Source organism: Passer montanus, unplaced genomic scaffold (genome assembly GCF_014805655.1).
Source record: "Passer montanus isolate IOZ18808 unplaced genomic scaffold, ASM1480565v1 scaffold3, whole genome shotgun sequence".
NCBI classification, from domain to species: domain Eukaryota; kingdom Metazoa; phylum Chordata; class Aves; order Passeriformes; family Passeridae; genus Passer; species Passer montanus.
The window spans coordinates 11,555,236-11,627,324 of NW_024367707.1; the positions used below are offsets into that span (position 1 = coordinate 11,555,236).

Below are 72,089 nucleotides of genomic sequence, written 5' to 3' on the forward strand. Positions count from 1 at the left end.
TCATGAAAACTGTAGCCATCCTTTTTTATTGTTGCTGCTGTGAGACAAAATTTCTATGACATTTTTAAAGGATATTAAAAAGAATAAAGCTACAAATTCTCTCTCCCAGAAGAGAAAACAAAAAAAAATTTATAATTTCATATTTGGGGAAAAAAAAAAAAAGTACTCTGCTGGTTTCCAAACCAAAGAAAATTAAATTTATATCCAAAAATCAACGTTTAAACTGGTAAAAAAATTGAAAAGTATTAAAACTACTATAGCTCTGAAGATATATATTTTTAAAAATCTGTCAAAATAACTCTAATCTTTACAGTGATGAATACATCTTATGGCCTATAATCTACACTTAAACTTAGCAATCAAACTTGATAGTCATCTTTGTGCATAGGAAAATGTAGGAAAAGGTACCTCCAGACTGAGAAAGCTTGTCACTAAATAGGAATCAGCTAGATGAGGATCCCACACAAATCCAGCCCAATGGGCACCAACTGCAGAATAATGTTGGCTTCAACATTCAGCTTGTCTGGAGAGATTGCTGGAATTTAGGTCCATGGTTTTAGTAAAGGTTTTTTGCCTCGAAAATCCAAAACCTAAGCTATCACTGGAAAGCAAAAATAAGAAAACGTCTCTTTTTAATGAATATTTACCCCTAAAAAACTTGGGCACTCCATTGGGATGGAAAGATTTTGAATGGAAGGGGTACTCGGAGCCGGTGGAACCTTCTATCAGTCTAAGTGTGAATCTTCCTCAGGGAAATGCTACCCAGAAAATTCTCCCCTCTCCTCTCCTCTACACATCAAAAGTATTAAGGTGATTTGGGTCACATCTATGAAAAGCAAAGACAAACTTTCCTTACCATTGCAGGCTTATTGCATCTACACACTGTGATTTTGACTCATCTGTATTATGTGCTCATTCTTGAAGTTGAAAGAAAAAACAAAGTGTAATCATTAGCACTTCTGCTTCATTAGCAGCACTTGAGAAATTTAAACTGACCTCTTATACAAAAATGGCTCCTTATAAAGACCAGCAAGAGGCCTTCTTTTAAACAGTTCAGTCAGGGATTGAAACAGTTCAGTCAGGAATTCAGGTTTCAGATAATATTAATATTCTAAATATTTTTTAAAAAAACAAAAAAAACTAATTAAAAATGTAGTCTGTTCTTTAAGGAATGACATTTTCTCTGAAAGACATACTTTGGGAACAATTTCATATGTTCCAAGCAATTATGCAGTTGATTCAAAGAGGTTAGATTCTGCCCAGCTCCCCCCAGCTCTCCTTTGGGGAAAATTATTTAAAAGGGCTTTACATGGATTACAAAATAATTTGTTAGGTTAATTTTATTATGTAGTGCTGATTTTATAACATTTTTCAAATAGATTGTTTACCAAAATGGATTGGAACATTATTAGTGAACCAAGACACTGCAAAATGGGATCTAAATATGGATTATTTAAAAATAATTATGAGTATCATTTGCAAGCTTTCATAGTGCTTGGCTAAACTACCTGATACATACCGACAGCCCACTGGTTCAGAGGAAAAATTTAAAGTTTGTTTTTCAAAGTGTTGAAACACACCTATACACAACTTCCCCCCAGGTAAAACCAACACAGCAGTTTGCCTCCTTCCTATTCCATCATCAACCCCTGCTTTTTTCTGACTGAAATGATTGCTTTGCAGAACTCATTATTTTGTAAGACAGCTTTAAAGGGAATATTATGTTCTGTCTTTGCAGTTATGTCTGTACTAGCAAAGTAATTAAAGCAAGAGCTCAGATTTGAGTCCTCTGCCTTGACCCTCTATTGATAGAAGAGACTTGCCAGACTTTTAAATTAAACAAATATTACACCCCCAAAGAACTTACGTGCCAGGTTCAGGGATAAACACAGGCAAGGGATGGTTCCAAAAAGTTATTTAGCCTGCCACCACTCTCTTTTGGAGGCTAACAAAGTTTAATTGTATGGGTACAGACCATTGCACGCCAGCTGGCCTTGCTGCCAGAGACTAGGTTTCAGCCTGTTTAATTTATTGGTTAGACTAGCACACTGGTGAGGCTACATTGGTGAAAAGATTAATACTGCCATCTGAGTTAAAACTTTCCTGGCTGAAGATAAAAAAGGACACATAAGAATGCTTTTATTCAAAACCCACTTTCTTTTCAGTGGGTTGGTGACAGACTGAGTCTTCTCAAACCCTTACAAACAATCTTGCTGAAATTAAGTTATCTGTACTGTTTCCCTTAAGAGAAAAAAGCATTTTAAATAAGCAAGAAAATTTCAAAAGCTATAGAAAAAGAGATTTCTGTACAGTTCAAAGCTGTACAATTTTAACAAACTCTTAATTTTTAACCCAGATGGGTGAATTAATAGAAGTCTTCCAGAAGTAAAATTTTTCCCTCACTTCTGCTCTTTACAGTCTGTCCTGGTTGCAGAGTGTGTTGGAGCTTACTTAACATGGTGGGTCATGCAACCTTATTTTGAAGTTATAAGGCAGAATCAGAGAATCCATCAGGCTGGAAAATACCTTTGAGATCATGGAGTCCAAACTGTGACCAAACACCACCATGTGTCAGCTAGACCATGGCACCAAGTGCCACATCCACAATTTCCTGAAGCACCCTTAGGGATGGTCACTCCACCACCTCCCTGGGCAGCCCATTCAAGTGTCTAATCACCTTCTCTGTGATGAATTTCTTCCTAATGTCCAACCAAAACCTCCCCTGGTGCAGCTTAAGACTCTGTACTCTTCTATTGCTGGTTGCCTGGGAGAGGAGACCAGCCCCTACCTGTCTACAATCTCCTTTCAGGTATTTGTAGAGAGTGATTAATAAAGAGACAGCTAATAAAAAGTAGGAATTGTATATTATTTGTAAAAAAATAATAAAAAAATTACCAGCACCTTCATCTCTTACACAACATAGTCTAACTACACACTTGTAAGCTTACTTCTTTGTCCCTCCTTGTATACACAGTTAAGAGAAAAATTCCAAATAAAGTTATCCTGATGCTTACTATATATATATGTCAGCCATATGAAGCTTGCGGGTTGTGTGGATGACAGTAAAATGTGGCTTTGGAAAATAAAGTAATTTATTTCCACAAAAATGTACATGAGTATAGTTTTCACTCAGCATTTAGGTTGTAACATACTGCAAGTAATAATTTTGCTATTTGTTTTAAACTTGGTTATTTTTATAATTTCACTTTCATGAAAGGGTAATTTCTTACACAGGTAATGTAAAGACACAGAAGTGAAAATTATTAGCTCTATAAACAAACCAAACAAGCCATAGTTAGGTTTAAATTCCTCTCACACCCAAGGGATTTTGAAATAACACGTGCAAGGCCTAGAGTGAGCAAGTAAAAATAAATAATTTAATAAGTCTTGGTTAACTTCCTCACAACATTTAACATTGAAAAGAATAATATGTCATGCTTAAACTGGCTGATTAATGGTTGATACTTAACATTTTAAACCTGACTGAGTGATCTACCTGTGTTAAACAGCCTTTGTTGTGCTTTATTTCTTTCAGACTGAGAAAAACTGTAACTTAACAAGTTTCTTAGAGAGCAAGAACACAGCTCAGAAGAGTTTATTAAGGTGGGATTAAATATTTTCCTTCATATGTATACATATACATCTATGACACTTAACATAAATGACAAAGAAAACATACTTAGTGCAGAACTCCTGGGAAGTTTTCAGTAGTTTGGTGCAGCCACACGCAAGTTTCAGGAGAGTGACAATGAAGAAACCAGTGAAGTAGAGCAAGACATCTTACTATAACATATCCTTGTGTTATGTCTTAAGCATATCAAGTTTTATTTATAGTAAGTGTTTGGGGATCATTTGGGGGGCAGGAGGGGGAGTGTCTATATAAGGTGGAGAGTTACACAGCACAATGTGTTTGAAGTCTTTAATGTTCCTGGCTCCACTGTAATTAAGCCCAGATTCTAGCATCCAGACCCATCTTTGAATATTGAGGACACAGTTACAATTTGTAATTACAATTTGTACAGTTTAGGAGATGGTTTGAGCTTGAGCTCTGAGGGGAAAAGTGTAGAAAATGAGTGAAGTGCCAAATAGACTTATTGCTGCTTATGGCTCTTGATCAGTATTTTAATACTATATATATTAACACCTTACTCTCTTAGGTGTGAGTGAGTATATTCCTGCTATCAGATCAGCCAAGAAATGTGTGTGGCTAGCCTGATTGTAAGATAATCAATATAAGAGACAGTTATTGTGAAGAACTGAAATGGAGGATGTGGTCAAATGTCACAGTGAAATAAGATTTACAGCAAAATTGCTGAGGTCACCTGGCAAGAAAGTGGATTAAATTTGTCAAAGAATATGTGTGATAACAACTTTGAATAGACAGATTTTCTTGCATTATCTTGCCTATAGCATATTCTAGAGTTTGCAGCTTTTTTCTGTCTCTTGCCTATTCCTCTTCCATTTTCTAAGTCCAGAACCTGCAAGCAGATGATGGTCCACATCATGTCCCTCTATCAGAACCACTTCTCAGGGTCAGGCCCTTCTCCACCACATTCTCTGAGCCAGAACCTCTACTTAGAGCCTTTTAGATCTGGTAGTCAATCAAACCACTCATATGACTTTTCCAAGAGACCTAGTAACTCCTTTTATTTTTATTCCAGGCTCTCTGTCTCTTAACAATCCTGACAGCAAAGAGCTTTATTGACTCCCACCAAATGGCAAGCAGTATTGCACCTTAAGATGTGAACTAATCCTGCAGACCAGTATTAGGTATTTCACTCTGCTTTTTCAACAATTAAAATGGTTGGAACACTGAGTGAAATTAATTGAATCTGATGAGTTTTTAGCCCATCCTGAATTATTTGTTTCCTTCGTTATGATTAATAATAAAGGAGGTACAATCTAAAATTATCTCAGGTATGTGATCCCCACCCTTTTAACAGAGTAGTGATTACTCAGTAAATTACTTTTAAACCAAATTATGTGTGGAATGATAACTGAGAAAAAAATTGAGAGCTGGAAACATAATATTTCTGAACTAACACAGAAACAGCCTCTTGATTTCTTTATAATCTTGCTTGAACTTTCCTTTTGTTCAAAGTCTTCTGTGAGAAGCAGTTAAAGGAAATTTTTAGCAACTTCAACATACAAATAACTGCATTTTCATAATTTACCAAATTGTTAGTGAAAAAGTCTACCAATTTAAGAAGCAGTAGCTATAGATTTGTAATCTTTGTGTTTGACTGTCAGAGTTGCACATGAAGTATAATTTATACATGTTTTTAAAAAATCTCTGAGAAGAGCCAGAGGTTATCTGGCAAAGCTTCTGGTGAGCTTGTTTTATGTTAAGAACTGTCAGAGTAGCAACCATTAATAAAATGATTGATTTCCTTAGAACTTACAAAACAATGCTTTATTTTCAAATGTTCCTATAATTTTCTTCTTTTTTTTTTGGTATAAATAATCATATTTCATATCAAAATTAATCTGTAATTCACATAATTTTGATTAAATCACTTATATTTTGATCTCTCCCTTACCTAATCCACTCTTGCTAATCTTTTTTTAGACCTAGCTTCCTCAGTCCTTTTTCACAGAAAGGTCCATTAGAAATCTAATACAGAGACTGATGATGAAGGCTGTGAGTGAGGCTTTAAAGTCTAAACACCTCATCACTTCAATAATGTGGTTAGCCTTTGAAGCTTTATTAGGCTGAGACAGTGTGATTACTTTCACAGTTTTCCTACTTGGCAACCATTGACTGTTAACACATAATTGAAACAGTTACTTAAGAAACTTGTATTTTATCATTTAAACAGTTTTCAACACACCAGGAGTTATAGTATGATTATAGATTAAAGGAGCTCAATTATTTTTTGCTGAATATTTTTTCTCCATTCAATGAATTATTCCTCAGTATAAGTTAGAGCAAGAACATCTAATTTTTTTAAGTATTTAAATGACAAGCAAGAAAAATTAATTGAATGTTGATTTGGGTATATCAGAGAGTAACAAACAAGTATTTTCAATGGAATATCTCAGCCACGTAATGGCCTCCTATCAGCAATATACTAGGGTAGCTGACAGAGACATCAAGTATTCATTAAAACCATCTTTTAAAGTTTCTTAGGCAACTTTACTGTCCTGAACATTAAAAAAACTGTCATTTATATGAGGAAAATACATTCAATATAAAAGAAAATACAAGAAGAAAAGAAAATTAAATGATAATCAGAAAAATATGCAGGACCTGAAATTTTTCAACCACTTTCACCTTGTACAGCCTAAAAGTAAAAATAGAAAATCTGCATTGGTGTCATTCATCATCATTGCACTGAAGCTGGGGGATTTACACCCACTGGCTTTAGGTTTTGGATCTCTACTCTACAGCTCTTGTTTCATTTGTCTTCATGCTCACACCAATCCTCCCAAATCTTCCTCTTCCACATGCCTGCTTACAATGAAAATTGGTAGAAAACTTTCACTGTACATGATGGACCAGATTCTGCAGACACTAGCTCCTAAATAATTTTTGCTGCTCAGAGAAACTGAATACAGGATCAGGACAGAATAATCTAGAAAAATATTTACAAGTATTTGTGTTTTCTATTCCCATTATTTTTCTGAAGAGACTGGACCTCATTTTTCTGTGGACACTGGCAACCTTAAAGGACACCTACTGTCTATCTTTAACACAATGAAGATTCAAGATCAGAAGCTGGATGAAAGATTCCATATGCAACATTGCAGTCGTTGGATACCAAAAAGCACCTTCATAATAAAAAAAAAAGTACAAGATGCTTTTTCTACAATTAATATTTCACACAATAAGTTTTTTCAGATTCAGATATTCTAAGTTCGTTTTGCTAATGGCAATTAAAACACTATAAAACTACCCATGTTCTCAAATAGACAGTGTTTTTCATTTTTGGACTTTCTCTCTGAAAAATAGTGAGTTTCACAAAACCACATATATTTTCCTACACTGATAAGCCAGTGGCAACAGATGTTGCAACATTGCAGGATATAGCGGCAAAGAAGACAATCTTTAATTCTCTTGCCTAATTAAACATGCAGAACTTTTATCTTGTAAACATAAATCTAACATTGTCTGCTGAAGCAAGAGAATATGGGAAAATCTATTTGCTGGTAATAGCATTGGATTGCATGCAACTGCACATGGGCCATAAAGGCAGCTTAAATTTATACATTCCATAATAACCAGGGTAAAGAAACAGCATTGTTAACATGCAAAACCTTTTCCACAAATAGAAGTGAAGAAATGGTAAAGCTCAGGTCTACATATCATGGTCAATAACCCCAAACAAGTAATTTTTGCCTTACCATAGTTTCATTATATGGATATTTAGTCTATAATTAATGCTGCAGAAGTGAAAATAAGCAATGAAATGGAGATGATTAACAAAATCTATAAAAATTTGCAGAGAGTATAAATGCTTAATGAAAAGCAGCTCTTAAAAGGCTTCACATAAGACAGTAGAAATGGCATTTCTCTCAGAATTTGTGTAAAAAATGTTTTGTTATTTCTTTAAAACTTTTAAACATCCCCAAGACAGTAATATCTCTCCACAAAAGTTAATTGAAAGAGTAGTATGGCTCATTCCCTATATCATAATATTCACTAAGATGGCTGCAAAACTGGAGAGGGAGCATATTATTTTCCTCTTTTCATCTTTTGATAATATGCTGATCAGTCTTCTTTCTTCCAAAGTGAAAACTATTTTTTTTTTCCTTTCTTGGGAGATTAATGGGGATATTTAATGTCGCTTAAGAGAACACCAGATTTCTAGGATATGGATTGTCTTAAGTTCATCTTATCAATTTATTAGACATGATAAAATTAATCCTATCATAGTCACATAATTCTGTTTTGAAAGGTAAGTCAATCTTCAGTGCTGAACACATTGTACTGCTCAACAGCACTCAGAGAAACCTTCTAGGCAAAGTGTTGTGCAAGGATAACAGCCTATCAAGTTCCCATGGATACTCACAACGCATGAAGACCCAAAGGTCGTTGGGTCATGAGAAAAAAGAGTTACCAACCTGAAGAGTATGGCTGCTAAATCTGTGAAAGGTTCCCAAGAGCAGCCGTGGTGCATGAGTGGCTGGAGGTCATGAGGGCATGAGAATTTGGGGGGTTCCTGCACAGTGAAGTCCACCCTTAGAGCCCACCAACTCCACTCTAACTAGGACTCACGTATTACATGCTCATGTATTACAACTGGATTACCTCTTCAGCAGCATCAGGATGTCAACAAAGTCTCAACCAACCACCATGGCCTAGAAATGCCACATCTTGAAAAGTAAGCTATCTACTATGTGCTTATCATAGAAATGTCCTTCTCTTAAACAGACAACAGAATTTCCATTTGAAACATTTTTCAGAGCAAATGCATGTAGTATAAGGAGCCATAAGCTCTGACAAAATCACTAAGTAACTCAAGTGCTATCTTTGCAAGAAAACATAAACATCCAAAACCAAAATTTTCTCATAAAGCACATACCTTTGAGTCTCCCCATAATCATTTGCTTCATCACTTGTTCATATAGCAAGTATATCTGAAGCACCTAAAAATATTACCAGGAGTTAAAGACTAATTTGCCAAATTCAGAGAAGAATTTGATTTAGAGACATGAAGTCAGCCATCCTTGCCACCATGACCTTTCTGGATAGACACAGGGCTCTGGGCTGGTCATGGTAACCATACTACTTCCCGGACTGCTTCCTCACTGGGTACTGTGAGATGGGGCTTTCATAACGGAGCGCCCAGACTCTCTGTTTCCAATCTCAGCTTACTTAGCTGCACCCTAACCATAAAACCTGCTAGGAAAAGAAACTGGGGGAGCTTGCCTTTGGAAATAGGAATTGACTACTTCAGGGCTGTTTCAGGTAACTAAACATGGATGAGAGTGAACAGTCACCTCAATCTCAGTGGGATTCTCTGATGGCTGTCAGTTGACTTCCTTCTTTCTCAAGGACAAAAGTTATTGCACATAATATTGCCTTGAGAATCTAAGACAGCACTTTGGAAAAAGACTTGAGGTGGATGCAGGTTCTCTCAACATCATTCATGTTAAATATCAGCTGCCAGATGCAGCTTTTATTTATCAACATTGTTCATGTTGAGCTGAAATAGTGGTAAGGATTTGACCACAAATTTAAAATGACAAAAAATTATTGTCATGTGGCAGCCAGTTGAAAGGTCAGTGTTACTTGAAATCCTTAATATATTTCAAATATTTTACAGTTTCACTTTGTTCAAGAGCAAAGCCTATAAAGGCCTAAATGTACATAAGAACTTAAGATCTCTGGAACTGTATGGTATCTTTTATTTTTTGAAAACAATCTCAGAGAAGAAATGCTGCTACAGTTTATACACCTTCCAAATTTAACCTAACTGGAAGTTCCTTTCTCCTCTTTCATGTATGTATGATATGTGTTCAACATTAAAAAAGACCATTATCCTGAGAAGTCTCTTAAAAAGTTAGACAATGCAAAGGAACTAACACTTCTCTAAATTAATTGTGGTGCATGAAATATTTTTACAACATTTTTATAACAATTGTAAGATTCAAAAATAAGGATTTTTTTTCTTCATTTCAACCAAAAGTAATTTTGCTGTTGCTATAATTTTATGCTTAAGAAATGCTTTTTATTAATTGGGACTGCCAAAATGTCTGTCTCTAGTAATTAATAAGTGTTAACTCCTTTCTGAAGAGAAAGCCTTCCTGAAAATTAGACTGTTTTCTATAATTTTATGTTTAAGAAATGCTTTTTATTAATTGGGACTGCCATAATGTCTGTCTCTAGTAATCAATAAGTCTTAACTCCTTTCTGAAGAGAAAGTCTTCCTGAAAATTAGACTGTAAAGGTGACACCATTCATGTAAATGTGTGAATGCTGATCATCCTGTTTTTCTGAGTACCCCATTCCTACTCAATAGTCACAAACTCAATAGTCACAAAAAGATTGTACTCTTCTGTGTCTGTCCCTCACAAACTGAGACAACAGCTGCAGTTTTAAAATATAAGATCAAATCATAGAGAGGCAAACTTATTCATAATATGCCTGTCATAAGTCAGCTCTTTATGAAAATCAGCTGCAGTTTTAAAATATAAGATCAAATCATAGAGAGGCAAACTTATTCATAACATGCCTGTCACCAGCTGATAGTACATAAATTCTTAGCATGGAAGACAAATACTACAAAGCTGTTACAGTTTTGTAAGTTTTAAGAATGTGTTTTAGAAATGTGATCATAATGTAGTTCTCATTCTAGAGTAGGCTCTTAAGGCCAATAAGGGACTACATATTCCAGGAACAAGAGAAATCTTTTTTATCTTATGAAATACCCAGCTATATTTTTAAGAGGGAAGACTACATGTCTCATATCAAAGTACGAAATCTCCTTGAATTATGCACTTTAACTTTCTGATTACAAATTACTCTTTCTTTTCCTGGTGGAATGGAGGAATCACTACTATTTTGAAAAGTGATTCACCAAACACAACCTCTCAGATTTCCTGGAAGAGCTTTGTAGGTGCTTGGACCTGTATCTGACCTTCCGAAGCATTTCCACCACTCTGCATCATGGTAGTGGGTGCTTTCAGCAGGGAACACTCCATCTGGGAGAAAGGATCCTGATTTATGGAATGGATTAAATGAAAACTGGAAAGAAGAACAGAGAAATTAATGAAGATGCTTTAAAAAAAATATAATAAAAACCAGATACTCTATTTATTTTCTCTTTGAATGAGAGAAAATTTGATGACTGCAGGGCTTAGTTGCCTAGAGATGAATAGTCAGAGCTGTGTAGTCTGGAGTTACCTTCCGTGCTGGTCTAAGATACCAGGGGCTGGATTGCCAGGAGTGTCTATACTTGTCTCTCTCATCAGCACCAAACTACAAAGTAATATCTTTCACCAAGAGAGTGGTAACAACTATGTGCCTGAGAATCTTTTGAATGATTCATTTCCTTGATTCCACACCTAGCTTAGAGACTAGGATGAAGAAAGAATGTCTCTCTCATGATCTGACATGTCCTAAGCCTGTCTAGCCTTTGGTAGCTCTCACCTTTCCTCATGCCAGGTCACAGATTCAGAGAATTGGTAAGATTGGAAGGGATCACAGTGGATTATCTGGTCCAGTCTCCCTGCTCAAGCAGAGTCATCCCTGAACATTGAACAGAATTTAATCCAGACAATTCTCTGATATCTTCAGTGAGGGAGACACCACAACCTCTTTGGGCAGCCTGTTTCAGTGCTCAGTCCTCAGAACTTTATCACATCCTGCAGACCTCTTCTATTCACGGTTTACAAAAACAATATGAAATCTTTCAGCAGAAAGTTTGTGGGTATAAAATTATCTTTTTACTTATGTTCTTTCCCTTCAGTCAAGTTACTAGGCTATTTTATGATATCAAATGGAGGTAGAGATATTGTTTTAGCTTCCACCACCACCTAGTGCAATGCAGTGTTACAAAGAAGCAATAAACTTAGTGTACTGAGTCTGGCTGAAGGCACAAAGGATCCCTTTTCCAGTACCAAGTCTGTCTTGAATTCTCACAAAAGATGAAGAAAAAAGTTGCTAAGTCCCTAGTTTGGGAAGGAAAGCTGCCTTTCATAGTGTGCAGAAAACTAGCAGAAGTAAGGATCTGACCAGGTTGTGATTACCACCAAGACAGAATAGTTATTTGAATGTGCTGTCAGTAAAAAACATAACAGAAAATCAGTTTTCACCACTGTGGCAAATTCTTGTGCCCTTAGCAATAGCAATGGTATGGAAACTGCTAAATAAGATGTTTAAAAAATGGCAGTAAGATTCATATTTCAGTCTCATCTGAGATGGAACAATTTTTGAATGCAAGAGATCTTTCTGTGTGATGTACCAAAAGAATCTGTCTCAGAATCCTGGCAGTATTAAGATGGGGGAAATTTAGTTATTTAAACTAAACCACTTTAATCTGGTTAACTCCAGGTTTATGAATTTAGCCAACTTTTCCCTAAGTTTCTATCTGACACTGTTATTGAACATTTTTTATACATCATACTAGGGCAATATCTAGGAGTAAAAAACCACTTGTCACTAGAAAATTAAATCCACAGCTGCCTTTGTGTGTTTACCCCCTGTGACTAGTGCAAGGAATGCACATGTCTGACTCCACATCAAGTGTTCAAATATTTATAGCTAACCAAGAACATGATGATTTTATAACATGAGCTTTCAGATTCCTCTTGTATTCAATAATAAAGAAATGACATTTTTACCATCCCAAGCCAATCGACTTTCCTGATCTGTGTACCTTTGAAATACAAGTTATTCTAGCAAAATAAATTTGAATATTGAAGAATTTGTTAGGTAACTTACAAGTAAAAACTGTTGATAACAAGATACATATCAAAAAGTGGAAAATAAAAGTGAAGACAGAAAATTTGTCAGCCTTTTGTTATGGGAGGAGAAAATAGTAGCTGAAAATTCTTTGAAATAGTAGCTTCAAAATTCTTTGAAATGGAAATAAACAGATGAATACGTTCAGTCCTCAAGTCCATAAAATTCTATGGTTTTCGATCTTCCAGATCCTCTATGAAGGAAATATGTATCTTATTCACATAACCCTTGCAAAGGTTTTCACATCACAGTAAATATGGAAAATGTATTTTAAGTCAAAATTTCAAGTATGAATTCTTGGGATTTGGTCTGAATGCCAGGGTCCTGACCTTTAACACTTCCTAGACCAAAAGGGAAACTATAACAAATATGTGTCAAAAGGTGATGACTCTTCTCTCTGTCATCTTAAGTAACTCAGCAGTATTCGTGCCCTCCCAAGCACAAGCAATTATTGCATCAATAACAAGTGATGTCCAGATGAAGCAAGCAAATCTTTAACTAATTAAGAATTAATCTGTTTCATATTGTTCACTATTTTATTAGCTTTTATTTGGTGAATGCTATTGAGATCCTTCATAATTTTTCTCATTTTGGAACTGACACCTTAAAAATAATCATAGAAACCTATTTTGATCATCATAGCATTTACAACTATGAGAATTACAACAATGAGAATTACTAGTTGCTCTGTTAAGAATAAAGAAAATACATCTGCTTTCATTCCAGACTGCTATTAATGTAATACAGATGACTAAGTAAAGTACTTACACATACAATAGAGTCCTTCCTGAACAAACTGGTGAAGAAATCTGTAAGAAAATTCCACAAGTGGCTAAAAAATGTGGAAGTTAGGTTAGTTAAGAAATTTGTATAAAGTAAATGTACATCTGAAATAGATGTCACATTATCAGTGTGGATAAAGTATTTTGCTTTTTGAAATGATTATATGAAACTAAAGTGGTTTGCCACGCCTAAAAGCAATTTAACTCCAATGCTGTTTTTTCTTTTTCCTAGAACAATGTCAAAGAGATAAGAAAATGGATAAAAAAGCAGATCACTGTTTTCTTTTTTTACAGTGTGACAGAAAATGCAACAAAAGTACTGAAAACTTATGCAAGAATAAAATACAGTAAGTGATTGCTAGTGGCCTTGAACTCAATTTTAACAAAGCTAAAGATAAGGATGTGCTGCAAGAACACAAGGCTTAGTGCAATGCAGGGAATTTATCAAAAATGCAGAATATCAGGAAGATGGTGTCAAATCTTCAAGACTACAAAGAAGCAGCCAACAGATCAGTAGCATTCATAAGCACTTTGCTGATAAATCCTGGAAATAAAATGAAGTCTTCTCAGTTAAGCCTCTAATCTATTAATATTTTACCAAAAAAAAGGTAAAATTTTCCCTGGGTATAACAGAATTCAAAAGATTTGCAAAGATGACTGACTCCATTTTGAAAAAATAACAGTTTGCTATCATAAATCATTGTAACTAAACCTTGTAATTCATTACCATGTGATTGCTAGTGGGAGAAGGGAAGAAATACAAAAAAAATGTAATTTTAGTTACAAAACCAGCCATTCTACTGTACTTGAGTTTGGATAGTCTTTTCCTTATGAGCGGTTAGTAACTCCATGTAATAATGATTTTCCTCCCAGTGACAGCTTTCAAGTCTGGTCACCTTCCTTTTTTGCCAACAGATACAACATCTTTTCCTGCTTCTAAGGAGAAAGATTTTTCAATCTTTCAAGAAGAAGAGACAGGTTGATGTGTTGTTGACAAAGGATTGAAATCATATTCTGCTGTATACAGAACTATATATACATATTTTATCTTAGGAGTGATTCCATAATTCCCAATAAGTGTTCACCTACCATGTGTGAAGCAGAAGTTACATATCAGCTTGCATTCACTCATCATAGATTATAAAACTATAAAAAAAAACCTACTACAGACAAGACTTCGTCAAAGATAATTAATGAATTCTATAAGGAATTACAAGATAGCCAACATCACTCTCATATACGTGCACAACACAATATATAAGATTTCATATATGAATTGCTGGACAGCTTAGATGCCATGCCTCATTTCCTTTAATAAATAAAAGTACCCATAAAAAAATAGAGAGAGATCCATGATGTTTAGAGACTAATTAGACTCATTAAAATAGTGAAGAAGTTTAAAGGTTATTAATGGATCATTTGCAAACTCTTTTTCTATACCACAGAAAAAAATACTGACATTTTATGTCCCATTTTAATACCATTACACCAATATTCTTCATCACTATCAGTAAGTGAAAAAACCACTGAAAAATATCCTTCCAAATGTAATTTAACACTTCTTTCAAAACCACTAGGAAAAAAAAAATCATTAATATCTTCAAAAAAACTTGACACTTTTTGAAAGAAAAGAGAAAAAAAGTCCAAATCTGACAGTCGAATGTCATAAAATGTTATCGGACAATTCAGTTGGAAGATTTCATTGCTCCTTTCTTTGTATTGCAATGCCCCCTGCAGGTATAACAGATCTTCTGTTTCTCCACAGCATGTTCTTTAGCCCTTTGAAGGAGCATCTCATCTGACAAACCCATGATCTCCAAAATCTTTGCTAATTGGAAAATATTGTTTGAATCACAGAAAAAGAAAACAAAACAAAAACCAACAAACCAAAAAACAAACCCCAAACCAAAACAAACCCCAAACAACAAAACTGACTCATAATTTAGAAAACAGGAGAATAAAGGAAAAATAAAAACCCACTGACTATGTGATTGCCATTATCTTGCAAAGATACTTTGACAAATAGTGGATGCTCATCCCTCTTTGACAGGTTTCAGACAGTCGGAAAGACTGAGGACACATGAATCTCTGACACCCAGTGGGGGCCTGGTGCCTCTCAGCAGCAGCTGTGGTGGTATGATCAGAGTGACTGCTGCTCTGTCCCAAGTGCACTGTAAAAACTAGGTGATTTGAAGGATTTGTGGTAATTGTTCACAGACTAGAAGCTCGACTAAGGAGGCATGTCATAAAAAGATAAAGTGGGGAGATTTCACAGTTGTCGGCAGGTAATATTTGATTGTATCAGTTAAGTGTTATGTTTCCTACCTGTTAAATTCTGCAAGTATGTTAAACAAGCTCCATGAAGTAATTACAACATACTGACAACAGATAGGGCACAGTTGACAAAATTTCATTCTGGTAAGTCATATGTGCTGATTTGTTGCTTACAAACAGCTTAAGAGCTGTTTCATTTCATAAGCTGAAAGAGGAAATATGCTTAACTATGTTTCTTTAAAAAAAGCAGCAAAAAATGCAGCATGTCTGAGTGAAATTAGCTAAAGGCATCTATCCATTCTTTTTGACTGCAAATGCTAAAAATTAATCAGACACTTCAGAAAATGTTTTACTCCAGCTCTATAAGTACAGAATATCAAGACTGAGCAGCTACAAGATAACAACTGGAATAAGAACAAGTCTTGCTCTAGTAAGATAAAAGAGTATTGGCCTTTTGGAGTTTGTTAATTTCTTAAAAAATAAAAATGTAGTATCATGTTAACTTTTCCTTGGTTTAATTTATAATTATGCACATTTTTTAATTCAAAATAGAAAGGCAGAGAAAACTGAGACTTCAGTAAAGGTTATACTCAGTTATACCCTTTCAGAACACCCAGTGGTGTAGCCCTGAGCTCATATGTTCAAGCAAACCAGCTTTCCTTCCTTTTAGTGCAGTCTTGCACAGTATCATACCCAGATCAACTTCTGACATCAAAATTTAAATAACTGCTGTTATTTCTGCTCTTAGTTGACCTTCTTATTGAGGGGGAATTTTTTCTGACAGACACTTATTAAATGTTACAATTAAATAAATCTCAATTCTGCGTTTCTTCAAAATTTAGTTCTCTTTTGTCTTTAAAATTTATAGTGTCATAAAAGTTCTTCCATCCTACACATTAGAAATTAGGCAGGTTGGGATTAATTTTACAGAAAAGGAAAATGCAATGGAGCTATTCAAAACTGCAATCAAATTTATCCCAAGAATGCTAGCACACAGTTTGAGCTATTCCAGAAGCAAAATAAAATGATTGAGGGATATCCCATTTGAGGATTTTTGACTCATAGATTGCGTGAAAAATATGCAAATTTCTTCAATTTGTACAACTTAATATTAGAAGATAAGAGTGATTTCCTCCTGGATTCACCAGATTGGAAAGCATAAATATCCAGAAACTGTCAAAATACAATCTGTTAATCTTAATTTAAAATGCAATAAATCAGACTCTAAATGATGATAAGCAAAATCCTTTTGTAGCAAAAAAAAAGCCCAAAGAGAAAAGAAATAAGATTACTTTAAGTTAAAAAGGTAATTACTTCAAGTAAAAAGGTAATATAAAAAAAGATTTTTGCCCCAGGTAGTTGCAAGAACGGCATAGATTTTTTTGCTGAACAATACTTCAAGTAAAAAGGTAATATAAAAAAAGAAGATTTTTGCCCCAGGTAGTTGCAAGAATGGCATAGATTTTTTTGCTGAACACGCTTAACCTTTTTGTAGTACAAAGCCTGTATGATGACATGATGAATTTACAGTATCTGACAATTTGCACTTCAGAAACTTCCAGAAGCATATGTATAATCTGAGCATGGGACTGTCGTAATCAAAGCTACTCAAACCAGTATGTGTGTCAGACATACAGATGAAGGCAACTATGAGATTGTAAATAAATACCATCTGGAAAAGACCATCTCCCTTTTAGATGGTCTAACTCCTATGAAAACACTAGTCAGAGTATACACTAATTTAAACAGAAGTATCACTTCTGTCCATGAAGGTCTCATCCAGGTTGAACACTACAATCAAAAAGTTGGAAACTGGATCACTATCAAAAGTTAAAAAATATTTAAAAGGATGACTGCTAGTTACAGCAAAATATCCCAATATTAAGCCATATTCAGAAATCATGCACTTAGAACACACTGATGCCAAAAGCCATCAGGAGCTATCTATAGCATTTAAAACTGTTATAAAAGAGTAAATTGCACTGAAAGTACTATGATATTTTAAAGTGTGTTTTTAAGGAAAGAAATATTTTTAGTTTGATTTCACCTGTAAGAATTCCTGCACTCTGAAGTTATTCCATAGTTTCTGAAGTTCTCTGGTCTCCCCCAGGCTTTACGGAAGGGACAAGCCCTGCCCCGGTATGAGAAGGGTCCGGGCTGAGAAGTGAGAACTCGCAGCTCATGGACAGACCTCATTGCTCCTTCTTAGGATTCCAAACAAGTAGCATCATAGACTTACCATTTGATGGCAGCTCTAGATGCTTGCTGCCACATGTAACCTGGATTCAGGAAGTCTTGCCCTTTTCCCATACCACAGTGGAAAATTGTCATATCCCTTATGCATTAGCTATGAAGCTGGTGCAAAGGCAGCAGAGGATACACAGCAAGAAATTATAGTCAGACAGCATTGACATGCAAAGACACCAGAATTTCTCAAACAATTATTTTTTACCTACAGGAGACAAACCATTCAAATGAACAATTCCTTAGAAAAAACTCTCAGGATGGCACTTCTGGTAGTATAGAGTGACCTCCCACCAAGAGACCTCATATTTAGATAATGGTCTTAATTCTAAACTCAGCTCTTCCCCAGAAGAACAGATTTCAACTCAGATGAGCTTTCCATCACTTTGCTGTTTCGGGATAGGTATATTTCCACAGTTGCTGTTGGTGCTAAGCAGTTTAAATGCTACTGAATTAAATTCACATTTCAAACTCACATAAGTGAGATGAAAACTAATATGACTAAACAAGAATTTTTATGTCTAAAATTCACATCCTAGAAATACTAATAAAACCATATCAAAACAAGTTAATTCATGGATGCAGAATGTTCTTTTATCCTTTTCATACAATTCTGATTTAAACTGTCGTACCTTCATCATGCCTATATTCCCCAGCAGGAAGCTTACCACTTGTTTCAGGATATACTAAGTCAGGCAGAAAACTGGTTAATATTTTCTCAAAATCCCCTGGTAGATAGAATTATCAAAATAATCACTCAGTTCACCTTTACCTTTCAGAAAAATTCAGTGAAATCTGTCAGAAAATATTACTACAGCAGTCTTGATTAGAAAAGATATTTCAGAGTGGCAGGTTCAAATTCAATTTGCCATTTTCGGAGCCATTAGGTAGTTTAAAGAAAACATTACTAAACTGGTGATATTTCACAATTTTTTTGTGTCACTAAATTTCTTTGAGTCTGGTAATCATTGTTATCTTGGAGTCATGGTTGAGAAGTGGAGGACATACACAAATCATTCAGCATGTGAACTTCTGGCAGGTTGCTTTGAAGGACAGAAATATCACATCTACTTTGCTCCCTTTTTAAACTCTTTTTTTGTATGACTATGTTGTATTTGTGTACGTGTCTATTACTAGAACTTCAAGTAATTTAACCAGATAATTATTATAAATCTGCAGTCATTCTATGAGACTGGTGGTAGATTCTTAAGAAAGGAAAGGTCATGCAAACTCATCATATTTATGGCTTCACTGTATCATAGAGTACAAATAAAATCTGACCTTTATGTACTACAGTAATGTAAAAAAAGTTTCAATTAATAAGTTTTTGCCTTATGCAAAAGTTGTTCAATAGCTTTTAATGATGTTGCCAATTATCAACACAATAATGTCCTTTACACATTTTACAGTGATGGAGATTATATTAACTAGTAAGGTTAAAGTATAAAATCTTATAATATGAAGTGAAATATAGAGCTGAAGCAGCAGTGGAGCCACAGAAGAGACAAACTGATGTTTTAAAAAATTAACCAACACCATACATGTCAAAACAGATCAAAATATGAATTGGTAATGAGATGATTTTGTCTTCTCTTGCCTCCTGCCTACAGAAATTCTTATTCAGTTTTCAGAGCCCTTCTCTGTTACCCTGCTTAGTAATTTTTCTCGTGTTGCACTGAACTTGCCACAATTTTTTGTGAACAGGTTATTTTTAGATAAAAAAGAATATTTTGTCATAGTAAATGAAGAAATACCTTTCTTCTCACAGTCTCATGCTGTCTCAGGCAGAAAAGATGATGTTTCAGGTAAATGTCAATGACAGTGTAATTAATAGTATCTGCAGATAGTAAAAAGAGGTTATGTGCACTTGAGGTTGTGAAAGAGAGGACATGTCCCATCAGTTGCTAAATACCATTTGTGAGCCCTTTGAGGCTGTGTGGACTCATCACACACAGCCAAATGGAAATACAAGGTGAAAGGGAGCTTCCCTACATGGAAAGGAGATAATAGGTCATAGGAAGATTAAAAATCTCCCCACCAAAAGCTGAAGCAATCATTTATGTCCTCACTCAGGAGTCTGTCTTTTACCTCAATTACTTTTTCAATTTTTTTTGTCAAAGTTCAAATTCCTGTCTAAGTACAGGAATCTGTTATTTTTACCTTTTCATGCACAGAAATAGAAAACAGAGATGAAAATGCTTTATTATGTCTTGAGAATTTTATTTTAATATCAAAACATTTTTATATCAACAAACTCAGCTATGACCTTTTGATTTTGAATCACTAGGTACAAAGAATTAATGGGGCCTAACTAATTCACTCTATACTCACACCATTAATTTATTTAGATTAATTTTCTTTACTGTTCTCATGTTCTCATAAGCTTAACAATGACTAATAAATTGATAGAAGGCATATTACAAAAAATCAACTGAGTGATGATTTGCTTAATGAGTCACCAAAAGACAAATGTTGTTACAAAAAGCACTAAAATCCTCTCATGCTACATATAGTGGATGCATGGGAAATCCTTATGTACAGATATGACGTAAGCACAGTTTTTATCATTGCTACTATACATACTTTCAATAGTTTTAACATCTAAAATATAAAGAAGGCAAGATAAAACAATGGAAAGGTGAAATAGCTCAAAAGAGGAGAGATGGCGAAAAGATAATTAAAAAAAGACATGAAAAATACTAACTTCTTCTAACTGAATGTAAAACAGATTATGCAATACAGGGAAGTTATTATTAGTATAAAGATTTTGAAATCTTTACCAAGCCATATGAAAATTATTTTTGCAAAGTTAGTACAGGACTGTGGGAAAAAAAAACACAAACCCAAGCTATTTTCATACGGAATCAGGCAAAAATATGGCAACTTATCAATCTCCTAAAGCTGAAGTATTTCAGACTGTGAAAGATGCAAAAAACCCCTTAACTGCTTGCATATCAAACTGGAACTTGGAAACTAATGGTAGCCTACACATCAATACTGATGATTATGTCCTCTCACTGTTTACAAGCACACTTCTCATTCCTGTGCTGACCCCAAGTAGCTTGTATTCAACAGAAGAAACAACAAACTAACATCTCCAAAAGGATTTTCAGAGCAACAAAATCATAGAATCATAGACCGGTTTGGGTTGCAACAAACCTTAAAAACTATCTAGTTCCAACCCCCCTGCCCTAGGCAGGAACAGCTTCCACTAGACCAGATTGCTCAGGGCCTCATCCAAACTGGCCCTGAACACTTCCAGGGTGGAGCATCCACATTTTTTGGGCAACTTCTTCATGGGCATGGCAGCTGTGAACCTGAATACAGGCATCCCAAAGGCTGTGACAAGAGGAAAAAGATGAAATGCAAAAGTAGACATTTTAAATGAAGTGTTAGGAAATGAAAGGAGACAAATTGTGAGCAGATGGAGTGATTTAAAAGCACTGAGCCATTCCCCTTCTATAGTGTCCATTTTCTGACTGAGTTTTCTATTTAATGGACGGTTTCAGGTTTTGCTCTCTGGCTTCCAGACAGTAATTCATCTCACCTCAGAATTTCTAGTAATGGCAGACTCAGCATTTGGCAGCCAAGAGTCTACACCGTTGCCAGGACAGAGGCTCCTTTTGCAAAACTTCAATCATTTACCTCTGAGGTGGTCTTCTCAGACCTTCCTCGATGTCAATAAAGAAAAATAAGCAGTTTTAGAGAATGATGCATCTAACATATTTCAAAAGTGTACTCTGTGCTGACATTAATTCCTTTCCAAAAGTGTATTTTTCTCTTCGCTGACCATTGAAGCAGCTTAGAATGACTAGCTCAAATACTCATGTCTAGACTGTATCCCACGCCTGCATTCCTTTGACAAATCCCACCCAAGATGTCAAAAAATGAGAGGGAAAATATCAAACTGTCTGGTTATATGAGAAGAAACAAGTAAAAAAAATGCTGGGCCCTTTAATGAGCTATATGAACGTTTGTGGAAAATAACTCAGTATCAAATAACATACATACCTTTGGGATGCAACCCCCCTCCCCCCCTTTATTTGGGGGCTATTAAAGAATCAAGAGCATTTCTAGATTGCCTGAAAAAAATATTCATTCTCAATTAGATATGTGGCTTCAGCTATGATAAAAGCAAGCAAAAGCAGAAAAAAAAAAAAAAGAAAAAGAACAAAAGTGCAAACACACTACCCCTGCTGTGATTGTTCCCAATTTTATTAAATATTCACATGTTGCATTCAATAGGTCATGAGATTACTAGGAAAATTCTAAAGAAAATTTTCAACATATTACAAAAATCTGCTTCATATTTTCAGATTTATAATGATTCCTTGAAGTTTTAATTGATTGTTTTTTCTCCAATTAATCCCTTGGAAATACTGAACCTCAGTTTTGTTTTGTGGTTTTGTTTGGTTGGCTGTTTTTTGAAAATGTTTCTTGAATTCTTGGCTGGATCAAGTGTCACCAGTCTCCCTCCAAAACCAGCTTTTTTTTTTTTTTTTTTAATCTGGGGGCACATATTTTCTTTTAACTGAATTTTTGGGGGTAAAATTCCCACAAATGCTTTAACTGTCAAATTTTGTGTTCTGTAATCATTCCTCTTTGTATTCCTGCTTGGACATCTTAGCCAAGCACAAAGATATTCTGTGAGCAGGGCAGACTCAGAAGTTTAAAAATTATTTATTGGTTATCATACCCAAATGATCACTACTAGGTTAGGCATTAATGTGCTCATCACCTTTTATAAGACACAAGCAGAGTCTCTGCTAGGCAGACAGGCAAAAGTCAGGAAAGAGAAAGTGCAGCTCCCTGGAGCACAGCCACAGTCATGCCTCCCTCTGACACTGCATTTTCTTGATAATTTTATACTTGCCCATGTCAGTGCTTTCCCTTGTCTTACCCTGTCTGAATTTTCAGCTTTCTCATCTCACATGAATCTCCTCTTCAGACCTTCTGACAGCTTTTTTCTTTTTCTCTTGCAACTTGGCATTTTCCTCAGAATTCTGAGCCATGGTTGCGCACCTCAGCAATAGACCTGGTATCCTCAGGCACAGGCACTTGCATGGACTCCTAGACAGAGGGACTCACTCTATTTCGGCACTGAGATGAAGGTGACAAGGGTGACCAGGAAAGGAGTTAGTTTTCAGTGGTCACCAGTCAAACCCATAGCTTAGAGTATCAGTTGCTCAGCACTATTCTTGTGTTTATCCTATAAAAAATCTCATCTTTTCTTTGTGATGCACCACTATACACTTCTGTCATAAATCTTATATAATGCCATAAATCATAATATTTCCTCAAACATTTCAATCTCTCAATCAGCATTTGGATAAAGGCCAATTTGAAATAATGTTGTAAAAAACTGCATTAAATCCCTAACGAAACCTAGCCATAACTAGAATCTTGCATCCTCTCCAATAAAAATTATTCCGCAGAGCTTATTGAAGACATATATTTTTGCATGTCTATTTCTGAATTATACACACATCTTTTTCAGTAATAAAAGAAAACCTTTAAGTTAAGTTTGATTCTCAATAATTTTCTTTATATGTCTCCTCATTTTTATGTGGGCCTCAAATTTGTGAAGAAGAATTCAGTCTTACGGGCAGAGATGCAGTACAGTAGTCACAGCACTAACCAGCTTAATTGTGCTGACCAAATATATAACTAAGTTAAAGTGCTGTTACTGAAAGCTCCTTTTGCTCCTTTAGCTTAGTCCGTTTTGGGAAATGATTTTACACACACTTTTAAATGCCTTGTTCCTTAAACATATGGGTGCTCCAAAATACCTGTTCTGACAAACACCATGTTGTAAAGCCATTTAAACATTTATGTAGCTCATCTAAGACTTCTTTGGTGCATTTTATTCTTAAGAAAATGTCAGAGAATTCCAAAGAACAATTACTAAAGAAGCAAAGAATGAAAGATGTATGTCATGCTATAAAAACGTTGAATATGGAAAAATTTACTTAAATGCAGCAGATGAAATAAGCTTTGACACTTGAAGAATAAGGGTCTGATCATGCCTAGCTATGGGAAAGAGAATGGACTGAGTTTGAGTTAGGGAGCCAAAGAATGACACAATCAATAAGGCTGGAAAAGACCTCTGAGATCATCGAGTCCAACCGCTGACCAAACACGACAGTGAGACAACCAGACCATGGCACTGAGTGCCACACCCAGAATTTCCTTAAACATCCTCAGGAACACTGACTCCACCACTTCCCTGGGCCACCTATTCCAATGCTGAACAACCCCTTCCATGAAGAAATTCTTCCTGATGTCCAACCTAAATCTTCCCTGGCACAGCTTAAGGCCATTGCCACTCATCCTGTCACTGGCTGTCAGAGAGAAGAGGCTGACTCCCGCCTGGCTACAGCCTCCTTTCAGGCTGTTGTGGAGAGTGATGAGGTCTCCCCTGAGCCTACTCTGCTCCACCCTAAACAACCTCATCTCTCTCAGGCACTCCTCATAGGACATGCACTCCAGATCCTTCACCAGCTTTATTGCCCTTCTCTGGACATGCTCCAGCACTTCAATGCTCTTAAGAAGTCTTAAGGCCAAAGGAGACACGAATGTTTCTCTTTTATGACCATAAACTAAAAGAAATTTATGACCACATACAAGAAATTCCACCTCAACTTGAGAAAGAACTTCTTTACGCTGAGGGTGACAGAGCAGTGGAACAGAATGCCTGGGATGGTTCTGGAGTCTCCTTCTCTGAAAAACCCACCTGGATTTGTTCCTGGGTCACCTGTTTCAGGTGAATCTGCCTTGGCAAGGGGATTGGACTAGATGATCTCCACAGGTTCCTTCCAGCCCCAACACAGTCAGTTCGGTGACTTTGCGTGCCAGCTGCTATAAGTGAGACACCATTTCATTTGTTGTCCTTCACAATGACTTGCTGTGTTTATACTTGTAACTTACCTCGATTTAAGGTTTGTTAACAACCCAGAAAGCTTCATCCACAGCACACATTTTCCAATTCATTAATAGATCAGACACAGCACAAAGGAACAAGAGGCTAAATAATGTACTTGAGTCCACACCTAAAAGAATAAGAAGGGTCCTCCTGACTTGTTTGCGACTTGCCACAGCTGTCAACCAAGTATTAATTTAGATGCAAATGTGGTCTTAATCATAGTACTGACCTCTAAAAATTTGAAGTCCAGCTATAATTAAGGCAAGTGGGTTTTTTTCAACCACTAGGTCTCATCTGGCAGTCTCATCTAAAATCTCATCCTGTAAACATGTGGAAAGAGTGCGGGATGATGAAATCAGCAGGCAGTAACTCCAAGAGGGTGTCTTTGCTGCAAGGCACTCAGAGGGCTCTGTTTTGTAACTATTGTTCTTTAGTAGTTGAAAGGTTGGCTAAACTCTGAAGAGACCCTGCAAAGGTGTCAAGGTTCCACCAACACAGCTGCACCGCCTTCTATCCCAAATCCATCCCAGCATCACCCAGATACTAGAAAAAGCACGGATAATGGATGCCGCAGGAGAAGGAGACAAATCTGTGGGAAATCTAATAGTGTTTATTCACAAGTTTAGTTTGAACCCCAGTCAGCCAGACTCCAGGGAGAGTTCACACATCCACACTTCTGTTCCGCAGGCACTTTGCCCTCCCTCAGCATGTTTTCTTCCTCCACCGCTGGCTGCAGGATCCATCTGCATCTTCAATCTGGGCACTTGTTTGCTCTGGCCCAGGCCTGACAGAAGGGTGAGTGGACTCACCTTGGTAAAACGGAAACACTGACTCAAAAAAAACCAAACCAAACCAAACCAAACCGAAAACCCCCCCCCCCCCAAAAAAAAAAGAAATAAAATTTAAAAAAAATAAGAAAAAGAGAGGGGAAAAAACGTAATCTTTATACTCTTTATTGCCCTAAGGCCACCTTGTCAGCAAAAGGACGCTGTTACACGGTGCACCGCTTGCCACAAGGGCGGTGCTGTGGGTGCGGACACTCACCCACACGACAGCAGCGACAACACCCGGAGGGGAGGGGAGGGGCCGGGCCGGGCCGCGCCCGCCCGCACGCCGCGCTGCGCAGGCGCGCTGGGGTGGGCGCCGGGCAGGGCCCGCCGTGACCTCCCGGTGCCGACCGCGATCCGGCGCTGCCGCGGGGTCGCTGCCGGGAGGTGGGGCCGAGGCCGCGTTAGCCCCCGGCAGGCCTGCGGGGAGGCAGCGGGCCATCGGGACGGGTTGAGGTGACTGGCCTCTGAAGGGCCGTGTCCCGCGTAGGAACCGCCCGCTTGCTGTAAGTGTCCAAGGTTAGAAGGCGCCGTGGCTGAGCTGTGGCGTTGTGCGCCCCGCGGTTGTCACTTCACGTTCTGTGTTTGTTGGCTTTAAAAAAACTTGTCTCGCCCTTTCGGCTGTTTTGTTTGTTTTGTTTGCTGAACAAAAGTGGAGGTAGGAGAAATCCAGGTACACCACAGGCAAGACCTCATGGCGCACGAGATGAAACAGAGCGCCTTTAAGTCACTTACTTGTTCAGGATTAAGTTGCAAGTTGGCGGTGTTCCGCCGAGACCTCGCCGCCACAGGGTGACAGTGGGGTTGTTTGCAGTGGTGGTGAGGTAGGAAGCTGCTTTTCCTCTGAACGAGCACAATTCCATACATTTTTCTTTATGGTCAAGGTGTAAACCAGGCTTGCACCGGGTGTGTGAGTAACCCCTGAGCTATCTTAGAGAATATGACGAGGCTTGCTTTGTACCCCCCGGCATGCTGGAGTGTCTCTTACTGGGATCTTGACATCGGCACTCTGTTTTAGTGAACAAGTTGAAGTTGCTGGATCACTGAATCCACAGTTTTCAGCTGAGGTAGAAGAGCAGTGTATTCATGTTGTTAATCTTAAGGGAGAGTTTGTTTGTTTAGGGTTCTCCGTTATTAATTTTAGTTCTTCTTGTCTGTGAAATGAACAATTGACTTTATAGTCGGTGGTGAACAACACGGTTCCAGATGGGGGCTGGTGAGAGGAGCTACTGAACAAAACCGTTTCTCTGTCAAGTGAATCAGCTGTTAATGCCTCTGTTTTCGGGTTGGAGGGTGTGAGAAGTGCCTTGTTACAATGTCTGGGCCTTGATGTGAACCTTTCAACTACTTTTTCTTTTTTTTCATCTTTTAAACAGGTTATGCTTAAAAGAAAGTTTCCGCTGAGTGCTTTTATGGCTTCCTTTGTAACTTTATGGTAAAACAGCTACTGCGAGTATCTATTCGATTACCACATCATCTGGATCCAGAGATCACTTTTACTAAAATGTGGACTGCCAGAAAGCTTTGCAGTGCTCAAATACTGTTGCTCCAGATGAAAGAAGGCCAATTGTGTAGTTGCATGTTTCCCAAAACTTGGCAGTTCTGGATTGGAATTCCAAGCTTTTGCACTTTGAGAGTACCACATAACAAAGTTAAATTCCAGGTAAGTATTTTTGTGATTCTCTAAAGATATAAGTGGTGTAAATAAATACAGTGATAAAATACTTATTTTAGACTCTATAGTGCTAAGCTTTTGATTTTGCAGCATTAATTATGAATTTAAGATGCCTTCAGTTTATCAGGGTAAAGGTTCTGGCAGCAAGAAGTGCTGGAGTACCAGTGTTTCAGAGTGAATTTTTGAGTCTGATAGTTCTGAGATGGGGAGAAACACCAATTTTCTTCCAACTGTACTCTAGAGAGTGGTGCAGGATAACTGGCTGATTAGTTAGAGTGACAGTTGTTAAGTGGACCAGAATTTTCAGAATTCTCTGAAAAATTACAGATGCAGTGTTGCACAACAGAGGGTAAGGGAGGATAAAAACAGAAGAGTTTGATTATAAAAAAATCTGTAGATGTAAGTAAAAATAATGGTAAAGGACACAAAGTAAAGCTCATTTTCGACACCGGCATATCCAAATGACAGTGTTTTTCAATATCTAGTTAAATTAATCTTTAAAATACAGATACAAAGTGCTGCAGGCATAAGTTGTGGAACATTGAGGTTTGAACTTGTTTCGTGTCAGCTAAGCAATTGCAAAATTCGTCTGGATGACTTAACAGTTACTGTCAAATAATGTCATATTGCTGTTGTTTTTCTTTTTATTCTCAATATGTCTCACTCTCTGATTGTAGGTTTCCAAGGTAAATGATAAACAATCCGTAGTTGATAGAAAAATGGCTACTAGTGCAGAGGGAACCAAAATAGCTGTTGGAAAAAGTCCCAGTGGAATATGTGATGGAAGACAGCATTCATTACAAGGTATTGAACCTTTTGTCACCCTCTTCTGGAGAAGTCAGCCTTCCCTGCCCCTCTCTTGACCTGTTAAGGATCAAGGTCTAGAATCTAAATTTGAATGCTTTGTATCATGTGATGTGTTTCTCTTTTTAATTTTAAGGGGATTATATGCAAATGTTATAGTTTGCAAAGACTCAGGATTTTCTTAAGGTTCTTAATGGCTGGTTAGGTTATGTACTTATTTTTCTTCTTCAACTTCATCAAACTCTTATATTCACTGAAGGCTGTGAATTTTTATGCTAGTGCACTTTTTTTTCCCATTAGAAATGTGAAAAAACAAGCATTTCTGTGTTTCAGGTAAATTAGTAGTTACTTTTATGACCTTTATTTTTGCAGTGCTGCTGAGCTAAACAGTTTTTTCTGACTTTGCTTGTTTTGTCACTCTTTGCTGATAACTTATCTTCAGATGTGCTGTTATGCACCATACATTTTAGCTCCTGTGCTTCAGGGTGCTTGGTCATTTGCATTCTATGTATGTTTCGATTTTGTCTGTAAAGGTGTTTGTACTTAGTTGCTTTGGGCATTTTCAGCTTTTGTTTACAGATGGGATGACAGGGAGGTAGTTATGACAGGTTAAGACACTGGAATGGTACAATGTTTATATAATTACATTGCTCAGGAAACAGCCCTATGAGAAACTGTTGTGTTATTTCATGTGCATGACAATCAGGAAAACAGTAGCTGTCCTCAGAAAGCTGTGTGGTACTGTATCACAATTTTTCTATAGAGCCTTGTCTTCCTACATACATTCTCTTGAAGGTTTGCATTACAAAATGGATGAGATACTGGTGAGTAAACAGAAATGCCCCGACCCCTTAGATTTTCAATCACCAATGGGTTAGTTTTTTCCCGCAGATGTGGTAATCTTTTAAAAGGAACTCTTAGGTTTATGTTTATTCCTGAATGCTCCTGCATTATCTGTGAAATAATGAAACTGAACAGCCCCAGTGTTGTTCTTGTACATATCTTTTCTTACACGTCTGTTTTTTCTCTTGTAGACAACAGAAGCATTTCTATCCCCTTGGCCAGTTGAAATCTTTGTTTTGAATTTTGCCAATCATTTAAGATGACAGCATTTTTGAAAAGCAGTGGCAGACGTGTTTGTTCTGTCCTGTTTATGTCATACATTGTATGCACTGTCCAGCTGGAATGTACTTGTGCATCTTCAAGGTTCATCAAAACATTTTCTTAAGACATGCCAACATGACAACTTTGTGTTTGTAGGTGTTAATATCCTTAATAGTCAAAATTTATGTTAAACTCTCTAAAAATATTTGTTTTGAAGTCTTATGAAACAGATGTTTCATACTATTTCTAAGATAGCAAGATTTCTGCTCTCTGCTCCAGCCGCTGAAGGAAGTGGTTTGTGTCCACATGTGACTATACCCTATTCCTGTTACTCTATAAGAAAGTGTCAGGGAATAGTCATAATTCATACTTAATTAAATTCCTCTCTGTTTCCTCTTTGGAGTTTTTATAATCATACTATACTTTTTTGATCAAAAAGGCAACCATCTACCAAATCATCAAAGCAAAAGACATTTTTGAATCAAACTGCCTGAAATATACCATTATAACTTGCAAATTGAGTGATGCTGTGACATATTAGCGAGAATTGTTTTAAAAGTGGCCAATTTCCTATTACTTTCCTTTCTGATTTTGCAAGACATTCTTCTAAAAAATGTTTTCTTATCTTTTCCACTTACTTGGAGATTTGTTTGCAAGGTGAAACAACATTGTTTAGCTGTATCTGTGGAACAGTAGTTCCTTATAGAATCATGATTCTTATTTATCTGTTTCATCTTTGTCATCTGCATCCTTTGTAGGTTAAGTGCTTTTTTACAGATTTGTTGAAGAGGCCTCACTTCCACCCACTTTCCTGCAGGTGCATGCAGGATTGAAGATATTAATGTCCTGTTTCTTCTCTGTTATGCTGGGTATTTGCAGTACTCTACTGATTTTAATATTCTGAACAAATGAAAGAAGACCTGATTGTTTCACCCAGCAACAGACAAATGCTAGGTATCACTTAGGAGCTAAACATTGCAAGATTTTCAAGTTAACAAGCAGGTAAAACCCTGAGCAACCAAATTTGATCTGATAGTTGACCATATTTTAAGCATAAGAATGTTGGGCAAGAAGTTACTTGAATGATTCAGTGATTTTTCCTACTCATTATTTACCCAATTAAAGGGTTTGGTGGATATATATGCATGCCCCATTTCTCAGTCATGAAACTAGATGTAACCAGTGGATCTGTCATTTGACCATGAATTCATCTGCCAATTAACATTTGTAATGAGGAATTTTAAATCTTTCTGTCTATATGACAAATACTTAATGTATACCTGGGAATTGATCCTAATTAATAAAAGCGTAGTGCCTGGGTAACACAACTGTGCTATTGCTACTCTTAATTTGAGGTTTTCTTGGGGAATCTGTAAAACACAGTGTATTGTATTTCATGCCATGCAAATCCAGTGGGTCAAGTACTTGTGTTCACTAAAAGTAAAAAAAATTAACTTAGTTTTACAATGTATTAATTTAATCTTTTTGGACTTGAAAGTCGTCTACTCTTCACAGAGTATGAGACTAGCAGCATTCTTGAAGAGTATTCCTTGACTTGATATCTTAGTGCTGTTTTTTCTTCTTACCTGTTCTCTCAATGAATCCTTTTGTCAGTCAAGTAACTGATGTGAATAGTCATTCAAGAATCTCTCTTTCTCTCTCTTGGGCAGGGAAATGAAGGATTCAGAAAAGTGTGTGATCTAAGTGTTAAGAAATTAACTTGCATGAAAGAGTGAATGCCATGTATCCAGGCACTGAAAAGAGAATAGAGGTTATTCCCAGTAGCTGATAATTAGGTAGGACTAAAGCTTGTCTAAGAAATTAGAATTTTTCATGAAGGTGTGTAAGAGGAGGTAGGGATATCTGACTTTAGTAAGATTATGTTCTGTAGTTTTTGATCTGAGATTCAAATAGTTTGATCAGTTCACATAACCTCCTTTTCTGTTCTTGTTTTAGACAAGATGTACCAGGCACTTCTTTATACAGTGAAGTGTAATTTCATTTATAGGGAATTTTTCTTTTCAAAGAAACCTTTTCATCTGAAGTTTTTTACTGTAACCATGCTTTAGATACTCTTTGTGGTTCTCATATTTTTTTTTAATTTATGAACATTTAATTATTCTCCTGCAGAGAGAAGTACTTTTTGGAGCACGAGCCTTGTAGAAGGTTTAAATGTGTACATGTACATAAGCATCTGTATACTTATTTTGATTTACATAACCTTATTATCTTACACTTGCATTTCTTAGTTGCATTTCATAGGTCCCTTAGATGTAATTCTTTGGATTTGTGAATTCATACTTTGCATACTTTTTGACCAATTAGCTATGTAAACGTAATCTTTATCTCATATAGTGCTTCATATTAGTAGTGTCTTGATCTTGAGATCTATTTTGCACAGAAGTGGGAGTTGATTCTTCCATTCCTACATAAGAATGCAGTTGCTTTAACCAGCTTCACCTTTTTGTCAAAATGGCCTGTGATAAAAATGCATCTTTGCTCCTCGTTTGTAGAAGGTATAGAGACAACTGCGGCAGCTGGTTAAACTCCCAAGAGTTTAACTATGAAAGGAAGCACATTGTGGCATCATACTTCAAAGACTGTTTTTGTTTTCTTCTACTCTATTAAAAAAAATAAAGTAGAGTTGTGTTTGTTTTCCAGTAGTATCTTGAGTAAAGTTTTTTTTGCCTTCTATTCAGTACACTGACTTTTCTTTTAATTTAAAGATCCCTTTTTGCAAAAATAGTAAATCAATTTACCACTTTCTTCATTCTAAATGTCTTTCTCCCCTATTGGCACAGGAAGAGCCAACCTCTAGTACTTTCTATGAGTACAAATGTGTTAGATTTCTTACAGGTATTCCTGCTTACAAGTGGGTATGGAAGCATTTCCAGCACAGTTGATAAACTGTGTTTTAGCAGACTGACTGGTCCACCAAATATTCCCTGGCACTATGAGATGCTCTCTCAGTAAAACAGCAAACCTGGTCAGATCATCAGGTCTCGTTTTAATCATGCTCTGGTTAAAGCAGTTTGGTTTAGCATGTCTTCTTATCTAATGGTTTTGAAAGCTGTTTCTTATCCTCCTCTTTCCTGGCCTTCCCATTTCAGAGATTAAGAGGTATCTTTTACAAAAATGTGGTGCTGTATATGTTTGCCTCTCTTCATCAGGACTGATATAACGGTTTCTGTCTGTTATTCCCATTCATATTGAGATTAACCCAAGTACAGTAGGGGGTTGTTTTTACTTCAATACTAAGATAATGTGTACAATATCTCTTACCATCTGTAAAATACAATCTATGGAATCCCTTGCTTTCATGATGTAGTTATTTGCAGAAACAGAAGAGCTAATGAATTGTACAGCATTCTGTTTATTTAATTATCTATCCCCAATAATGTGAAGTTCTAATAATGTGAAGTTATGCTTCCTATTTGTGGGGCTTTTTTGTTAATTTTAAATTTCTACCCTAAATATCTTTGGAGAGCGTGTGTGTTTTCCAACATTAGTGCTTTGTATTTTATTTTGGGTTTTTTATTCCTTCTTATTTTAATAGTAGCAAAAATATGGGGTTTTTTTCTTTTTTAAACTAGTAATTAGTTTAAAAATTTGTCTGTTAGTCATTCTAGTAAGCAAATGAATTTCAAACATGACAGAAAATAATTCCACTCTTAGAGAATTATAAAGGACTCAAGGCTCTGCTTGTGTAAGGGCGAGTATGATCATAGAATGCCCTGGGCTGTGAGGCACCTTAAGATCATCTCATTCCAGCTCCCCTGCCATGGGCAGGGACCTCCCACTAGGCTGGGTTGCTCAGAGCTCCATCCAGTCTGGCCCTGAACACTGCCAGAGATGGGGTATCCACAGCATCTCTGGGCAGCCTGTTCCATGCCTCACCACCCTCACAGTAAAGAATTCCTTCCTAATATCCAATCTTAATTTCTCTCAGTTTGAATTCATCTTCCCAGTCCTGTCACTACATGATGAGACAGTAACCAGCAGTTTTATAATTAATTTGATTTTTTTTATAGAGGTGGCTAACAATCGTTGTTCTTCCACGGTATTCTTTAATCACTTTTATGTACTACTTTTAAATCAGATGAAAATACATAGTTATGTAATATATAAATTATATATTTTGATCAATTTAAGAAGAGATTTGTACTAAGGGTTATCTTAGAGTTGTTTTCAGTTTTGGGGATACTAAACTAAATGCTGATTGTTTGATGAATTTAGTAATCAAAAGCTTTTAGAGTTCCCAAATAACTTGCAGTTTTTATATAGTTAGAGTATGTTATGCAAAAAGCATAAATGTATATTGCAAGACGAGTTGCAGAAGACTGACCGTGACATGCTATTTCCACAGCCCATATGAAACACATCAACCTGTCCTTCGCAGCTTGTGGCTTTCTGGGCATTTACCACTTGGGGGCAGCAGCTGCTTTTCACAGGCATGGTAAGAAGTTACTGAGAGATGTGAAAGCTTTTGCGGGAGCTTCTGCGGGATCTCTGGCTGCCGTTGTCTTGTTAGCAGTGCCAGAAAATATAGAGGTAAATTAATAAACTCATAGGTATAGGCCATGATAATTTTCAAAGGAAATTTTTGTATATAGTCATCTTCCATTAAGTTTATTAAAATGTTTTGTGTCTTGTTTTTGTTCTTCTTGTTACTTGCTGGGAACAGGACTCTTGTATCATGTTTTCATTAACCACATATGTGACTCATGAGCAAAAATGTTAATGATAAAAATACTTCATATGAACCTTATATTTTAAGCTGTGTAAATACAAATCTCACGTGTGTGAATCTTAATTTGTAGGCAACAGATATACTTTAATATACCAAAATGTATACTTAATCATGGTACATTACAAAGTGAATAATTCTCTGTTAGTTAGAGATGGGCTTTGCTAAGCAAGCTCATAGCACTACCTTTCTAACCTTTTCTGAAAGGAGGTGAAAATTATAGATGGAGTGTGTCTTCATAAATGGCTGCCACCAGGTCAGATCTTTTTCTTGGTGTTTGTCCTCCACTGAACAGCATTAAAGGCTTTTGCATCCCCTTTAGACTCAGTGCAGCCCATGCTTTAAGAGCAGCCGGTAGGATTAGCCTTCCCAGCATTCTGTTCTGACATGTATCTGGGTTGTTTAATCTCCAGAGATGCCACTCCTTTCTCACAGTGCATGTGGTGTCATGCAGAGACACCAAGGTTCTATTCAGTGATCACAGTGTTACAGATTCCATGGAGAGCATTAGGGAGTTTTTTGGTGTCTGTTTGCTTGGAGAGCATTAGGGGCTTTTTTGGTGTCTGTTTGCTTGGTTTTCCCCACAGGTTAAGGCTGGTTTGCCCTCGTGAACTGTCTGTAGTGACTTCACTTTAATAAATGTAGAGGACCAGGATTGCCAAAATATTAGTATTTCTTTACTATTTTTAATTATTGTGGGAAAAACAAACTGCTAGATTTTTCATATAAGTTGCACTTACATTTTGTTCCAAGTGAGCATTTGATAATTCCTGTAGGCCTTGCTTATTTCATTTCATTTGATTCAAATAATAGTCCCAGAAAAGCCCCACTTTGCTGCTGATCTTTCTGTTTGTTTGTTGTTTTCTGCTGGGATATGAACTCAGTTTGCAGCATTAACGGTATTTTTTCAGCAGTTGGTTTTTCCCTGGCTTCTTTCCCCCATCCTACTCCCCTGCAAGCATTCTTTGTATGACTTGGTGTTAGGCAAGTTCCTATGTGTTGTAGAGAACCTCATTGTATTCTGTGCAGGCATTTCTCCCCTTCTGTCACCTCTGACTGGTAGTTCAGTTTCAAGTTTGCCTGGTATAATGTGTACCTCTGACTTTAATTTCCTCTGTGGTGAGCATGGCAGCCCTTTGTTAGCCCAAGGAAATTTTTCTGCTTATTGCAGACCCTGGGTATGAGCCCTTGTTCTCAGCCTGGTCCAACTTACAAAGATCTTTCTAAGTAAAAATAATAGAACAGTTCATAGTTTTTGTTTGTGGAAGCTAAATCTGAATTACATTGAGTCTATTTTTCCTTGAAAATTTGTCATATTATTGCAAGCTAAAGAAAGCTTCATGAACTTTCTAGTCCTTTCATTTTTTGTGTACTTTTTAGTTAGTGTTTAAATGGAAAGTTGGGAGTTCTTTTGTCAGTGGGAATAATTCTAATTCTCATGGAATTTAAGTAAAGGCAGTTTTCTGTACTGAATATAATTAACTTTTCATATCAGGATAATTATATTATTATCTTTACTATGTTTCTAGCTTGAAATATTTTATATCCACAAGTGTAGCTCCTAATCAGTTAATTTCCACCCCACCTCCCGCCCCATCCCCCGAGATGGCATTGTTAGGTAAGCCATAATTAGGATTTTCTGCATCTCCTGGTCTCAAAGCTGTAATGCAACCCATCCTTACTTTGGAGAGAATGTAACACTGAAGATTTATTGTTTTGACTGTTGCTGTTCTAAGACAGTTTCCAAATGTTTTTCTGTCATATATTGGATTTTTGTCACTGTTTGTAAAGGTGTGGGACTTGAGAATTCTAAGTAGGCTTATTTAGTTATAGGTAAATAACCATTTATTTTTAATTACCTTGGTCGTGTTTGATATCAGGTTTGCTTAATTCAATACAAGCAGTTACACTTTATAAATGTGGCCTCAGTCATTATTTAAAATGTGGATGTATTGTTTAAAGCTTCTACACTTAGACTCTAAAACAATTCATAGCTGTAAGAAGTTGTCCCTTTTGACAGCAGAAATTGCGAGTCTAGGTGCAGTCCATTCTTAGCAATATGTAATTACCATTCATGTAATATGGAAAGTGGTTTTCTGTCATTTCCCTACTTTGGTACTCTTAGCTCCCCATAACTTTATTTAAGCATTTTAGATACAGAGATGGTAGTTCTGAGGTGCTTCTATGCAGGGTTTTGTTGATTTCTTCTGCATTTATAGAGAGAAGTGTCTGAATGTGCCTTATGTATTCTAATTTGCTTCAATCTGGCAATGGCAAGTATCTCATGGGGTAAACATGCAAATCTAACCAATGTGAAGCTAAGTAGCACAAATAATTGTTTCTTTAAGAGGTATGACCCTCTTAGTGAATTTTTTGATACATTTATTCAAAGGCTCTGAAGAAGGTGAATGCAAGAACTACATTTCTAAGATGAGTGCTTTGTCATACAAGTGATGTGAAGAAGTTTAACTCCTTCAGTTAGCTGTCTCTGATCTCATGTTAATAGAGATTCTCCTATTGAGAATCTCTATTAACATGAAATCTCCTTCCTTGATTTTCTTTCAATGGATTCTGTATTCTCCTAAGTGGGATACGTTCATATCTCTCTCTTTTTTCCTTTCCTTTCCTTTCCTTTCCTTTCCTTTCCATTCCTTTCCTTTCCTTTCCTTTCCATTCCTTTCCTTTCCTTTCCTTTCCATTCCTTTCCTTTCCTTTCCTTTCGTCACTCAGTCATTGATTTTGTTACTAGCAACATATTTGTTCTTTATGCACAGACCTAATAATTCAGGAAACCCAAACTGTCTTTTATTCATGTGGTTATATGGGTGAATGTGGGTAAATTTATAAAGTACTAATTTCAGAAGGTTGCGTAAGATTGGAAAAAAAAACCAAACTGAATTCAAAGTCCATAAAATCATTAGAAAAGCCTGCATGAAAGGATAAAGAAAGGATTACAAATATTGAATAGTGAGTCTTAAGCACTTAGAATCATAATTCATTGTTTCAGAATGTTATGGTTGAAAAATAAATTATACCAGTTCTTTTATTGTCCCTTTGGAGTTCTTGTGATTCACACTTCAAGCTTTTTTTTTTTTGCAGTCATTAATGCTGGGCATTTCAACTTGTGTAAAAGATTCTCTGTGCAGGAAACTGTTACCTGGTTTTCTGATGTGTATTTTCTTCCTATGTCACCCATCATAGTTTTCCATTCATTAAATACTTCCATAGTATTTTGTTTTGTACCATACCTAGTATGTGGTTTTGCTAGTAGCTTGTTTTTTGCTTTAGTGAGAAGAAATTACTGTATTTTTTTTTCCTTATTGCTTATAAGCATCTTTAAGGTACTTGTGTCTGGTTTAAGTTCTGAAGTAGACCTTAAAATAAAAGGTGGCTTTAGACTTCGAACTAAATTACTATTCTTGTAATGGCATGATCTAGGGAACTGATTATTTAGCAGTGGTAGTATATAGAAAAATAGACTTTAACTTTCCTTGGTTGTTGGAGTGGTATCCTCAGAGGTTTTTTGTTGTTGGGTTTTTGGGGGTTTTTTTGGGTTTTTTTTTCTTAATTAGGGATTTTTTTTTCTTATCAATTAATCTTTAGGAAAGGATCAAAATTTTGTTATGCGTGTCTTCTTGCAAACCAAGCACATACAGGAAAATCCTTCAGTTTGACCTAATAACTCCTTTATTAAAGCTTTAGCCTCTAGTATATTTTAGATACTGCAGTTGAACATGCTTTCCATGACTTAAACATCCTTAATGTTTAATGCTTTTCATTTCCAGAAATGTAAGCACTTTGCCTATGGATTTGCAGAGGAAGTTAGAAGATTGAACTTTGGTGCTGTAACGCCTGGTTATGATTTTATGAAAACACTTAGGTACCTATCTTAATACTTCTGTAAGATCATTTTTGTGTTAGAAAGCTCTCCAAATGCAAATTGAGAGGGTGCATATTTCTTCTGTGCTGTGGGGTGCTCACCCCTAATGCATTTGCAAGGCTTTTAGATAATGCTGAGCATTTTTTTTTCCTCCAGGGAGGGCATAGAGTCTATTCTACCTTCTGATGTTCATGAGGTCGCTGAGAACCGGCTCTATGTGTCAGTCACTAACTCCCAGAGTGGGGAAAATCACTTGGTTTCAAATTTTGCCTCCAGGGAGGACCTCATTAAGGTAATCATGTTGAATATGTCAGTTGTAAATAAAAACTCTGGGGTTTCTTCAAGGTTTAAGAGTATATTATTAATTGTACAATAAAATCACTGGTTTATTCAGGTATCCATGTCTACTCCCAGTGGTGCTACAGCCATAATATAAACAATGTTTAAAGCAGAATTTGATCCTATAGCTTCACCAATTCTGCTAAAATTTATTAGGTGTTTGTGTGTATTTCGTTCACTGGTTATTCAAGTTCTACCTTGCAGGAATAAGTGTTTCTAAAAGTAACAGGTAACTAATTGTTGCAGTATATGAGAACACAGTAGAGAATCTTACAAACATTTTTACATTTTATCTCTTATTTCACTGATGTAATTTTTTTCATCACAAAAGAAAGTAAAGGAAGTTTTAAAAAAATTGAACAATTCCTACAGGTGCTTGTGGATACTAGTTATAATGTAATGCTAGGTACTGTATATAAGCTGGAAAGTATGTCTTCCACTGCCCTTCTCTTCATCTGAATGCCACATTTTAAATTTGGATCAGGATTATATGCATAAGCTGATAAGAGATGGTACAAGCAATTCAGATGCCTGTGAATCGGATGTTCTTTCTAGTAATTGATTGTATCTTAGTGGAAGACATAATAAGATGTGTCAGAATAAAGGACGAAATAGTATAAGAAGGAATTCGTTCTTTCTCTATCCTTGTGGATGCTTAGAGCAAATTCTTTATAGTTATCACTTTTAAATTAGATAAATTTAATGTCCTGCCTCTCCTCACTTATTAACAAAACCTCCAAGTGTGTATTGGGAGTTTGCCTTTAAAGTATATTTTTAAAAATTTTGACTTATAATGTTCCACATGGACAGTCCTCAAAATTTACAGGACTTTGTCATTCAAATATAATTATATGAAGAGTTTCTCTCAAGTTATGCACTGTTATTTCTAGTTATAGTGTGCAATGGTAGCAAGCATGGAGATTTTTATTCTTTATGTATTTTTGCAGTGAAATCTTCTGATCTGGAGACAGTGAGAAGCATCAGGATGACCTTGGAAATATGCACATTTTACTAGTATTTCAATAGTTTTTTCATTGGTTTAGCCATTGCTGTTCTGTTCTTTTGTTCTCAATGGTAGCAGTAGGGTAGGTTGGAGTATTAGTAATAAAATTACACATAACTGCTCATTGGAATATATTCATGTTGTCTGATCTTTCAGTCCAGCTCCATTACCTGTGCATGCCTTCAGCTCTGCCTGTGTTGTGAGTACAGCTCTCTGAGTGCTGCTGGCTGCCACAGGAGCAGGGAGGGTAGAGCTTGTTAGGTTATTGTATTGTATCATGCCTAGGCATGACCTATAGTCAAGGCATGCATAAAGATACTGCTGGGCAGATTATTTTATAAACAGCATGCTTAACAATCCAGTCTTACAGTTCCAAAGTATTTCATAATGGCTAAACTGAATGTGTGTTGCTACAATGTTAAGCTTTTATCTTTTTTACTATTCCCTGTGACTTGGAAAGGCAGGTAATAATCTCCCATTTTTGAACTAGTCTTCCAACATGTGAAGACAATCATCTTGTATCAGCATTTGTAGACTTGCAGTTCTTAAACTGGAGGTGAGGGTGAAGAGAGGCATGATCTGTGTGTTTGTGGGGGAGCAAGGCACAGAACACTGGTATATTTAGTTTGGAAAAGTAAGGTAGTGCCTAGAAGTCTGTGCTGGTCTGTCAGTGGTAGGAAATACTGAAAGTGTTTGTTCTTCAAACTTGTCCTGCCTCTCCTCACTCAGGAGATCTCAGTGACTTTATAAGAAGAACAATTGCTTTCTTCTACAGTCCTCTTGAAAAGAACTCAAACTTTGCAGGAGTCACCTGGTTTTGACCTCATTCACTAAGTCTTTTTTCTGCATTTCTCTTCATTCAGAAGGGCCAAAGTCATTGAGATGGAGTTGAGGAAGAGAGGAGAAAAGGTGCAGGGCTTGGGAAGAAGCTGATGTTGGGAATCTTGTTCTAGACTTCTGTGAGTGAAAGGCCTGTTTGGTAAAGAAATAGCTGCAGTTTCACTTTAGAAAACTGAGAGGGCCTTTTTATCTGAGCTCAGACAAAGCTCTACATCACTAGGAAGTGAAATAGGCAGGGAAACTGTTCTCAGAATGGAAGTTGAAGACTTCATATACATATACAGTCTTTGTTAAAACTTGTTAGGGGAACAGAAGGGCTTAATACTAAAATAGTTTAAATTTTGTGAAAGTAAATGTAATTTCAGCCAAAAAAGTTCAGGCATTTTCTTTCATAATCTCCATGGGTTATGATTTTTTTTCTGCACTTGTTAATCTTTCACACAGTGTATGCACCAGTTTGTGACCTGCTTCTGTTCCCCAGACTGGTCATCAGTGCCACCACACAAGCGTGTGCATATCCACCCTGTATAGTTGTATGAAAAATTCCAAGATACTGCACTTTGTCCATGCATTTACCTTTTTTCCTGGAAATGCTGTATGCTGATTGCTTATATATGTATGGGTGGATACACAGGTATAGAAATACCCACACTGTCTCATAGGTATTGCTATGAAAGGTATATGTTAGAAAGGTATTGTTGGAATGGTATGTGTGTGTGAACAGTTGTACATGACAGAAAAGGTGTACTGGTCTAAAAAAAATGAAAATAAAAATCAAGAATGGCTATAGACAGCAATAAAGCCTTACACTAGGGGAAACAGTAGTTTGTTAATATTTTAATGTGTAAATACAAACATTGGTAAAGGTATACATATGTAAGTTTCCAGGATATTCATGGTAATTTTGAAACTTTGAAAATCTGATTATTAGAAAAGTAAACACTGTATTAATATGCTAACAGAATGACTTGGTCAGCTTCTTCTTTGACAATAAACTGCTTTTTTATCATCATATGCATATTTAATTTCTTGAAAATCATATATTTACTTCACATCGTGCAAAACTAAGTTGAATTTACTCTTGAATCATAATAATTGAGTTAATTTTTGATATTTTGTTTTGACAGTTGTCACTGTGAAGTCTTAAAAAACCAAACCCTACTGAATAATTTTAATCACATTTTGACATACCACAACAAGTAGACATTTTGAGATGACAGTGAATTTATGTAAAAGTAATACATTGATTGGTAAATATGCATGGAAATATGTATTAGTTCTAAGCAATTTTTTTTCTCTATTCTTTCTGCTTTCTTCTCTCTAGGTCCTGCTAGCAAGTAGTTTTATACCAGTATATGCAGGAATTAAGCCCGTGGAATTTAAAGGACAGGTAATTTTTCATTAGCTATGAGCTTTCTTTTTATGTGTTTTTCATTTATGGTGTAATTATTTCATCTTAAGGGAAAGCAACTTCAATACTATATTTTGTATTTCTTGTAAGAAAACCTTTTTACAGTTGTCTTTACTCAATCTAGCTCCTACAACTTTTTTGTTTTTCTTAAATAAATATATTAACACTTTCAGAATAATTTGTAAAGCATGAAAGTGGCTATTTCTTCCTTATGAGAAAGAGATGATACTTCAGTTCCCCATTTATAGAAATGATGCCTCCAGAACCTTTATAACCTTCACAGACCCCCCTGCCAAAAATCCCCACAAAATTATATGTATTTGCTGCTAGCTAGGTAGTCATTATATCAGAAAGCTTGTCAGCTTTAGAATTACAGATACAGCAACACATATCAGCTGATCAGTATGATGCATCTGCTCAACAGACCTCAGGTATGATGTCAGTGAATCCATTTAGCCAGCAGACCCATGTTGAATTTTGGGCTATGCCTGTAACACAGAAAGAAATAGGAGGTTATAAATACATTAACAAGAGATGTCACAAGTGTCCTGTTTATATTGGAATAGAATTTGCACCCCCGATCTCATTCTTCACTATGCTGAACTCCTGCAGCAGGATTAGGTCTGCTCCCTCTTACATCATAGTTGTTCAGCTCCTTCCCAGCTTTACCTTCCACTTTCCAGCTACTGCTGTCTTGTGTAGTGTATGTAAGAAGAAATGAGGCTCTGGAAGAAAAATCACAGAGAGGAGCGGGGTCATTTGTTGTTTAGCTTCTGCAGTCAGAGTACCTGCACATACAGATTGTACAGCTCCTGTTGTCAATCAGAATAATGTTTTAGAGGAGTATATGCTATGTGTGGTATTAGCAGTCTTGTCTTTACGTGTATGCATTGAGAAAAAATCCATTTGGGGCATTTTATTTTTTAATTAACTAAAAAGTCTTATAAGTAGCTTGATTAAATACCTTGCATGCAGATTTGTATATTATGTTAAATGCTTCTTGATTCAATTCTCTGTGTGTACATTGTCAGTTCCTTGATATTTGACACATATTGAAGCTTTTTTGTTGTATTCTTAGAGGGAAACTTACGAGTTTTCTTGAGAGTGAAGGAGGAAGGGTCAGTAAGGGTGAAGTATTGCATTGTGATCATACTGTACTGGTATTACTTTGAAAATATTTCTGTTTTCTAATAGAAGTGGGTTGATGGTGGCCTTACCAATGGCCTTCCTATCTTGCCTGTTGGAAGAACAGTGACAATCTCCCCTTTCAGTGGTCGATTAGATATCTGTCCACAAGATAAAGGGCGTGTGGACCTCTATGTTAAATTAGCAAAACAAGATATGATGGTAAGTTGCTGTTTATTAACTTAAAAATATTAAAAAGTACTTCTGCAGTTATGTTCATATTTAAGTGCCTATTTTGTGCTCATACATCAGCTTATGTAAAGTTTTGGCATTTTCTGTTTTACAAATGGAGGTTAAACTTCTTCTTAAACACAAGGAAAGGATATTGTAGAAGAAAGTTTGAGAAGCATTGATCTAGTACAAAATTGAGCAAATTATATCAGGCTGTCCAGTGTAAATAATACTAGGTTTGCTTTAAATATCAGACGTCTTTGACTATGCAAGATGTTTATAGAAAAAATAAAGTGGAATACCTCAGGAGAGGACAGCTGCAGAACATTTCCTCATACCCACTGAAAGCAATTGCTCTAACTGAATTTAAAATACAAGTTTAAGTTGTACATTTAAAATGGTATATACAGTGACTTGTAACTGCGTTGCACAAGAGAACTTGTGACTATTTGTGACTAATGTGCATTTCCAGAAGCTTTGTTATAAGTTGCAGAAACATTTCTGTATATTGAAATATTATCTTTGCTGCCTCCTTTTCATCATTTTCATTTCTGTCTTTGCAACCTTTGTCTCACAAACTTTAACCACAGTTTTGCTTTCTTCAACATGCTGAAAGAAAATAGTGAATAATGATAGACCTAGTGGTCAACAATATTCCATTAAAAAGGAAGATTAACAATAATAATTAGTTTAGAACTTTCTTTCTAGGCAGTTTTTAATATTTTCTTAATTTTACTAAAATTAATGTTATGTAATGCCTTTCTCAGTTGAACCAGTTTTTGAATGTTTATAATATTTCACAGATATTAAACATGGTAGTACTTGGTAAAGATCATAAAGTATGAAATTATTGATTTAATGTATCTTGGAAATATATGCAATCATTGTGTATTTCTTGGTTGTGTTTTGTATCTAGAGGATGAAAAATGAGCTGGTGATTAGTTCAGTTTAGAGATAGAAAATTAATTGAAGTTGCATTGCTCCTAGGGTCATATGCAGACTTGTGCAGAATCCCAGGCAACATTTAAAACTATATTCCAATCAAAGCACCTCTGTTTCTAGGGCTGTAAAAATGATAACTAAGAATAATTTCATTTCAGCAACATTGTAATCTGCATAAACTGAAGAGTTGTACATCTTCATTTATCTATATGCGAATGCGAATAATTTTCTGTCTCTCCATCTCCTAGTGCCAGAATTTGAATAATTGCTTACTTCAAATAATGAAGATGATTCTGATATTGCTTTGCAAAATTGTTTATAATAATGTGGCTAAATATAAATTACATAAAGAAATTGTTCAGAACATTATTAAATATAATTATGTTTTCAGTTTGTTGTAAACAATTTAATAAAATCTCTCTTCAAGAATAAAGCTCCAAAATCCTTTTAACATGTTCAGAGTGACCACTTAAGATTCTGAGTAGTTCTTAATTTGTTGGTAGTAGAAGCTACGTTTATACTTATATGTTAAACATTGCCTGGGAATGTTCCCAGGAATGTGGTTGTTTGCACTAGTGAGTTGTCAAAATATTTCCTTGCACAAGTTTAACATGTGCCAGCTACCACTCTGTGAGACAGTTTTTGGGAGTGTTTCCAAAGCTAAAGTGTTTCAGAAACTTTGTACAGTTTTACAGGCAGACAGTCTTTCTTGGATGCTGTGAGTGTGGACTGTTGGTGCCAGTTTGTCCTGGTGCTCAGCAGTGACCCTGGACACGGTTAATTCCTGGTGGAGACACAGCCATGCCAGTCTTTTTTTTTTTACATATGGTCCATGAAACAGATGATAGAACAGTCACATCTAGATAAGTTGCATTAATAAACTAATTTACAGCTTCTTGCTCTGTTGCAGCTGTCTCTGGCCAACCTGGTAAGGCTTAATCAAGCTTTGTTCCCACCAGACCAGGAGAAGATGGAATTGTTGTACCAAAATGGCTTTGACGATGCTGTACGCTTTTTATTGAAAGAAAACTGGTTTGAGTAGGCAGCTCATAGAAAATTAGCAAAACATGAGGGATGTCAAAACACACCTACAGGCATCCTAGAGAATCTCAGGGATTGCTGCCCCAGTTCCTGTTCATTAAAATAAACATCCCAATGGACTTGCATCTACTTCTGCTGCGAAAGTGTCAGTTGCACTCCATGGAGCTGTATAAACATGTCAGAATGGGAGCTGGATGTGCCTGGTGGATGTCTTGTTTTGAGTAGGTTCCACTTAGATTCATTTTCCTTCAGCTGGGGACTTGAGTGTGAGATTTGTAAAAAGCTTGTAAAAAGTGTCATAATTACAGAAATTTGGAAAGGTCTTTTTCAGTGTTATTTGAGAGGAGAATTGATGTTATATAATGAAAAACTACCATCTGTATTATTCACATAACAGAATTCTGTATTAGTTCTGCATATTAATTAGATGCTCACATTGTTATTGAACTAAAACGTAACTTGCACTGTTCCAAAGGTCTTGAAAATTAAGTACTAGATACAAGAAGATTAAAACATTTGCACTCTTACGTATTTTTTTCACGTTAAAAGTTTTCTTCAGTGAATGTGTTCTTTTAAAATTTTAAATACTGCCTGAAATTTTTAGCAGAAATGTGATATAAAAAAGAACTTGTAAAGAAGGGTGTAAAAATTGTTATATTTATTGTATTTTCTTTCTCTGCCAAAACTGAATAAATATATTTTCTTGAAACTTCTGTCAAGAGTTTATTTACAAGTGTCTTGGAATGCTGTAATGATCTGATTATCTACTGTCAGTCTGCTGAAGAGTAATTGATGAGAGTCAGTGGGTAATGAACTCATATTCACATACCTTATTATTTTAACATTCATGTTGCATTGACTACCTCAAGGTCAGGATTTCCAGTCTTAATGTCCCAGTGCTAAAATCTGCAACTGTTTATGTAAAAGCAAAGAGTGTTTGGTTTATTATTGTGGGGCTTAAGTTGATTTGTTAATAAGTTAAAAAAAAAAGTTAAAATTGGAGGTTGAATCAAGCATGTATGAAATTTTAGGATTTCTAAAAATATGTATTTCTAAAAACATGTATGAAATTTTAGAATTTCTAAAAACTGAAAAACCTGTGGCTAGGGAAAAAAAAATATAGCTGTTTGAAAGCCTCTTCAGCAAGTAACCACAATATTTTATTAATATGTAGATTGCATCATATTATGAAGCAAGTACAGGGATAGAATTGTTTTATTACTGTTTTTGATAATGAAAGAAATAAAAAATACTGATGTGAAACACCTTACATTCATTTTGGAACATCATGTGTGAGGTTCTGTATGCAGTGATAGTGATACACAGAATAGATTGCATGACTTCCAGACCTTAGGACAGCATTTTTTGCATGTAAAACTGAAAGAAGTTACCTTAGTAACCTGTGTGTCACTCATTTGCATTCTCACTTGTACAGAGGATAGCTTCCAACATGAATTGAAGTGCTGTAGTGCTATAGGAAAATTCTTGTCTTTCATGCTGATCTGCTGTGGTCAAAGTCTCTGATTCAATGGTAATAACTGTCGTGGAATGCTGGTGAAATCTTGAAACAGCTCATTTTCACTCAGAGAAACTGAGAAATAGAACAAGATCAAAGCCTCCTAGGTATTTTTTTTTTCTATTTACAATAGAAAAAATATTTACAATATTTTTTACAATACAAAATCTATTTACAATAGTTGTATTCTTCAGGTAGTGAATAAGATCTTCTTTGAATGGAGGAAGCTCAGGGGATTTTTATCACTTTACAAGTTCTTCAGTTGATACAGGTCTTTCTTAGCTAGCTATCCTGAATAATAGCTGGAATTTTCTGTTAGAATATCATAAATCAGGTATGCTGAAAAAGGATCCTTGCCACCTTATTTTTCTCACAAATGCCTATTATTAGAGAGTCCTCTTTACCAGGTCCTCAGTAAGTGGAGTTGAAAATCAGTTTCTGACCTCTTTGTCAAAATAAATCCCAATGAAATAACTGGCTTTTAAATTTCAAGAATACTTCCTAGATAGATTCTGTTGCTTCTCTTTGAGATGTGTTTTAGGTGTAGTCTTTGTGTGGCTGAAGGTGAAACCTACGCTCAACAGAATTTTGTCTTCTGATGGACTTGCTATGCAAATAGGCTGCATAACTGTTTTTAAAAAATGTTACTAATACCTTAAAAAGCTGAAGGAGATAAAATGTGCAAAAATCTGCACCGACTTTTTACTATGATGTTGTTGATAAGTGTTGCAATGAAGATGATCGCAAACAATACTTTAAATAGAAGATTCCATTTTTGCTGAAACCTTAGTAATTCTGGTGCTGCGTTGTCTGGGAAACCATTGTTTTGGTTTGTTTGGTTTTTTGATTCAGATTTTGTGAATTCTTTTGAAAATCGTTAGTACAAGCACAGTCAAATCTAGAAGATGAGGCAGGTTAACGTAATATTTTCTCACCAGAATGAAAATACTTTTTATTACAAAGCACATGTTCATATCTGTGCTGATATTTCTTCAGATTATGCTAGGGATATGCTAAGGTACATTTTTGTGTGTGTATATACTCTGAAGTGTGTTTAAACAGGTAGGACATAAAAATCCTAAGAAACTGGTTTATTCTTGGATTTCATAATTTTCCATATTTCAGAAATGCAACACTTCTATATTTTCTCACACCTCAGTTTTCCTGAAAGACGGGATTCTTAGCTTTGCTCTGACCTTGAAAACTTTGGTCGCCTTTGTTGATATGTGTAGAGATTGGAAATTAAGATCACTATAAATATACAAGCTACTTTGTTGGGTAATAAAAATAGTAATTATCTGGGAGTACTAGGCAAAGCAATAATGCTCCTCATCAAGATGTAGGTACATCCATGGATATCTGATGTCTGGACAGGTATTTTATTTCTTCAAGAGCAGTTTTTCATATGCATATCAATACTTGTTGTTTCTCCTATCTCACTCTTCTTAAGAACATTCATTTAAATCTTTTTTCCATTTTCTTTCATTTCTCTAGGGAAACGATATGGCATGTATGCTATTATTATATATATTTTCCTGGAGTCCAGTGAAGTGTTTTCTGTCCAGTTTTCCACAGAATGCATCTTGAAATCTGTAATTACTGAAAGTCTAGCTGAGGGTGTGTTAAATAATCCTTAATACCAGACAAAGTCATTGGAAGTTACTGCGTCAATTATTATTTTCCTTTACTTATCTGCATGTTTCCTATCAGAGAATATATTTAAGTGATTTGAAGGTAAACTTGAGTCCTACTAAAAGTATCAGGAATTCTGTCTCCTCCAGTCCCCAGAGGGCTGAGACTCACTCCATGGTTCAGCTACTGGGTCATGAACTTGAGGTTCTTGTTTTAAGTCATCTTTAACTGAAGATATACTCATGGTCCAGAGAGGTCTGGGCAGCCTGTACAATTGGACTGAAGAGTATCTCTCAGGTTTGTCAAAGAAAGGGCAAGTTTCTGCATCTGCTTTGTGCCCTAAGGGGGTACTGAGGGACAACAAAAAGACCATGAGCCAGCAATATGCTTCCATGGTAAAGGATCCAACAGCATCCTGCCCTGCATCAGGCAGAGCACTGCCAGCAGACCAAGGATCCTTCCTGTGGACTTAGAAGATGCTGGACCAGATCTGGAATGCATTCTCCAGGTCTGGGTTCCCCAGGACAGGAATATTACTGAGTTTCTGGAGTGAGTCATCTGCAAGCCCATGAAGATGATTAAGGACTAGAGAGCCTGGGAGAGCTGTGTGTGCACCCTGGAGAAGGATCCAGGGAATCTTAGCAATTTGTATAAATACCTGTGGATGACAGAGCCAGGCTCTGCTCAGTGGTGCTCAGGGACAGTAGCAGAGGCAACAGGCACAATATGAAACAGAAGAGGGTCCATCAGAATATCAGGAAAGTCTCCTTCCTTGAAGATACTCAGAAGCCATCTGTACAAGGTCTTGGCCAACTTTTTCTATCTTGAGATGGGGTGTTGCAATATATGATCTTCAGAGTCCCCTCTAACCAGTGGTTCTGTGATTCTTTGACTTACTGTAGTCCATTTTTATTTCATATAAATATTAATGATCTTAACACTACAATACGCATCTAAAAAAAGTATAACTCACGAAAAAAGGATATTTAATACATCTAATATTAAGAATTTATGCTCTAAACTCACTCTGAATTCAGTCTTGATGTTTGACTCTATGGTAGGCTTCCATAAAAATCCATGACGTTGCTGACTGGAACATAACAAGTAACGTCTTTGGTGTTGGTTTAGATGATAGAACATATTGTGGTTTTTTTTTCAGTTCCCCAGAATTTGCTGAATTTTTAACCTTTCAGAGTGGAAGTTTATGTCCAACTTCTTTCGAAGAAACTTTCAGCTTCTTCTGAGAAGCATGTGAAAAACTGCAGCAATCACACTGACCTTCACTTGAAGGGCCTTCATTTGATCAGAAATGGTGGCAGTATTATCAAATATAAAAAAAAGACCCCAATTTAGGTGTATGAGTTATCTGAATTAGAGGCTTTTTAAATGTACCTTCTAGATGTGTGCTGGATTACGTATGAATTCTTGTTGGTTTTTGACAACACGTCAGAACTGAAAGGCTTTGCATTGACCTCTTGGTGCTTGTTGTATTTGGAGGTGACTTTGGTTCAGTGACTGCTGCCTTCAGTTCTTTTCTTCAAAGAATTGCATCTGTGGCTCAGACAGACTTCACACCTCACATCTAAAATGATGGAATGGCTATATGTGCTGTTAAATATATGTTAAATATATAAACATTCAGTGTATTGAACCCCTTAATGTTTAACCCAATATATAATTTTGCCTTTAAAATTAAAAGTTAGGCATGTATTATATGCAATAAGGATTTCATTTTTAAAAGTTTCAAAATGGGAAATCTGAAATGCTTCTGAAGAAATAAGTTTTGCTGGAAAAGAAATGAACTACGTATTTACATCCACAATTAAAATTCGGTTTACTGACTCTGGAAGCCTGAATATGTATGACTGCAAATGGAGTCAGTTATATAGATAGAGAAGGAGGGAAAACCATTGTTTACTTCCCAATGTCAAAAGAATAGCAATAATAATTTTTAAAAATATTATTTTAAAAATAATAGTTTTTAAAAAGAACATGACTGTTCTTCCCTATCTGAATACTTGCTGTCAATCCTACTGAAAGTCACATCACACTTTGTCTAAGTGTGGTAGCCAGCACTTTTACCAAAAGGAAACAAATGCACTGATAAATTTCTTAAATTTATGTGGCATTTTTACTGTTACAGAAAGGAAGAATTTCAGAAAATAAGGCTAGTGATGAAGCTGAGTCCAGTGAACAGGATGTATCAGTTCTTACAGCACAATTAAAGTATAAGGTTGTAACCTCTCATTTTATTCTATGAACAGTTTCCTTTCACATATTTACAATTGCAAGCAATTTTGAAATACAGAATTCAGCTTGCAGTATTTGACTGTGAAAAAAATTCATTTCCTTCAAGTCACACATACTTTATGTCAAGACTGCATTTCCTCAAGTGCTATGCAAATTATGGTAATCTCTTTCTATGCATCTTAGTTGTATTATTTCCTTAGATTCCACAAGTATTCAAAGCACTTTAAGATAAGTTTAAAATACACATTTTTAATCCAAATAATTTCTGTAACAGTCCCAGATATGGCAGTAAGCCCTACAGCAGTAAACCATGTAGCCTACCTGTCAAGATTGTTTTGGTGATTAATATTTCTTTAAAAAACATATAAGCTATGACTTTTAAAACAAATTAAGTATTTTAATTTGGAATGAAAATATGCATTACAAGATGGCATAGCTGGCTAAATACCTAAGAGTAGAAAGAATTGCAGGGATTTGTTAATGCAAGGGATATGAAAGGAGTTAGAAATAATGCCAGACAGTGCTCTGGGAGCGTGTGAGGAATTCCTCTCTGACAATCTGTCATTACAGTGGGCAGATACTGTTTTACAGAATTACATTTTTAATGCAAAGAAGCTGCCTTTAAGCTGGGTAAAAACAAAATCATAACTGTGCTTTAGTTTGAAGTAGAAAAAACCAAATATACATGGTCAGATATGTTTGCATTGAAAAGAGGTTTGAATACCTTTAGCTTTCACAGTATTTTGATGATGGTTGCGTACATTATTGCTCATTTCATTTGTAGCTGTGTGGAGTAAAAAGTTCTTTAACTTGAAATAAATAAATGAACAAAAAGCATTCCAAGTAATGGAGAGATGTTTATGTATGTTTCTTTTCTACCTTGATAGAAGTAGCATCACACATGCTCATATCTTGGTTACAACTGCACACACTTTATTTTTAATATCGTCTCCCAGTGTGACAGAGAGTTCTTATTACTGACATATCTTCATATTCTTGACAAAATTCATTATTAACTGGTCTTGATGGCTGGTCATAGATCCATTCACTTTGCATGGTAGTGCTGATATCTTTGTTTCTCAACTTATTCTTGCACTTTGCATGGCACTGGTGAATCTGTTGCAATAGGCACATCATACATTGTTAGGCAGTAAAAATGTTTCTATCAGATACCTCATCTGTTTAGAGAACCGATGGCTAACTTCTCTAGGCTATCAGTCCAGTGTTTATTCTGAATTGGTTTAAAAGTTGTTATGCATATTGATGTCATAATGAAATGTGAGAATTAATTTAAACTACAGCTTCGTGATTTTTCATAGACTATTAACAGCTATTCTTTTCAATAGTAAAAATATTAGTAATATGTAAGCTAAGTTACCAATACCTATGTAGTTATTGTTTTATAGCTTATTTGGTTCTAACTTAATAAAAAAGTGGAATATAGCCAGATGTGGGCCATTATAATACAGCAGAAAAATGGTGGTACATTTTGGTTTAAAGTTATTTAGAATTAATATCTTAGTCTTAGATTAATTAATTTCAGTAAATTAGCATTTTATATGATGAATTCTAGGCCTTTACAGATAGAATAATAAGGGCCATTCATATTGTGTGCAAGAAATGGGCTGAAAGTGTGTCTGATTGTGTACCAATGGTTTCATGGAATGCTTCTCCATTTTCCAATACTACCCTTCAAGATGTTTGTGTGCTGTTACTTTTGAAAAAAATAGGGCATGGGAGAGATCCTTTCATTCATTCTTGATTCTTAGGTAGTATAGGGTTTTTTGGTGATAGATATCTTTGTTTGGGGGGGATCCCCAGGCAAACACTTGTAATGATGCAGTTGTCAAGCACAGGTGGTGTTGGAATGGTGCCTTGCTATCCTAGTGTCCTAGTCTAGACTTGGAAGCCCTGAGAGAGTTTAGCAGAAGTAAGAAGCAAGGGAACAGCTGAGTGGGATTTAGACTCAAAAGATGCAGGTCAGACTTGTTTTTGAGGTGTGTATGGAAGCTGCCTTTAAGCAGCCTTGAAACACTGGATTTAGGCAGTGGACTGTTAGGGCAAAAGGACCTTTGAGTCACCCAGTCCCACTTTCATTAGTTTACATTCTGGTTTTGACACAATGTAAATTTCATGACAGGAAACATTTGTCGTTTAGTAAAAAAAGTGACCTTTAGAAGCTCCTAACTTTATAAATTTCAGTATTGTTCTATGCTGTAGGTTTAGCCAAGCCAGCAGGCAAGTGCCTGCAGTGACTTGCTTGCTCTCTTCGCCATCCCCAGATTGGGACTGGGGAGAGAATATGAAGAACAAAACCAAAAAAACTCATGTGTCAATATAAAGACAATCTAGCAGGTGAAGGAGAGAGGAAAAAAGAAAAAAAGAAGAAAGCCAGAAACCTAACAAACAAAATATCTAAAAACCCCCACAAGTGATGCAGGGGAAATCACTCACTGCCTCCATCCAGCAAAGCAATGCCTAGCCAGTCTCTGAGCAAGGGGTGACCTAAAAGCAACTCCCCTAGCCCAGTTTTTATTGCTGAGCACTTCTTGCCCACTCCCAGCATCCTCTTTGGAGCGGCAGAGTAAGAAACAGAGAAAGCTTTGATGCCATTCAAGCACTGCTCAGTCAAGACACTGCCATGATATTTGTGGTTAAAACACTGTTTTAACCACAAATCCAAAACAGCACCATTTAGACTGCTATGAAGAAAGCAAGCTCCATCCCAGATTACTTCTGCTGCTGCTTGCTAATTGTGCTCACAGTGATTAATTTTAGGAGAGACTTGATTAGCTCACTTTGTATGTTCAGATGCAATACATTCTTTGTCAGGTTTGTGCTGCTGTTGTATTTCAGCAAGGTTTGACTTTTTACCACATTTCTCTCATGAGCTCACTGTGCCACTCAATACTCATGTCTGGTCACCTACTGCATGAGTTCTGTGAACGTTTCTCATTTTGTTGTGGCTTTGAGGTAACAGTACTTAACAACCAGTTGTTAAGGAAAACAAAACCCAAAGGGCAATCAGATACCATAAATATCTTTGCAATTCTTTTAAGTTATGTCATTGGTGCTGAGTCTTATGAGATAATGAAATTTTTGGCTGTCTGACAGCATCGGCAGAGAGAACAGTTGCCATAATACCATATTCAGTAACACTGAGGTAGCAGTACCTTTAAGAGCACAAGCTGAGAAAGACAGAACAGTGAAGGAAATCCTGCCTTTGAGTCAGAATTTGGCTCTCTGAAAGATACACTTCTCTAGAGTTAGAAGAGCTACTGCTTTAAACCATGTTGATTCCTCCAGAGCTGAATTTTGTTCCCCTAAGCCTATGTAAGTTTGGTACCTATTCCCTCTTGTTCCAATTTAGCACGTTTTTCAACTTTGAAGGGACTCTACTGCAGTAACTTTGAGGAGATATACTGGTGAAGCAGAAGGAGTTTTTGAGGTCTCATATCAATAAAAGATGAAGACCTTCCAGGTAAAGACCTTGTAAACTTAAGTAGAGCATGTTGTACTGTTGAGGGTTAGTCAGGAATGTAGTGTCATCCGTGCTTTCAAGGACTTGTGATGCTCATTTACCTCAAGTTATGGCACAGCTCAGCTGGCTTCCACACAGGTTTGTTTGTTTCCAAAGGGTTTCATGTACATGAAGATTATTACCAAGTAGGATCAAAGTAGAGCTATCATTAGCTGTCTTTTTAGGATTTGCTTCTGTAAAAAGTAATTGATTAAAATAACTGTGAGGCTTTTCCTGAAGTGGGGAACAGAACCACAACTGAAAAAGAGTGAAGGATTTTTAAAATACAATGGGAAGCATACGAACTCACCCCAGGTTTAGATATTATTGTATACACAAAGAAATGTTTTCTTGTTCTCTTGCAAAAGTCTTTCCAAGTATTCCAGCTGTCGGGGTGCTGCACTGCTGGCCAGGTAAATGCCCAGCAGTGACCCAAAACAGCTAGTGGATGGGGTTGGGCAAAAAGCCCTGGCATGACTGGTTGGACAGAACATGAGTAAGATAAAAGATGAGCAGACAGTGATACGTGTCCAGAGGACATCATAAAATTAGGAGCTGGTGTTCAGAAGCATGAAACAAGCAGGATGTGTTTCAAACTACTAATCACTTTAAGCATTTGTTTTCTCTTTTGTTTCCAGGTAAAAGCAAAAAGATCAGCCAGCAATAGAGAAAATAGCTTCCCTGTTTTCAGCAAGCTCAGAAAAAAACCCCTTGTAATTTGTTTGTATGTCATGGCTTCCCTGTTTTTTTTTGCATGCCATGCCCTCAAAACAGGGTGGGCGCTAAACTTCTAACTCTTTAGTTAACTTAAAATGGAGGGACTATTTACTTTTTCACAGGTGAATATTTAGGCTAATTTGCTTATTGTTTCTTTCCATCAGAAAACACTAATATTTGTTTTTGAAGTTATTACTTACACCAAAAGCTATGATAACTGTGGTGACAAAGATGGTATATCCAAGAAGGAACCAACCCCACCAGATCTTATCTGATCTTGTACAATCTTTGCATTTCAAATCTGGAACAAAGAGAAGGAAAATTAAGTATTTGAAATGGAAAAAAAAGGGTTTTTTTGATAAGATTTGATTTGAACAATTAGTGAGAATTGACCAAAGGGTGATTGTCTTTGTTTTCATTGCATTTTCTTTTACTGTTTTTTCAGGAGCAACGCATCTCTCTTTTTACTCCAGACATGAGACTTCTGAACCTGTTGCAAATTCCTTATGCAATGGAAAATAAATAAGATTCTCTGTTTAGTAGCAGTGGGATATCTAAAAACATCTGTTATGTAGAAAAGGCAGTGTAAGTGACAGTTATCTTACCAAGTCTCAGACAACATTTTCTTCTTTTTTTTTTTCAGGCTAAAATTAACATATGCGTATGGTGTAACTGTCAATAGAATTTCCTTGATTGCTGTTTTTTTTACGAACCCTGAAGAATTGTTGGACAATTGTTTTAAATACAATATGAAATCTGTAATGAGAAAATTGCTTTGTGGCGTGTTAGCACTTGCTAACCTGATTTTCTGAAAAGTTCACATAAAGAAAATTTGGCTCGTGAAATTCTGTATATCAGTCACTGAGGCCCTATGTTCAGCTGAATTCTGGAAATTAACTCATAGTTAGAAGATGGGGGAAAGTTATAAATTATTGAAAACTATTTTACCGTCAAATGGAAAGAAAACTCAGCTTCCCCATATTCCTACTTCTGTGTGCCTTGTCTAAAAACACACACTGCTGTATGAATTTACTATACATCTTTTGACAAACCGGAAGAGAACGCCCAAGCTGCATTTTTCAAGAGACAATTTGTTTATAAAGACTGAAGAAAATTATAAAAGCAGTTATAAGGGGCTTGGTTTGAATGTTTATAAATTTGGCATAAAGACTCAGCAAATGTTGGCAGAGGAGATTAAGAAAAAATATTAAAATAAATACATAAATACAGATGCCATATATTTGGAGATATACATATTTAGAATTTAATAAAATATATAGTCAATGTTGTGCAGCACAGTGAACTGAACTGGTGTAGATCTGCAGAAACTCACTGTGTCTGAGAAGTCTGTCCAGTTGTACAAATAGCACCAAACAAAAGTTGTACGTACCCTCCCCTACTTGTATGATGGTACACCTCTGCTTTACACCTGTCTTTTGGCAGACACAAGCAGTGGGAGAGAAGGCAGTAAGGCTGAAGGAAAATTTATTTCACCTTGCACACATCAATTCTGTTTTCTATCACTCCTTTTTTGTACTCCCAAATGCTCCTTACCATGCACAGTCAGTTTGGTGCCATTTCCACATTTGCCCTGTATTTTCTCTGTTAGCATCACATCACAGAAATAGGAGTTACTGGCGTTGTGGTCAACGTTGCTCAGTTTTAAGATGGAGAATCCCCTGATGATATTTTTTGTAATCTGCACCTGTGGCCCGCCTGTGCTGGGGCTCGACTGGAGACTCTGCTGGTTGTGGCAGTCAGGACCTTTCCTCCAGTACACCACTGGCTCCTCGTTCTCCTCGCTGGGGTACTCAAACACACACAGCATCCACACCGTGGAGTTGAGGAGCACGCTGGCATCTTCAGGGTATTGCATGACCGAGAGCTGTGGCCCGCTGCAGGCTGGGGGATGTAAATAAAGCACATGCAAGTAAACAGGAATCCCTCCCCAGCAGGGTGGTCTTGGCCAGCAGGGCACATGGGTGTGGCCAACACATGGATGTACAGAGAGCCACAGCTACAGGCATCTACAGTGAAAGGTACACTCCAGTGAAGCAAACAGGTTTTGCTACAGCCTTAAAAGAATCCACAAAACCCTGCTTCTATTGTAAACATCCTTATATTTGTAAAATTACTTTCAAATGAAAAAGGTTTGGCTGTTAAGGGTTGCATATGAATTTTTGTATGGAGTATAAGAAATTGGAAAGTCATTACTAAGAGCAGATAAAACTTTGTTTAAATGTATAGGAACAAAATAATAAGATTTTTTTAAATGTCTAGTTACTCCTGTATTTATATAGTCATTCTTTTTAGACTTGTTTTCATTTCATAGTATAATAGAACGATTTGGGCTTGAAGGGACTTAAAAATTCATCTAGTTCAAACCTAGGGCATGGGCAGGGCCACCTTCCACTAGATCAGGTTGCTCTAAGCCCTATCCAGCATGGCCTTGAATGCATCCCTGTGCTTTCAGGGATGGGGCAACCACAGCTTCTCTGGACAACCTGTTGCAGTGCTCCACCACCATAATAGTAAAATACTTGTTTTCAATATCCACTCTAAACTTTACCTCTGTCTATTTAGAGCTGTCACCCCTTGTCCCATCACTCCATGCCCTTTAAAAGGCGTGTAATTTGAACATAATTACTAAGAAATGAGTTTTCAGAAATTGCAGGTCTTTGTTGAAAGAGATTCCTGAAAACTAATATGAAACACCTTTTAAAATAATAATAATAATCCAGAAAAGTTTCTGGGTCTCACTTTTAATATGGGCAAAAAATAAATACTTAAAATGTCAGTATAGCACATCAATAGCAATATTTCATTGTCTGTAGAAAACCAGTCTCAGTTGAATGAGGGAGAAGTAGATAACTTTGTGAAGGGAAAAAGATGGCTCATATCTGAAATATCTTTTGCATTTTTATCAGACCATAAAAAACTCCCATTTTTTTCCTTTAAAGTTCTTTGGTTTAAGTGACTACATACACTTTTAAAAGTTCACCAAGATACAGTTTTATAAGAATTCTGAAATAATGTATTGTTTAGTTCAATTAATTATAAAAATACCAACATAGATATGAATCCACATTTTCTACTTTTTCATTCAGATATAATTTTAATTTTGTTTCAGATGCACTATTAATTTCTATCTACTCTTTTAAGTATTTTAATACCTTTTTTCCCCCTTATTTTTACTTTCCTCCATAAAACAGCAGTTTGAAGAATTTAAAAAGTAGAACTGAGCAAATGACATTTTGATCCTTGATTATTAAGTTAGCATTCCCTTCCTTGATCAGTTAGGATTTGGTGAATTCTGGGCTAAAATAAATAAACAAAAATAAAAAAATCCCTACTTACCAGCAAAGTAAGTGAAGTAAGTTGTCATAATTACTATACCAAGTTGCATCATTTTCTTGGGATTGCTAATGCAGAGATTTTAAAACCTTGGCCGAAACTACTGGTAACACAGCTTTCGGAAAGTACCTGAAAAGTAAATTCAAGCTCTGCTAAAAACATGTTTTTATTCTTGTTTTTAAGGGGAGGTTCTTGTGGTTTCATTCACTGTAACTATTTCCCTATGTACCATCAGACATCTTGGACATTGCAACATATTAGCTTCTAATGTAGTTTCAGATTTAACTCCACTGGGATAATTTTTCAATTCTGAGAATTTTCTTCAGATGACTAGGAATAGGATTAGTTTTGTATAGCAGATTTTCTTGAAGCTGTCCATCTCAAAAGAAATAAAATGCTAAAACCCCCTAAGGTTGGGAGCAGTGCCTATGATGTAACACAGCAAAGTTTGCAATAGACACCTAATTTCTGATGCTTTTCCTCAAAGTTCCATTTACACCTTAAACACCACATGATGACTTTGCTTTATCTAGTATTGATCCAAATTAGAGAAGTCAAATGTACTACAGGAATGATTCAGAGGAAACATTATTTCTCTTTGCTGAAGTGATGATGAATGTCTAATTATCATCCTGCAGTCCAGGACATGTGCACATTAGCTGCCAAAACTATACAGTGGCAAAGAGGGCAATGTATTTAGCCTCCTAATATATACCTTCTGGATTTGGAGGAGCCCACTAGGTTAATATCCTTGTAGCATCTTCTATATACAGACTATTACATTTCATCCAAAAACGTTACTCCTCAGTTAATTAAAACTTGTTACCCAGCCTCACTGCCTACAGATTTAAATGTTTGGGTTTGGCTAAGAGATAACTTCCATGGGAATATCCAGTTTTGGTCTGAAGGCTTTGAGAGATAGAGAGTCAACACACTGAATGGTCAGCTGCTGTAATGACTCATCACTGTCAACCTGAATGGATGTGCCTTCATTTGTATTCTGAGCTCTGTCCTCAGCTTCTCATCGCTGAAATAGCTTTGCATCTCCTCTATAGCCCTTTACTACCCACACCCCCTTGTTTTTAAGGTGATACTTATACATTATACAGAATAATTTTCTGATATTATTTTTAAAAAAATTCAAATTTTCTTGCAACTGTTGTGATTTAAAGCTGGACTCCTTTAAAACCCCTTTATTCAAGGTTAGAAATCGAATTTCTATTTTTTTTTTTGTCCCTCGGTCTTGTTTATAGATACAGGAATATTCCTCCACAGAGTCCTACTGGGAATTCCCTGTCAACTGATTTTCTATTTGGAATGTATCTTTTTAGAGTCACTGCTTTCTTATGCGGTACAAGAATATCACACATTCCTTAAACAAAATTAAGGCTACAATCAAACCCTCCAGCTTTTCAGTAGATGCTGTGTAAGGATGTCTCCTCAGTCGTAACCTTCAGAAGTGTTTTGTTAAACTGATCTTCTATCACCGATTGTATACTCTAATAATAATTTGCATTTATGTCTTAAAGAATTACATTTTTTCAATTTGCATTAATTCAAAGGTACATCCTAGGGGAAAAAAAACCCAAACTAATTGTTATCAGCAGATAAACACATGTATTTAATTATTTTTACCAACATTTGAATATAAGAATATATAATTGGATATGCTTTTAATTCATCATATCTGAAACTAACCAGGTTAAACAGAGAAACAAAAGGAAGTGCAACCCAGCAAATTTCCTGTTATTAGACTGTAACTCCTCAGATAACACTTTACTTTTATATGTAATGTTTTGAAAAACAGTGATGAAAGCCCTTTAAGATACTGACTTGAATAGGAAAGAAGAGAAAACTGATCAAAGACAAGCATAAATAAATTAATGAAGCTAGTCTGGGATTCACACTGTATTCAGTGTGTATTTCAGCTACTATTCAGTATCAGAACAAGCAGGGTGGGGGCTTTTATGTTTTATTTTACTGAAAATTAATTTAATTAATGATATAGCAATGATGTTGCTTCATTGTTTATCTTAGTATCTCGATTCAATTCATTTGGTCATGATGAAGTTTAACATGGTCTTAATAATACGTAATTGCAATAATGTTGAACTATACTACTGAGTAGAATTGCAGACTATAAATAAATATTGGTTTATTGGCTGAATATTCAGAAAACAGAAAGGCTTACCTACAGTTGTGACTACCTAAACAATTAAAAATTTCTATTTTAATTGCTTGAAGTTTCTGTGTTACTGGTATACAAGGCAGAAAGTAGGTATTATCTTTCTAAAATACTAGAGAAAATTATTAATGAGCTGAAATTCTGCCATAGCCTTGAGGTTTAGCTCATCAGGATCTGTGTTCATACTTACAGACAAGCTTGTGCTTAGCTCTTTTTTTATTCATTAAAGGTGTTTGAGAAGAAGCTGTGTCCCATAGGAGTGATAAGCATGTGGCATAAGCACTTTCAGGAACAGAAATCAGATTACTTTTGTACTTTGCTATGCAAGTGAAACTTGTGGCTGAGAAAACATGATGACAGATTTGAAATAAAGAAGAGTTTAAATAAGATTAAATGTAAAAAAGCTCTTTTATGGCATAGAAGAGGAACTATTAAAATGCCCTTGAATAAAAAGTACTTTTACTCTCTAGCACAGAAGTGATATTAATCTTTAAATATTTTATATTTTCCCTGTGCATTAAACAGCTGACAGACAAGATTTTAAGATTTGAAACTTCCAACATGTTAGGAAATGGGCAATGACGTTATAAATCTTAAAAATAAATGCATAACTTTGAGATACCTAAGGATCAGGGAATCCGTGCGTAGATCTATTTCAGGACCATCTCATGATGATGAAAATAAGAATTGGGTCTATGGTGATATTAAAGACATGCTAACATATAAATACAATCACATTTAGATTTTCTGTCATGTCAGTCCTTGTGTGGTTTTTTATTCCGTCTTCAACTGTAATTCTAGGAAAATTAGAAATTTGCGTCTGATTACCTGAAAAATATTGTTTTAATTTTCTGCTGAAAGAAGGATTAGATACAGACTCATAAAAAATGTCAACACATAATAAAAACCTTTATTTCCACCTGCTTATTGTCCTTTCACAGGACTGGAGAAAAACATGTATGTATGTAATTAGACTGTAGCCCCTCCATTATCAGCATTGTTTTCCACTATGCTAAGACTTATGTGATAGTTGAGAATGTAACTGAGTGACTGCCTCACTGCTTTGTGGTTGCAGTCTGGAGGAGTGGCACAGTTATGTAGTAGCTAAATGAAAAACACATACATCATTTGTTTTGATAACAGTATCACCAAGAGATGAGAAAATAAATGCTGTGCTAATTTCCAACTGATACAGTGAAAAAGGATAACAAGACATGAGGAATGATCTGTCTCAGACAGTAATATCCTTTACCAATCCTCATTTGGAGGTATTTGTCTGTGAGAAATAATCAAGCATTTTATGAAATCTTTAAAAGTGGAGGTGAATGTGGCTTTATGAAATAAAATTGCCTTATAGTTTGACAACTACCCCAAAACAGCTACTTTACAATATAGAACTTAAAATAGGCATCTTCTTAGCATATGTTAAACAAATAGCAAAACTTGCATTCAGTTTATTGTTTATTAATTATAGAGTCCAACAAAGCAGGCAAACACAATAAAATCTTCCTAATGGTGAAAAACAGCTGACCTCTGGATTAGCTGCTCTGGTGAAGCTGGAGACATTTGAGAAGGATGAGGCAAAAATGACACAGATGTTGTGGATCCAGCACTGTCTGATGATTGAGCATGAGATTGTTGCTGCGGTGTGTGGTCTCAGGATTTCTCTGTGTTTTCTACTCAGGTGAACAAGGTGAGAGAGAGTTGCAGCAATAGCACAAACTGAGAGAACGTAACTTCAAAGCTGCTTTATGACCGGGGACTGTTCTTGAAAACTTCAGAGCAAACCTGCAGGTTCTCCAGTTAAAGACAAGGATGTAAGCTCCTGCTGAGTGTCTCCATAACAACACATTTTCTGTCCTAGTAAGAAGTTGAAGTCTCTACACAATCCTTTTCAATGAAAAATAGGAAAATACAGGAGTATAAATGAAATTCAGAAGGGAAAAGCAAATTCTCTAATGATACCTTACATTCAAACTGGGAGAGGAAATTAATGAAAACACAGATGAAATATGGAAGAGCATGTAGTCTTATTTGACCAAATTTACAAGCTTATTTTAATTATTTAGCAGTTTCTAATTTTTTTAGCCAAGAGATGGTATGCCATCAACACCAGACTATTTACCATGTGTATAATCTCTTTATGAACCACTGTGAATTAAAAATGCCCTTATTCATTTGAAGCCTGCAAATCAAATTTATGCAGTGTTCACTTCAGTAAGTTGCTCCATCCCTGGAAGTGTTTATGGCTGAATTGGATAGAGCTCTGAGCAGCCTGGTCTAGTGAAAGGTGTCACTGTCTATGGCAGGGGGATTGGAACTAGATGAACTTTAAGGTTCCTTCCAGGCAAGACCATTCTGTGAGGAGCAGGTAAGGATAGAGATGACAGTAATGCATGTGAGTGGTGAATCTGCAGCTTGGAAATTAGAGTAAGTTGCTTCTGAAGTCAGCTACCTCAGGAGTGTTATGTTACTGATAAATTAAAAACTAGTTACTGTTTATACAAAAATCATCAGAAGAAAATACCTTGATTGAATTTTAAAAATAAATGGTATGCAAGTAAGAAAACTGACTGTTAATGTGGAATCTTAGTTGCTGGTTTAATCAGACTAGTTGGACATAAGGAATATGATAATTTCCCCACAGACCCATGTAGAACCTGTCACCAATTCATTTCTCTCTGTGGACACATCTGCATGTTTTTCCCTCTAGGTGAAACATGCTTCCACATTCTGGAGGCTTCTTCCGAATATTCTCTGAGTAGGCATGGAACAAGCTTAGACTAAACCACTTTCATTTGTCTGTGTGTGTACAGGGTATTTGAGTAGCCATCACAGTCAGTGGAGATGCTGCCACTGCATGTAAGAGAGTCTATGAGACACTTCAGCTGACCAGCTCATAGGAGTCCACAATATATCAAGATGACTTAGTCTTCCTGAGGGTTCTTTTCCTGAATCCAGTACAGAGAGATCCAAAACAGTTGTTAAATCTAGAAAACCACTCAACCTGCCTAGTTCTAAATTCTACCAGGCTTCATGAATCAAAATATTTCTACTGAAACTGGCATAATTGTTCAACATTCTGATCCTGGAATGATCCAGGTTTCTGAACCTGAAACTCATAATTCCATAGCTTCACAAATCATATATGATCTTCTAATCATATATGATTTTCTAAGATTGCATGTAGAGACCCAGTCCATGGTATGCATTCAGAGTATTTTCAATGTGCATGGTCAGATCTGAACTGCCTCAAAAAATCTGTGATGAACATGTTTTTTCCTGATGTTTTACAGCACTTTCTTAATAAATGAAAGCTACAGTCTCGCCTCTGCTTACCAAGGTGAAATTTTGCATTTCACATTTCAGAATGCACTAAAAATCAAGCTATTATAGAGTCAAAACACCCTTCCTTTGTTGTTTTTTCTCCATCTTTTTTCCCTTGGTTCTCGTCTGCATTTAAAATGGACATTCCTGGGTCTGGAAGTGTAATTTTCCCTTTTAAATTGCAGAAATTTTACTGTGACAGTCCTTTCAGAAGTCTCTTAGTCTCATGAATGCTGCCATCACAACGAAAACTCTGGAGCAGATACTCTTATGCTTCACAATCCCGCTGGTCAGAGAAAAGACTAAGTAAGGTATAAGCCAATCCTTACATGAGATAGATAAGAAATTTTTATCAGAACTGTCCTTTGAAAAGCGTTTTCAGAAGTAGCTCTGTTCGCTGCCAAGTCAACAGGTGCTTTCTCATATTCTCATAGCAAAAGTAAGCAACACACTTATCAAGCCTAATGTATGTGTTCTTCATCTGTTGGCAGGAAGAATAAAAATACTACAAGATCTTTCTGTTTATCGGTTTCACCTTGAGACATATTCACTCTCTTTGGAGCAATTCCTTTGACAGAATATGATAATTTTCCCCTTTCAATTGAAAGCAATTTCATTACCTAGCATTCCTTAAAAGTTTATTTTTTTTTTAAATTCCCATTAACTTTAAAAAATACTTGAGGTGCAGAATACTGAAATATAACTCTGTTCCTTGAAGTATTGATAGATTTTCTAGTGCTTATTGTCAGTGTTGATGAAAGAATATATAACAAGACAACCTCTCTTAGAAAGCCCTGTGTTTGTGCCCTTCAAAGTCCACTCACATTTTACCAATACTTTGATATTCTACCTTGTATATCAAGCCATAGGCTTCTATCTCTACAAAAAGTATATTTCATGCATGGAAATAAAAACTCAAAGAGGACAGATAGAGGAAGAAAATGTTAAATTTTAAAAAAGAGGAAGAGATCATCCTAAAGAAAAATGTGAAAACCAAGATGCATTTACATATCTTTAGATCAGTGATCCCCAGTCTACAGCTCCCAGACAGAAAAAAGGCTTTTTCCTGAAAAAGTCATGAATGTTCTTTACAGATGCACAAATTAAATCACCTGATAAGGATTGCTTTACTGTATAAGAATAAAGGCTCTGATTCCTAACAATATTTTTTATATTGGCAGGGTAATATACCAAGGCTTATATTATAGAATCATAGAATGGTTAGTGTTGGAAGGGACCTTAGATCAACTGGTTCCAATCCCCAGACTACTTTTGTCTTTTACTTTAATAACTTTATCTAGGTTACAGCGCTGGCCACCTTTTACCTTCATCCAGCAATTAATGATTATCTAAGAGTAAGGACTTTAAAGCTAGTATGGCTTTTTCAGCAGCCCAGCATATTTGTTTTCAGCCAGCAACAATCACAGGTGTTAACAGTGAGGCAGCTAAATGACTGTTTTCTATCCCTGTAGAGAAGCCAGCAGCAATCTGAGAAACAGATGGGATAGCAAGAGTGGTAATTCAAATTCTTATACACACATGAGATTGAACTGCAGAGTAGTTGGTTGTTACATTACACAGCAATTGTTTTATGTGTTACACTGTCAAATTGAAACAGTGAAAATGCTGCGTGTTAAACCACTGATAGTGACTGGAGAGATAAAACTTGGTCTTTTTCATTTGCTCTCTTAATGTAGGGGATTTTAATTGTGTGGATTTTTTTCTTTTTGATTGTTTTGTTTGTTTCTTTGTTTGTTTTAAGGCTAGCAAAAATCCACAAGAAAATGGATGTTTTCTACTGCTAGTCTAGTGGGTTTTCCATCCACCAGAAATCTGAATATCCAAAACTCTGTTATGTAATATTGGCTAGTTTTAGAGTAGGCAGATAGTTTCAGAATCAGTTGATACAATTTTTGAACCTTTGAGGGCAGTCACACTGGGTGAATCTGGAAAGAAGAAGTAATGATGAAATTTTACTTGTCTGTTATAATACCTCTCTTTTCTATAAGGAGCACACATACATTTTCCACAAATAGAAAATCACTGTCAGCATATTTTTTCTTTATGCTTCAGAAGATAAAGCAAAGATTCTTCTGATGTTTTCAAATCCTGCTTTTGAAAAGGAAGTTCAAGCATTATTGAAATTCTCTTCAATAGCATTTAATAATAGAGTTATCTATTCAATAGAAAGTAAGGTAATCATGTGAAGGATGATTGAGGAGATTGGAAAAGATGAATGTAGACAACCTATAATTTCTGTTTCCCTTATCTTTCCCCTTTGTTTCAATTGCATTTTGTACTTTTTATATGATTATTATGTCCAGTTTGAGCAATCAAATGTGAGAAAAATAATGGAATCGCAAATAGTTCTCTTATTCTGGTCTCTTACATTGTTAGCTTTTAAATTATACTGGTTTTTGAAAACATAAACAAACCTTGTATTAACGACATGCAACTTCAATTCACATTTTCAGACCATTCTGTCACTTATACCATACTTGGATTATGATAAGCACATTGCATTGTTTAATTTATTTTATTCACCATATATATTGAATTAGATCCAGAGGCTTATATTTACTGAAATATCTATTTTTTTTCTTGTTCATTTAATCAGTTTAGTATTGTAGAAATGTGAATAATTAGCTGTTGAGGGTATATAGAAACATTTCATAAGCAAATAACTAAGACACAAAATAGTACATAATTTTTACTGAACCATTTAAACTTTTGAGTCTCATTTTACCTTTTGTAAAGTAGGAGGGGTGATTTTATTTTTCTATTTTCATTCTGTAGATTTCCAAGTGGTGTCAGATCAGCAACTGCATCCTGTCATTTACTAATGCAGTATCAGAGAGAAACATTATCATGTTCTTGGTGTGTTGTCATTTTATTGTTAAAAAGACATCTGAAGATTATGGGTAGCCTCTGCTTGAATGAAGTTGTAAAGGTGTTCAGGTTATGTCTGACTTTTCACAAAAGCCAATTCTCCAGCAGCCCAAATACTGTCACTGAGTCTTTAGCTATGTACAATTTCTCAGGATTTTTTTGTTTGTTGTTTATGTAGGTTTTTCTTGGTTTTTTGTGGTTTTTTTTACATTTTATTTTTTATTTATGCTGGGAGGAGACTGTTAAATTAGCAATTATAACATATTATATGTGGGAAGTTTAAATCTGTTAACATTACAGTTAAATTGTAATGTTTAATCTCCTAAAAGAACATTGCTGAGTGCTGCAGGAACTCTATTTCATAAATATCCATTTACTTATAGCAGTAAAGAGGAAATAGTAAAAAGTTGATTTCCATGTTGTAAGACAGAGCACTGAACGTAAAGGAAAAGGTTGGTACTTTCAGGAAGTTACAGAAACTAAAATAAATCCTTAGAAGTCATTATTTTATAGTCACAGTACTTTAATTTGATGCTGTAGTGATAAATGAAACAGTTAAATTTTTGCGCTTGAAACTTGAAATAAATATTCCTCCCACATAAGAAATGTGAGGGATTTTAGGAACTTTTTTATATAGCCAGCCGTGTTAGGAGCTAAGTTTTCTGCAGCAGGGGCAGAGCTGAAGGATTTGTTCATTCCTGTTCTGCCTCCATATGCTGAACTGTAAGCATTGTTTAAACAGCAGTGATTGGCCCTTGTGACGCATGAGTAATGTCACTCTCAGGTGACATCCCTAAATGATGGCAGATGGTATCTAACCCAGCTGTCAGATCCTAATAACCAGAGGTCAGATCTGCATCTGTCAGCATTTGTACAAGCTTGTTGACAAAACAAAGCTCATTTAGTTCTGTTGTTTGTTCAGTGTGGAAGGGTCTTTTAATGTAAATATGAGATGATAAATAGCAAGTGATTCACCAAACTTTCTTTCTGTTTGGTTTATGCATTTAGAAGTCAACTTGCAGATGCTGTTCATAATAGTTTTCTTGAAGAATATGACTAAAAATCTTTATCAGCAGAATGATAACCACTAGAGGCAGTCTCAAGACAAGACTATTGATTTCTAGTCAAATATTATAAGCCCCACCATCATTTGATGGGAGGTATGTTAAAGTGTCAAGGAGGCATTATGATTTTCATATTAAAAAAAAATGGTTCAGTGGCATAGTGAATACAGATGGATTTAGTGACTTCTGAGTGACAAAATGTTGAACATATTTCCTGCCACGTCATTGTATTCCATAGCGTTAAAAGGTGTTTGTTGCCCAAGATTCTTTAATTTTAGACTTCACTACAGATGCATGTGTGCTGCAAAGTAGAAGCTTAATTAAAGTGCAAAAAAATTATCTATGTCATAAATTTCTGCTTTAATTTCTGATCTTGTCTTTAGAAAGTGTATTTGTCTATGGAGGTAAAGGAAGTAGGAGAAGATGAAGGAGAGAGAGATGGAGAGAGAGGGAGAGGAAGCAGAGGTAGAGAGAAGAGGGAAGAAGAAAGTTAGGGAGAATTAGAAGGAAAGTAAAGTGAGGGGATTGTAAAGTGTGTTATGCATGATGGAGGGTGATGGGAAGTTTTGAAATTACCAGAGCCCACTGCTGAAGAAGCAAATTGAGTTTTAAATGTCTGTGTCATGTGTCTGTGCAGTGTAATAAGGGTAAGCTTAATGTTTTAAAGTGTCTTTTTATGTTTTCCATCTTTCTCTGCAGTAATAAAACTGGAAAAGCGTTAACAAATTTTTCAAGTACAGTTAGGTATGCAGTCTTGTTTTTCATTAGAGATCTATGTGGCTTTTAGAATTTGGCTCTCAAAGGCAAGGTCAATTGGGCAGAATTTGGCATGTATTAAGACCAGCCTCTCCTTTTCAGTGCAAGGAGTTTTATAAGGGTGACTTGCTAGAGCTACTCATAAGGTGGCAAAAAATTTCCAGAAAGCTGCCTTTTGAAGAAATGTGCATTTCCCATAATTTAAGTTCACACCTTTACCCTCTGTCCATCACCTTTTTTTGGTATAATGTTATTGTCATTAGTTATAAATAATCATCACCTTTTTTTTGGTGTAATGTTATTGTCATTAGTTATAAATAACGTCAAGGGTTATTTGTTAATTTTATAATAATAGTCCTCTTCTTCTTGATCATCACCACAAGTGCCCTAGAATTTTCTAATGAGTCCTGTTACTGCCTTATTTAGTTGTCAGCCTGCCCCCAGCTTTGTTGTTTTACTACTGATAGCAGTTGTGATATGAGAGGTACATGGTTCCCAGTGGCAACAAATGTAAATAGAAAGCAAATAGACCTGTCTGGGAAACCTCAAAAATAACACACAGCTAACCAAAGAAACCACAACATTCATGGGGCCTTAAATGAGGCAGCCTTCCTTTGATCTTTTCACTAAGCTAATTGTTTTTATGGTAGGCAGGACAGGCTCTTTTAAAAAGCCAGGGAGAAGAATGGCTCTTTTCCTAAGTGGCAGCATTGGTTTTGTGGCTACTTCATTATAATGAGTAACATCAAAAAGGCTTTCATTGTGTCATGTGGCAGAACACTATTATAAGGGGAATCGTTATCTTTCTCAACACCTATATCATATCTGCTCTACTTTATTTATTAGGTCTTTTATCAGTGAAGATGTTCAGTTATCACTTATAAACTGTAATATTCCGTGGAAAATACCATAGGAAATTAATCTTCTGTTTCTCCTTTTTAGCAAGAATAGTTTCAAACACAGGTGCCCTCTAAGATTTGCATATCCTTGTACCTTTGCTGCATAATTTGCATAATGGAGCTTTCCTCTGAGGTTGCTGTTTGCTCTGCAAGGCACTTCAGGGTGAGATTCTGATTGTGGAGGAACTAAAGAAACTACAGAGAGATATTATTGCTTTATTTTAATGTCAGGGTGAATAAGTATGTGTGGCTTTTTGTGTCTCCACAGAGATCTAACCCAGGAATCAACAACTTTACTGCTCAGTGCTGGACCTTACCCTGCGCTCAGTTTGGTCATCCTTACTTGTTTCAAAAACATCAACAAAAGGGAATGGGCACTCCAAGGGACAATAAAACCCTGGCTGGGTTATTGTTACCCACCTCTAGGTCTGGAGGATGTCTTACCTCAATATTTAGTTTAGAGGGATAATTTCACTCTTTTTTCACCACTCACTTTCTGTGTAGCTGAAAGGCAGCCTCAGTCCTGCAGATGACCTCAGTTCAGGACTAAGAATAAAATAGGCTAATGCCAGGAAAGGAGCTGCTCCCCAGGAAGCTCTGGACATGTACTCATGGACTCTGCCAGAGCAGGTAAGCAGCAGGGCCTCAATGAAAAAAAAACACAGGAATAAAGAATTATAAGAACTAAGAACTGGAAACTAACTCTTGCTGCAAGATTACCAGAAGTTTTAAATAGAGGGAGGAAAACTGACGCCTCTAATTGCCTATGAATTATGTCACCTCTGATGTTCATATCTAGACCTTATAAGTACCTTATAAGTTTGATATTTTAATATAGCTTGGCATTTTAACTTTCCCTACTGCACTAACAAGGGAGTCTTCAGACAAAAACAATTCTCAAAAATGATGGGATAGGTACTGTTGTATCTCTTTTCTGGCTACATTTTACTATGATATTTAAGCTTCCTTTCTATGGTAATGATGATATGTTGTTGGATCTAGAGCCTTTCAAAGAAGTTCCTCTGATGATGCCTGGCCTGCAAAAAGAAGGAGACATTTGGAAAAGCTTCAGAAATGAGATATTCCAAAGCATTTTTATTTTGACACATATATTATCTATGTCTATTTATATATATAGACTTGTATTTGTATGCATATATTTAGATTTATGGTTTAAATGTTTGTGTTTCATACTATTGAAGGAAAATATTTATGAAGATTCAATGCTGCCTTTGTTCTGACTTTATTTTGCTTGAATTGGATGTACAGCTTCTCCTTCTTTATCCACACTGAGCATAAATACAGAAATAAATGAAAAATACAGAATGGTGTGTGGAGAATTTAAAAGGTGAACCATAAGTTCTAACTGGATGCCTAAAATACCTTGATGTAGACTGAATATTTCTATGTATTTTAGAGCTAGAATTAATTACAATTTATCTGCTTGACATTTTCTCAGTTAGTTTTACTCCTGCACTTTCACTTTGAGTAAGTTGCATTAGTCTTCTTATAACTGCTCTGGTTCTGAAATGCAGTGCTAGTAGAAGCTATCATCCAGGGCTCCCCCTTAATTACTTACTAACTAGCTAACTTTTTAATCTATTTACTTAGTTAATTATTTTAGTTTAAAAGTTCATAGTCTTTAAATTATGGGATTGGTATTGTACTATCACAAAAAGTACCAAGTCCCCTAGTTGACAAGTGGCTAAAAGTACTGGTGCAGTGGTTTGCAGTCTTTTTTGTTCCTTTCTCCCATGGTTTGCAGTCCAGGTAATACAGAGAATAGATCTATTTATTTTGCTATGTCATTCAGAAAAATGTCTTGGCTATTAAGTACTATGATTTTCAGCCCATATTTTTCAATTCTTTCTTTCCAATTATCATAATATATAGTGACGTAATTAGTTTTATAAAATACTGTATATATAAGATAAATATGAGACTTAAGACGTGGTTTCTATAAAAAAGCTTGTTAATTTTGCTGTCTGTGCCAGTATGGCTCTCACATATATCATACCTGCACACAATGTATCTGTTGTTTTTGTCTCAGCTGCTTCAGTTAAGCAAATCCAAAACTATTACATGTGCATCAATTTTGTTCCCCAATTAAACGTCTTTAACAATATTTTTCCCTCAGCATTGTTCTGTCGACCAAGTGTGATGTCCTTTTTATGTACATATATGTCTGAGCATCTGTTTCTATGGGGAAGTTCCATTAGCCTGTAATAATCTCCAGCTAATTGCACAGCAAATATTTATTTCTCACACACCAAATTAATAAAACAAGTTCAGTGAAAGACCACATCAGCTTGGCAAACAACACCAATCAAGCTATATAATCCTCTAAAGACATTCTTGGCAGAAATCCTGTATCTTGAAGAATTGTGTACCCTTGGGAATACTGTCATCATTTAATTACTAGATGATAATGGTGTTGTAGGTTTGCTTATTGTTGTTTTGTTTTTCACCTAGAAGAACTATAACAAAAAATTTGTTTTCTATCTTTACTAATGTTCCATGCCATGGCTACAACAGTATAACTGAAGAATGATCAAAGAATGATCATTTTCAAGCTTCTAAACCCCCCATTTAATCTTAATATTCAATAAGATTAATATTACATTAGTATTCAATATTCCTAGAGCACTTACTCCTCTTCATATATAAATGTGAAAGGAGCTTTAATAATCACTTTCCAGATCCCCCATTTTGATTACAATAATAACAATCTCTAAGAGCAACGTGGATGTTTTTCATGTGTCTGCAACAATGATAGTTTCACATCCCACACATATCTCTGTATTCCCCTCCCACCAGTGCTGGTATTCCCTGTTCTTTGTTGTGTGAGCAGGCAATTAAATTATATGCAACTTTTTGTAGCAACAAAGGACAATGATGCATGAAGTCATAAAATCTTTTTAAGTAGAGGAAGCAGGAAGCCTAAATTGTTCTCTGACTATTTAACTTCATTTTGATGCTCTAAAATGTATACCATTTTCTTGGCATTAATTTCTGAGAACATCATAAATAATTATTTTTACTTGCACAAGCTTTGCTTTTTATGCAATCCACTTCTTCTGAAGCTGATCCAAAAGTAGGTGCATGGAGTTTTATGACATATAACAACTTATAGTCTGTCCATAGAGTTTCAACTTAAATAACTAGGAATTAATTAACATTAACATGTGTATTTGTGTGTTTTAGAAACTATTTTACTCTAATCTTGAAAGAAGAAAATTCTCAACTGGCTAAAACTCTGTCATATCAAACATAGCAATAGAACTGTGTATTTGCTAGAGTGTATGAATAAAGATCAGAGGCTGCAGAGGGAGAAAGAGATAGGGAAAAGAGGAGGAGAAAGAGAAAAGAAAAAAAAAGAG

General features: G+C 35.9%; 1 protein-coding gene across 2 annotated transcripts; it reads left to right on the plus strand.

The window, feature by feature from the left end:
- Positions 1-25,750: 25,750 nt before the first annotated feature.
- PNPLA4 (patatin like phospholipase domain containing 4) lies at positions 25,751-45,309 on the plus strand. 2 transcript variants are annotated; one of them, XM_039714371.1, is made up of 9 exons: positions 25,751-25,964; positions 26,835-27,121; positions 27,811-27,937; positions 33,408-33,592; positions 37,574-37,668; positions 37,825-37,960; positions 41,175-41,240; positions 42,456-42,608; positions 44,470-45,309. In XM_039714371.1, exons 2-9 carry the CDS (start codon positions 26,891-26,893, stop codon positions 44,599-44,601), a joined length of 1,125 nt encoding a protein of 374 aa, XP_039570305.1. In that variant the 5' UTR covers positions 25,751-25,964; positions 26,835-26,890; the 3' UTR covers positions 44,602-45,309. The 2 variants fall into 2 exon arrangements, with proteins under 2 accessions (XP_039570305.1, XP_039570306.1); XM_039714372.1 differs by lacking the exons at positions 25,751-25,964; positions 26,835-27,121 and having other exon boundaries at positions 27,886-27,937; positions 33,408-33,497.
- Positions 45,310-72,089: the final 26,780 nt, after the last annotated feature.

Bases quoted from the DNA above. Each gene is read 5' to 3' on its own strand.
- PNPLA4 (XM_039714371.1), top strand. From the start codon at position 26,891: ATGGTAAAACAGCTACTGCGAGTATCTATTCGATTACCACATCATCTG. The intron at 27,938-33,407 runs GTATTGAACCTT...CTATTTCCACAG, and splicing joins AAGACAGCATTCATTACAAG to CCCATATGAAACACATCAAC. The intron at 41,241-42,455 runs GTAATTTTTCAT...GTTTTCTAATAG, and splicing joins CCGTGGAATTTAAAGGACAG to AAGTGGGTTGATGGTGGCCT.